This window comes from Ictidomys tridecemlineatus, chromosome 12 (genome assembly GCF_052094955.1).
Source record: "Ictidomys tridecemlineatus isolate mIctTri1 chromosome 12, mIctTri1.hap1, whole genome shotgun sequence".
Taxonomy (NCBI): domain Eukaryota; kingdom Metazoa; phylum Chordata; class Mammalia; order Rodentia; family Sciuridae; genus Ictidomys; species Ictidomys tridecemlineatus.
The window spans coordinates 21,204,487-21,276,575 of record NC_135488.1 but is presented as its reverse complement, the minus strand read 5'-3'; the positions used below and the strand labels follow the sequence as shown (position 1 = coordinate 21,276,575).

The 72,089-nt window shown below is 34.1% G+C and overlaps 2 pseudogenes; both read left to right on the top strand.

The window, feature by feature from the left end:
• Window positions 1-27,384: 27,384 nt before the first annotated feature.
• On the top strand, window positions 27,385-44,396 carry LOC144368924 (tyrosine-protein kinase Yes-like; annotated as a pseudogene).
• Window positions 44,397-54,096: 9,700 nt separating this feature from the next.
• LOC144369554 (large ribosomal subunit protein eL24 pseudogene) lies at window positions 54,097-54,648 on the top strand (annotated as a pseudogene).
• The last annotated feature ends 17,441 nt before the right edge of the window (window positions 54,649-72,089 follow it).

The window sequence follows — 72,089 nt, the reverse complement described above, 5'->3', positions numbered from 1 at the left end:
AAATAATAGACAACAGAGAATACCTTGTACTGTAACGATTAAAATCATTTAACATTTGTATCAAGAGGTTGCTCTTTAAATAAAAAAAGTTAAAACAAAGATAAGAAAATAGTTAATAAGAGAGCATTTAGCTTTAAGTTATTTCAGGTCTCTCGGTTCGAAAGAATTATCTTAAGTTTCTGAAAGACTTTTTTTATATTCCCAGAGCCACACCAGTAGTAGAGAAATCATGGAGATAGGTAGACATTTCAGAAAAAAGTAAAATGATTAAAGGGTAAATTTTAATAAGTGCAGACACTGAAGTTGCCTTTAATTCTTGATAAAATTCTAGAACTGTTTATTAAACAGATGTTTGTGATAGTTTTTAAGCAATTAGGAGATTATAGACGTATTTTTAAGAATTTTTTATTAGTTGTTGTTGAACCTTTATTTATTTATTTATATGTGGTGCTGAGAATTGAACCCAGGGCCTCCCACACACTTGGCAAGTGCTCTTCCATTGAGCCACAATCCCAGCCCCTATAGAATTACATTTTTTAAATAGTTACTTGTCCAGCAATGCTTTATTGACTCACTGAACCTCTATCTCTATAGAGTTGAGTAAATGCTGCCTACAAGATCATCTGTCAGTAGTACTTTCCTGTGCCATTCAGTGGTCAAACCTGAGAGGTTCCCTTCTGACAATAAGATCTAGTGATTCCTTTTTTTATCTTTTGGGGAGGGTGTGCTGGCTCTCTTTTTATTTTTCCCACATCCATAATTATTCTAATGACATGATAAATTGATTTATCTTTTTTGGTGATATTAGAGCCTGGAATATTAAGAGCTTTAAGGCTCATTTTATATCTTTCCAGGTGTTTTGTTTTGCTCTTTTAGGAAGATTGAATTGGAATAATATATAAGCCTGCGTATTTATTAATAATATCTGTAAAATTGTTTTACTTTTGCTAGTATGTGAATAAAGATACCTTAGTTTTCTTTCGAGGTAGGATCAGACAGGTCTCAAACTTATGGGTTTAAGCCATCCTCTCTCTGCCTTAGCCTCTCAAGGAACTAGAACTCCAGTGTGCACCACTGTACCCAGCCCCTTAAAGTTACTTTAATTTGACTTTCCAATTGAAGCCTACTCTACATTTTTCCAAATGGTGAATTGCTTTGTCAGTAACCTTTGCCAATTTTTTTGATTGATTTTTAGAAGCTCTTAATTTATTGTGGATATTGATTCTTTCTATGTCTTTAGGTTGCACTTTCTCCATATCTGTGCTTGTCATTTCTTCATCTAATTCTTATATCTTTTTTTTTATTTTTTGGCACCAGGGATTGAACTCAGGGGCACTCAACAACTAAGCCACATCCCCAGCCCTATTTTGTATTTATTTAGAGACAGGGTCTCACTGAGTTGCTTGGCGCCTCACCATTGCTGAGTCTGGCCTTGAACTCAAGATCCTCCTGTCTTAGCCTTTAGAACTACTGGGATTACAGGCATAGCTACCGTGCCGGGCTTTCCTTATATCTTTTTTTTAAAGTATGTTAAAATAATTTTCCTCTATGATTATGGATTTTCTGTTTCAAGAATACTTTCTCTCAAAATTTTTATCTGTCTTTTTATCTATCAGATAAGATAAAAATATCTTATACATAAGAATCATTAAAAAAATTCTATTATAGGTTTGTATTTTGTTTCACAATGTTAATTATTTAGCTCTTTACTCTGGAATTTATGTATGTTATGAAGTAAGGATCCTGTTTTTTTTCCCTTCAGATGATAAAGCTTTCCAGTGCTAGTTATTAAAAGCTTTTTCACACCCGTGGCATTTACATTTTTGTTTTTTAAATACCCTTGGGTCTGGTTCTAGACTTACCCCCCACACCTCGCCCTTTTCTTTTCCAGGAACTTCAATGTTTATTCCTATGCCAGTACCACATGGCTTGATGCTGAGAACTCTGACCATGATAACAGTAGCAGCAGGGAATAAAATGTATTGAGCGTTGACATGTGTCAGTCCCAGTGATAAATGCTTTGATGTAGTTTAGCTGATTATTTCTTACAAAGCTCTTATGAGTTATGTGCTTTTAATATCTTTATTTCTTCAGGTAAAAAAAGCTTCAAGAGATTTAATTTATTCAAGTTACCAGATTATTCTAAAATCCATGTCGGTTGGTCTGTGTGTGTGTGTGTGTGTGTGTGTGTGTGTGTGTGTGCGTGCGTGTGTGTGTGTCTCTCTCTCTCTCTCTCTCGTCAGTTTTTAACAAAAGCAACTTTAAGAATACACTTTTCACTAGTGTTTGCATTCATAGTTTCCTAAGTACATATTATTATTTTCTTTCTTTTTAGATATACCTGACAGTATAATATTTTTTGACATACATACATGAAGTATAACTTATTCTAATTAGAGTTCCATTTTTGTGGTTGAACATGATGTGGAGTTATACTGATCATGTACTCATATATGAACATATGAAAGTTATGACTGATTCTTTCTACCTTCTTTCCTCTTCCAATTCCTCTCCCTTCCCTTCATTTCCCTTTGTCTAATCCAATGAACTTCTGCCCCTCACCCCCTTGTGTCTTAGTGTGTTAGTATTCATATATCAGAGAGAACATTTAGCCTTTGGATTTTTTGGAGATTGGTTCATTTCACTTAACATTGATTGTTTCCAGTTCTGTCTGTTTACTGGCAAGTACCATACTTTTATTCTTCTTTATGTCTGAGTAATATTCCATTGTGTATATATACCACATTTTGAGCATTTTTTTGTTACACTTATTTATAGATATTTGTATGTGTACTTAAAAAAATGTTAGTTTAGAAATAATTTCAAAGTTGCAAAAGAGTTTCAAAGAACTGGATACCTTCACCCATATCTACCAGATGTTAACTTTTTGTCTATGTATTCTGTGATCCCCTGCTTAGATACAGGTGTATGTATATGTGTATCCCCCTACACCATTTGAGAGTTAGTTGCAATCATACTGTCTTAATACCCTTGAATATTCAAGGTGTATTTCCTAAAAATAAGGACATTTTTCTTATATAACCACAATATACAATTATCAAATTCAGTTAAGTTTTTAGTATCGCTATAATATCATTACCTAATTTCTAGTTGTGGTTATTAAATTCTATTCCTCAAAATGTCCTTATTTATTCACCCACCTGTGAATGTGAATGTGACCTTGTCATATTTGGAAATTGGGTCTTTGTGGATATCATGAAGTTAAGTTGAAATCATCCTGAATTAGGGTGGGCCCTTGATTCACTATGACTGGCATTCTTACAAAAGGAATACACCATGTGAAGACAAAGACATCAAGGGAGAATGCCATATGACAACAGGCAGAGATTAATGTGATGCAGCTATAAACCAGGGAACACCAAGGATTTCCAGCCACAGTCAGAAGGTAGAAGGAAGCACAAAACGATTTTACCCAGAGTTTTAGAGGGAGCATGGCCCTGCTCACACCTTGAGTTTGGAGTTCTTACCTCCAGAAATATGAGAGAACACATTTCTGTTTTAAGCTTTTTTTAAATAGCAGCCTTAGGAAATATTATAACAGACCATAGTCACAAATTTCTAATTGTCATAATTCCTTTTATAACAAAAATCTAGAATCCAATCTAGGAGCACATGTATTTAGTTATATTTCTTTAGTCTTCTTTAACCTGAACAGTTCTTCAAATCTTTCTTTATTTCTCCAAACATTGATGTGTTTTAAATCAGACTACTTGTTTTGTACAGTGTGTATCAAGATTTGTCTGATGTTTTCTCATGAGTAGATTAAGTTTACAAATTTGGGGCAGGAATACAGCATAAGGGGTATTGTATCCTTCCTCATATAACACATTAAGAGGCACACTATGTTAACCTGTCCAATTATTGGCAATATTAACTTGATTGCTTAGTTACAGTGATATTTGTCAGGTTTCTTCAGTGTAAATTTAGCATTTTTCTCTTTAATTAGTCATTTATATGTGGGTAAAGTTTTAGCCTCCTCTGATGATTCTTGCCTTAATTCACCTGAGTTAATTATTGCAATGATGGTTACAGAATAATACTTTTCTAACTCTGTATTCTTTTTCTTTGGGGCGGCAGGTACCTGGGGTTGAACTCAGAGCACTCAATCACTGAGCCACATCTGTAGCCCTGTTTTGTACTTTATACAGAGACAGGGTCTTACTGAGTTCTTAGTGCCTTGAGGCTGGCTTTGAACTCTGGATCGTGAGCCACTGGGATTACAGGCATGTGCTACTGCTGCTGGCCTGTGTTCTTTTACATTTATTAGTTGGGATTCTGTAAGAGAATATTTATTTATTATCAGAAGAATTTATGGAGTTATTTTTAGTTAGCATGTTATAATTTATGTATAGTATGACTATGCATTTTGGTTCTCAAGTTTATTCTAGTTTTGGATAGCAAGAGCCTCTTTAAGCTGTCTCCTGTGTACTTTTGATAGACACCCAATATTTTTTGAGTAGTACTTTATTTATTTTTGGTATATGATGTCCCAGGTGCATCTCATGTTTGCCTTGCTGTAACTTTGAAATCTGCCACTTATTCAAGGAGTATTGGTTCCTTTTAGCAGGTGTGAATGGTTTTCAAATGGTTCATTTTTAAATTAATATATTATATTATGGTACACACCTATAATCCCAGTGATTTGGGAGGCTGATGGAGGAAGATCACAAGTTCAAGGCCAGCTGCAGCAATTTAGAGAGAGCCTTAGTGACTTAGTGAGACTCTATATCTCAAATTTTTTAAAAAAGGACTAGGGATATAGCTTAGTGGTAAAGTACCCCTGGGTTCAATCGCCAGTTCTACCAATCAGTCAGTAAAACTTTAAATAATCATATTATGCAGAAATAATGATTATAATCCTAGTTTATTGCCAGTATTTACCCATCTTATTTAAAAATGTTTTCAAAATAAAAAAAATTGTTACACATTTTAATTAGACTATTTCTAGTATTTACTGTTCCAACTATTATGCCAGAGTTTGAGCTTTAAATATAGATATATAATATACAGAAGATTCTTCTATTTCATGAGTTTTTATTTTATTAAATGTAGCAGTAGATGTTGACTTAAATAATTTTTCTTGGCTTTTATTGAAAGAAATGCCTTTTCTTGTTTTTTAACGTGTTGATGAGCAGACTAATGATTAGTAAACCATTCTTACATTCTGAGAATAATTTTTTTTTCTCCCAGTGGAGAAGGATAGAACAGGGATTATGAGCATTTTCAGTGTAGTATCTACCAGCTAGGAGAAACAGTTGAGCACTTAAAGCGTAGCCAGACCAAACTAAGATGTGCTATAAGTGTAAAATACACGTGAGATTTTAAAGACTTAATATAGTAAAAAATAACGTAAAATAACTTGGTTTTAAAATGTTGATTACATTTTGTGTATATTAGGTTAAATTAGATATTTTGTTAATCTTAACCTGTTTTAACTTTTACCCTAAATGTTTCTACTAGTTTTTTGTTTTGTTTTTTTGAGGGGGTGTGGGGGAGCAGTAGTGAAGATTGAACCTTGGGCCCCTGCACATGATATTTGAGTTCTGTACCCCTGAGTTACATCCCAGCCCAGATACCAGAAAATTTAAAATTACATGTGTAACTTATGTGGCTCTCATTGTATTTCTGTTGGACAATCCTGCTCTAGAGCCATACGGCAGACACAACATCTTTGTTTGTATATGGTGCTGAGGATTGAACCTGGGCCGCACGCTTGCCAGGCGCGCACACTACCACTTGAGCCACATCCCTAGCCTATTGAACTGATTTTTATTTGCAAATTATATAGGAATTTTTATTATAACAATAAAATTAAAAGAAAAGGTAATAAATTAGAAATATAAGTGGGAAATTCCAGTATGTTTACAAATAAAACCCCCTTTTTGTTGTTGTTATTTTTCTCTAAATTCTAAATATTTAATTCATTTGCTTATATTATTTTGTCTTTAGTAAAGTTACATGGCTTTGAATTTTTTCTGACTACAGCTTTTGCTATAGCTCATTGATGTATAAAGTTGTTATTTTATAATTGTAGTTTTTGTTTCTTGTTTGACATAAGAGCATTGGATCATGAAAATTTTTCTTCTCACTTAGGAAAGTTTGAAATAACAGATGTACAAATTTTTTTAGGACTTCTGGTCTATATTCTGTTTTTATTACTCAAAAAAATGCTAATCAACACTATGAGGAAATTGTTTCCAGTCAGAATTGATTTCAGCATGTAGACATGAAATTTTAAACACCCATTCCTAAAACAAACAATATAAAATATGGACAATTGTATGACAAACGTTCCTACAATTCAGTTCAACAAACTTTTATATACTTGCTCTGAGCAATCAAAAACTGCTAGTAGTATTATAACAGTCTGGTAAGGGTATAAAATAATATCAAGATTTCAAATGTTGTTAACATGTTGAATTCTAATATAGTTTTTCATAGAACTTTGTGTATTTCTAAATTGGAAACTTTCACACCTTTATGTGATAATTTGGAAAATCAAAATGTTTTTCATTTTTAATAAGACTTTTAAAATGTTGACATTCATACACATACTTATTATGTACATGTTTTTAAAAATTATTTCAGGCTTGAAATAGTACAGCACAGAAGTAAAGAATATTTCAGAAATATTAAACCAAGATTGTTTCTGGCTTTCTTTGGTCATCTTTAAGAAACTAGATACTGAGTATAAATGATCAATTATATAGCGTATGGTAAAATGCTCCCTATAAAGCATCAGCTTTTATGTGATGAAAAACTTGTTTATCTCCTTTTAATGTGACAATTTCATCAGACTAGAATAAAACCATCCATGCTGTTTCCACATTCATTTCTTGACTCCTGTATTTTGCTTCAAAAAGCAAAACAGACAAATTGATAATTTTTTGGAGATTCGAAATGTAAACGCATTTGAAATTCAAAATATAAATTGATTGAAGTCCTTCAGAGCATATATTATATATCTGTTTTTGCCTTTGTAATATAGCCCTTAGAGCTCAGCTATATATAATTTGATAAATACCAGATCCTATTTTCTCATAATTTTTTACTTTCATTTATTCAGGTGCCTTTAAGATTTCTACCTATTTCTACATTGAAATAGCAGCAATTTCTAAATAATCCATAATGCAAAAAATAGATTTTTATCGATTGTCATTGTCAGAATGAACTGATAAACTTTGTTGTAAATTGATGCTACCATGAATTGGCATCTGTGATTTTTTTATATCCTTTTGAGGTGAGGGATATTGGATTTTAGAACCAATTCCCCATAGATACCAAAGGATTACTGTATGCTGATTCCAAGTATGGGTCCTGTGAGAGACAAAATCATGGCTCCCTACGATGTCCATGGCCTGTGAATATATCAAGTTATATGAGATGCCTTGGTCTGTTTTCTGTTGCTATAACTGAATAACAGACTGTATAATTTTTAAAGAATAAAGGTTTATTCAGCTCAATCTTGAGGCTGGGAAATTCGAGGCTAAGGAGATGTCTTTTATGTGGGCCTTGCTGGTGGGAGAGGGGTCCATACAAGAGACAGTCAGACTGGCTTTGATTACAAACCCATTCTCAAGACAACCCATTAAGCCATGAATAGATTAATTCTTTCATGAGAGAAAACCCTTCATGACCTGCTCCCCTTTTAAAGGTCCACCTGCTCCATCTCACCTCTTTATGCCTCACAATGGCAATTAAACAGCAACATGAATTTGGGGAGCAGACATTCAAACCATAGTACTTGATAAAGGGGAAATTACAGTTGCAAATGGAGTTAAGGTTACTATTAAACTGATTTTTAAAAAGGGAGCACATACTGGAGTATCCGGGTGGGCCCAATCCAGTAACAAAGATTTTTGTTTGTTTGTTTTATGGTGCTGGGGCTTGAACCCAGGGTGTCATTCATGCAAGGAAAGTTGTTCCATCACTAAGCTACATCCCCAGCTTCAGTAACAAAGGTTTTTAAGAATGGAAGAAGGTAGAAGAGTAAAAAAATAAATAAATAAAAGTGTTGCTGCCTTAAAAGATTGAGGAAGAAATCTGTAAGTTAAGGAATGCAAGCATCACCTAGAAGCTGGAAAAGTCAAGAAAACCCATTTTGTCTTGAGAATGCGTTGAGTCTCTTTGAAATACAGCCATGCTGACACCTTTGAGTTTTAGCCCAATGAGACTGCTATCTGACTTCCAAAGTATTAAGTTTGCATTGTTTTAAGCCACCAAATTTGTGGTAATTTATTATAGCAGAAATAGAAATGGCACTGAGTCTTCAATCAACTTTTAATTCTGTCACTACTTTAGTGACATACAGCTTCACTGCTCAGGCCTCAGTTTCTCCATCTGTAAAAGAGATAATAATAGCACATATATTGCAGGATGTGGTGATGCTTGCCTGTAATCTTGGTAACCTGGGAAGATTGCAAGTTTGAGGCCTGCCTCAGCACCTTAGTGAGGCCTGAAGAAATTTTAGTAAGACCCTGTCTCAAAATTTAAAATAAAAAGAGTTGGGGGATGTAGCTCAGTGGTAAGGTGCCCTGGTTTCAGTCCCCTGGTGCTTCCATTGCATACACTTACATATATCTGTTGTTTAAATGGTAATATTGTGAGTGTATTCAGAAATATGAAATTAAAAGAAAAATGCTCAATACAAAAGAAATTAGACACTTAGCAAATATCTTCTGGACATTAATAATTACAAAGAATGTTTCTTAAAATGCGCATTTTTTGCCAATATGAAATTTGGAAAGATTCCATCAATATCATTCCTGTTGTTTAAGGTATGAAAATGGATCTTCTTATACTTAAAAAAGAAAACTAAGTAACTCTTATTAAGTTACTAAGTTTTATTTATACAGTGTTAATTGTATGTTATAAATATTAATGCCAGGTGAAAAAGTACTCAGACTGTGATACAATAGAAGCTTAGAAAAATCTGTTGTGTCGGCATGTGGGAGGCAGATATGTTATGAGTTCACTCACAGAGCACCATTTTATCCTGGTTTTTCCAATTCAACTAAGTCAAGCTTTCAGGTTCAATTTTGGTACAATATTGCAACCATTTTTTGCTAGAATGCCATAAAAGGTTATGTGATGGTTTTTCCCACATGGTTTTTCTACTTTAGGAAGTGTTTTCATGCCAGGCATGGTGTAATCATGCCTGTAATCCCAGTGGCTCAGAAGGCTAAGGCAGGAGGATCGAGAGATCAAAGAGAGCCTCAGCAAAATTGAGGTGCTAACCCGTCCAAAAAAAAAAAAAAAGAAGTGTTTTTATTTCAGTTTAGAACAAGACTATGCTAGTTTAAATTGTTTTTTTAATATCATTTTTTGGGGGGGGTAGATGGACACAACACAATGCCTTTATTTTTATGTGGTGCTGAGAATTGAACCTGGGTCCCGCCCATGCTAGGCGAGTGCTCTACTGCTGAGCCACAATCCCAGCCCTGCTAGGTTAAATTTTAAAATGTACTTTTGAGGTCTTTTCCTAACCTTCCCTTTTCATCTTTAAAATATGCTGTACATTTATTTGTTCGTTTGCTATCTAATTTAATAAAAGTTTTAAAAGAATATCCTTAATCCTTATCCTTTTAAAAAGAAATGTTTACCTTTGTAGTCTATTTTGCAACATTTAGCTATTGAGATAAGAAATTTAGTAAAAGAATTTAAAACAGGAAAAAACTAATCCTTTAACATGTTTTATATTGATATACATTTTCCACTCATAGGTCATAGAAATGTAACTTTAAACTTGTGACTGATAACTACTACATTTTTATTGTAGTTGGTTAACTTAAGTTTTTAGTTCTCCTGAAATGCTGCTGCCTTTTACTTATTACGTGCAATAATATTTTGATTGCCCAGACTTCTTAAGACCCATTTCACCATCTCAAAGTTAAAATGGGACCTGCTGTGTTCCAGCAGCAATCCAACCTTTGTCTAGAAAAGACTCACCCAGAAGGAAGTTCAGAGTGCTTTAGGAATTCAAAGTTGATTCTTAAAATCTCTGTCTTAACTGTAAAATTAAGACTATAATATGTTTTACCTTGTGAAGCAAAGGGCTGAAAAGGCCATTCTGCCACAGGAGAGCAGAATGAAGCAGATATATAGAGGGGCAGAGTGCAAGATGGATAGAGACTGAGACAAACTTGTAAGAGGGGAGCTGAGATGAGGAAAAAATGGGTATGATAGAGGGACCAGGAGAAAGAGAAGGTAACAAACTAAATTTCTAGGACTTAGATTCCTTTTTCTAGTTTTCTTTTATAATTTCAAGTTCCTTGTAACCTTTCAGTAACCTTTATAAAAATTTTCTTTTTGCTTAAGCCAGAAGTCTTAATCAAAGCAAACACTTGCTTTTCTTAGGGTATGTACTGGTTGCTTTACATATGATATCAGTTAATTCTTAGAACCTTGAAAGATAGGTATTTTTCTTCTGAATAAAAATTAGGAAACTCGGGCTTGGGAGAGATTAAGTATTTTAACCAGGGATCACAATAATATGTAATGAAATCATAATTGAAATGTAGGTCTAACTCCAAAGTCACTCTAAAAATATTTATTGGGTATTAGCTATAGAACAAACACTGGAAAGATTTTTTTAAAAAATTATTTAAAAATTGTTGCCCCAAAGCTTACAGTTCAGAGGAACATAGTGAAAAACAGGCAGTAGCAATTCAGTAAAGTGACTTGCCTTATTTAGGAATAAAATATTAGCATATTTATGAATAAAATGTGCTTTGAGAAATCAGGGAAGATTCCTTGAACATATAAGATAAGACTTGAGAAGGCTGAGTAGTCATAAGCCAAGTGTAAAGAAAGAGGTAGGTGGATGTATCAAACATTTATGAAAGCAGTATTTCTAAAATAAATTCAGTATGCCAAGAAGCACTGGATATAGGAAGAGGGATGGGAAGATCCAGGAGAGGTAAATAAAGCAAATTATACAGGGCCTTCTGTTGCATGTTAAGGAGTGCAGACTTTATACTGAGAGAAAGGAAGTGGGAGTCAGGCTAATCAAGGCTCATAATCAGATTTATTTATTTATTCATTAATTCATTTATTTATAGATACATACATAAATACATACCAGGGATTGAACCCAGAGATGTTTAACCACTGAGCCACATTTCCAACCAGCATACTATTTTTATTGATTGATTGATTGATTGATTGGAGATAGGGTCTCACTAAGTTACTCAGAGCCTCACTGAATTGCTAAGCTTGCTTTCAACTTGTGATCCTCCTGCCTTGGTCTCCTGAGCCACTGGGATTACAGGTGTGCACCATCACTGCATATGGTTTTTTGTTTGTTTTGTTTTGTTTTTTGAGAACATGCAAACATACTGTATAATCAGAGTGATAAGAGAACTAACACAGAGACAGGCTAGTCAAGGAAGCTTTTGCAATAATCTAGGTAATAAATAATAGGTAATTAAGGGAAGTAGTAATTAGCTGAAGAAGTGAAAAAATTTTTATAGATTATGGGCTATTATGATCAGGTATTGGTTACTAATCATATGGAACATGGGAGAAGTAGAAGTTAAACATGACTCTCAGGCTTCTAGTGAAGTGTGGATGGGAGCACTGTGCTTACCGTTCACAGAGACATGAGTGACAAGAGGAAGGAGTAATAGATTGTGATGGGAAAGATGACAGGTCCCATTTTGGATAAGGTAAATTTGAGATTCCTGGAAGATATTCTAACAGGTGCCTATAATACACAGTTATATCCACTAAATGAGCTTTCTGTGGAGAGTATTTTGACAAAATGAGACCTAATCTTTTATTTTATTCTATAAGTTTCAGGAAAAGAATGACTTTAGGTATCTAATACATTTTGCTATTTTAGATGATCTGAGAGATGTTTTATATTCATTTAAAAAGTAAGGTCATGTTCTTTCCCCACACCCTCCCCCAAAAAAATTGGTAAGAAAATCATTGCTTGTCTTTACTATTCTTCTGTGTAATTGTCATTATTTCTTAGACATATATTTGGGAAAATTCCTGTTTAAAAAGTAGAACAGAGGCCACTGCAGTGGTGCACTCCTGTAATACCAGTGGCCTGGGAGATTGAGGCAGGAAGATTGAAAGTTCAAAGTTAGCCTCAGCAATTTAGCAAGCCCTAAGCAACTTAGCTAGACCCTGTCTCAAAATAAAATATCTAAAGGGCCAGGGATGTGGCTTAGTGCTTAAGTACCCCTAGGTTCTATCCATGGTACCAAAAAAAAGGCAAAATTGATATTTTATAGATCTTTTTACCTAGAGGGTATCCATGGAATTATATTAGCTTGATTTTGAATGAGAAAAAAGCTAAGAAAACTGAGTAATAAGCACTTATTAAACACCTATTATATGCCCAAACCTTAGTTTTTTGTTTAATATATTAATTACAAGACAGAACTTTCTTAATGGAATTTAAAAATTAAAAATTTTTTAATGTGTTTGGAGATTTAAAAATTTGAAGCAAATGTCAAAATTTTACTGATTTCTAACAAAACCAAAATAAACTGTTTACTTCATGAAGTAATATATCATGGTTGAGAAGGAAAGGTTTATTAATCACCTCTCAAGGACAGTGATTTTATTTATTAATTTTTTGTGGTACTGAGGATTAAAGCCAGGGGTATGCTACCCCTGAGCTACATCTTCAGCCCTTTTTATTTTATTTTGATATAGAGTCTCACAAAATTGCTCATGCTATGATCCTCCAACCTTGGCCTCCCAAGTAGAAAGTCACAGGCACGCACCATCATGCCTAATTTAAGAGAAACCAATTACAAATATGTAAAATTATTTCAGAGTTTTTTGTTTTTAACAATGGAAAAAATGCAATGGTTTTAAATGTAGTTTATATGTACAATTTAAAATGAAATTCTGGTATACCAGTCTCAACTTATTTTTCACAACTTATTTTTTAATTACTTCCATTACCAGATATATTACCTTGAGTTTGATAGGCACTGTTATGGCTTCTGCTAATTTCTAAGAGAAGATTAGTGGTTTAACAAAAATACAACATCTGTAACAAAAGCTCCATGGTCTTAAAACTTATTGATTGTGGTTTCTTGCTTTGCCTCTTCAACTCATCTCCACCCATGCTTGTCATCATGTGATTCATTTTGTTTTCTTAAATCACTTGGCTATTCCTTGCTTTTGTTGCTTCATTGCTGAAAACTCCCTTTCCTTGGGTCTGCTGTATTATTGTCATACTTATAGTTGTGTACATTTGACTTATATATCAAACTTTTGGTTTTAAATCTGTTGATTAAAACATACATTGAAATTCAAGATAGTAATAAGTAAATATCCCAAGAATTTGGGGAAAAGTAAAGAGTTCCAGTCAATAACTAAATCCAATTTCTTTAGTTTAGTCTTACTTAAAGAAAAAAAAAACAGAAGGGAGATACAATGTTGTTACACAAATAATTGTTTAAAGAAGAGTCCATGTAGCATCTGAGGAGCATTTAACTGACCAACAAAGGTTAAAGCAGTATCTGATACAGCAATTTGCTCCTAAAAAATCTTAACAAAAGTCAGACATGGTGGCATACACCTGTAATCCCAGCTACTTGGGACGTTAAAACAGGAGGATCACAAATTGAAGGCCAGCTGCAGCAGATTAGGGAGACCCTGCCTCAAAAAAAAAAAAAAAAAGGGCTTGGAATATCTTGGGGCGGGGTGGTGGTGGTGGTGTTGGTGGAGGATATTGACAAAAGATGTGAAAATCTGAGAGGTTAAAAATTCTTAAGGGATAAAATCAGCTTACTTTTTCAAGAGTTGGCAGAATTTGAGAAGGGAATGATGCCTAATAGTTCTTTATAGGTGCTTTTCTACCAACAAATTGTTTTTAACAATTGTTGAAAGTAGCTAAAAGTAATTCCTTCTTACACTTGGATCTGATCTATGTTGAATTTAATTCACTTTTTAAATCTGTGGTTTAACATTGATTTGTAAGTTATTTTTATTACTATAATCCATAGCAAAAAACAAAAAAGAAAAAGAAACAATGAAGGATTCATTTTTTGACTTCAGACCCTTGTCAGACTTAAACCATGAGGCTCCAGGAATTTGGAATGAGTTGCTTATTTTTTAAGGTCAATTGTTAAAAGTGTAAAAAAAAAAGAAAGAAAAAAGATTGCAGTGGTAGAAAATTGCCACCATTAGAGAATTCTACAAGCCTCAGTTTTTCATTGCTTACATTTTCTATTTCTTTCACTCTTGGAAAATTAAGTTATTTATTTGCTTTTACAAGACAGGAGTTCACGCCCTTTAAGCAATCTGCTTCTTCCTTCTCTTTGCTTATGTTTTCTGTTTTGTTTTTTTTTTATGATCCTGCTGTCCTTTGTGCTTTATATTAAAGGGGAAGATTTAAAAATGAAAGATAAAAGTCACTGACTTATGTTTATGACCTGTAAGGCTTCTTGATTTCACAGTCAAATGAAATTGTTCATTTCATACCTTATGAAATTAAATTTATAATTTATCTAAGATTTCTTAAAACTCTGTGGTAAATTGGAACCATCTGGGCAAAATGCCAAAGTAGGACTCTGGCCCTTCCCCCAAACTGGATATAGCATATAATGAATGCCACAGTTGGTTAGATTGCTAAAGTTAGAACATTTAAGTCTTTCTTAAAGTTCAAAAATGTGTTAAATTAGCCAGGTAGGTGATGTGTGCCTGTAATCCTAGCTACTTTAGGAGGTGGACATAAGAGTATTCTAAATTCAAGGCCAGCATAGTCCACATAGTGAGATCCTGTCTCAAAAAAAATGAAAATGTAAAATGTGTTATATTACTTGAGAATTTTTATTCACTGTTACTACCAGTAATGCAACATGGTTAGAGTGAAGTATGGAAGACTGTTTTCAAAGTTAATAGATTGGTGTTAGTTGTGCAGTGAAGCTGGCTGCCAATAATGTTGTTATGTTTGTAATGTTTTCTAAAGAGTTAGTATTTAGTGACTTATCAATGAACAGAAAATGTCATACACAATTTTCTTAGAGGTTATGTTGAGTAGTGAAAAGAATGCAACTTGGAAGTTAGAAAATATAGTTCCCTGGTTGTGTTTCCTTTTAGCCTCAACTCCTGAACAAGACAGCTTCCCTGGGCTTGAGGTTCTATAATATGTAGAAATTATGCCTACTTCTCCTGGTAGTACATTAGGATTATTATGGGGTCAAATTAAATAATAAATATTTCAGAGACAGAAAACATTGTCAAAGTGGAAAATATTATTTAAAAGATACTTAACACTATACAGTGTAATAATGTTATCTGCTAATGATTAAGCCAATTGCATTAAAAACATTTCAAATTTGTCCCCAATTCACTGAATACAGTGTTATAGATTCTTATATAGTGTAGGTAATTCTGACATATACCCACCTAAGATAAAGCTGAAAAACTTTAATCTGCCTTAGGGAATTGATGTGTTAGAAACTTGCTGGAAAACTTAAGTATTTCTAGACCTTTTGGTATGCTTGGCTCTTTGCAGGGGATATAAATATTAGGTAGTTGTATAGAATTCATCAGCATCAAATTTTAATTCAGTAATTTATTTCAGTGAAAATTAAATGAATGCCAGTGTATAAAATGCAGCTTGTGTCAAGTAGAAAGAACAAAATCTCTCTGAGATAGACTGTTTCCTATTACTATCTCTTCTGTTCTCATCTTTCCCTTTTTATTTGTATGTTGTACTTCAGCATTGAACTACTTAACATTCTTAAAACTCACTTCATTCTTGGGTTTGTAGTAGGCTTTTTTTTTTAGTTTAATAGGGATCTTTATTTTTGTTTGTTTTATTTATTCTAAATTTATTACATATGATAGCAGAATGTAATTTAATTCATATTATACAAATAGAGTACAATTTTTCATGTCTCTGATTTGCACAGCATGCTCACTCTGCTTAAAAGGCTGTCTTTGCCTCCTGGTAGACTGTCTCTGCCTCCTGGTTTTCTTAATTAATATTGATTATCCTTTTTTGTCTTCCCTAACTCTGAGGCTGAGTTTTAGATTAGTAGGTGATAGGGAAAGCAGAATGAAAAAAGGAATTAGGGAAATTAGCCTGAAGTACTGGGGCTAAGGGAGTTCAGATTTTATTTTGTTGGTAGTAGAAAACCTGTGTCAAATGTGGCTGATGGCTAATGGTCAAGTAATATGAGAGGACTGAAAGTTGGTCATTGGATTTAGCAGTGTGGAGTTATTTGGGGACCTGTTGGGAAGTTTTAATATAGTGAAAGCAGCAAACACAGTCAGAACGAAAATTCAGATTATATTTTAAGCAAGTGTGAGGAACAGGAATGTTGGAATGAAGTTTGCTGAAAGAATAGGGTATGTGGAAAGAAAAGCGGAAAAATATAGTGGGCAGGATTAAAAGATCAGAGATTTGAAAAAAAGAATACCTGACCATCTTAAATAACTAATAACAATTTTTGGTGCTGTCACTATCTTATCTTTTATTTCCTACCGAATTTTGAAACAAAAGACAAAGGTGATAGGGCAGATATTTTAGTTCAGTGATTTATTTTCTTTTGAAGGGTGACAAGATGGCTATATAAGAAATGGGAAAGGAACTGTTTTACTTCTCTGCTCCTGAGAATTTGCCCTATCAGCAAAGCCCTTTTAGTTTTACTCTTCCTTTTCTTACTCACTATCAAACATGAAAAAGTAGTTCAGGTGTGATGAGAGAACAAGGTAAATTCTGATCTTCTGTCCAGTAAAAATAAAGTGACTTTGTGGTGGAACTGGATCAGCATTCAAACATTAATCTTCCAGATCTCTGAAGTCATCTCCATTAAAGAAAAATAATGTAATGTGGTGATTTGTTTCAGTCTGAGAAGTTTTTACTTTTTAGTGCATTTTGCTAAAACATGTGTCAACACTTGCTATTAAAGCAAGAACAATCCAGGAGACTTTGTTAAAGAGTTTACACTGAATACTGATCAGTCATCCTGGTTCCTTCCAGGCTCATGAAGAAACCATGGGATGAACCAACAGCCAATTCATAACTGGTTACAAGGTTAAGGCAATTGGGTAGTACTTCATATTCTTTTAATTTTGCTCATTCAAATGCAAAGTCCCAAAATAGGCAAATCATATAATTGTGGAATATTGAGAGACCCTTGAGTCCGTCACAAATGAATAAAGTATGTAGAAATTGTGAGATAGATAGGGAATGGCTGTGTCAATAGAAAGTGAAGTAGTTGGTTTTAAAACATCAGAAGAACAAGGACCAGAGGTGTAGTCTGGTGGCAGAGTACTTGTGTAGCTTATAAGAGGTGCTAGCTTCAATCTCCAGCACTGCAAAAAAAAAAAAGTACAAAAATAGAGATGCTATGTCCACATAATGGAAGGGAAGCAATAAACTCCTGACAATAAAACAGTGATTATAGTAGTAAGACTGCAATCATTATAATCAGATTATTCTATAGCTTCTGATTTTTATATATTCTTTCTTTGATTATGCTTATCTTTATAAGAACCCCTCTTCCCATCTAAAAGAGCCTATCTGAAGCTGAGTATAAAGTTTAAACTAATCAGATACATAAATGAGTACTTAAAAATGTTTCCTTTCTTCAACTTGTACAAAAGAAAAATGCCACAGAGTACTTTTAACAGATTATAGTGAAACACCTAAAATTTATTTGAAGGTGATTTATTATTAAGGGATAAATTCTGTTATACAAACTGAAGTACAGATTTATTAATATTTTTAGTTACACATGGACACAATCTATTTATTTTTATGTGGTGCTGAGGATCAAACCCAGTGCCTCACATGTACAAGGCAAATGCTCTGCCACTGAGCCAATACCCCAGCCCTAAAGTACAGATTTATTTAGAAAGTAATACCCTCTGCACTTTGATGATATTAAAATCAAGGAATGAAATATTTTTCTGGATTTAAACTTTTAAGAACAAATTAAGTGGTCATGATGAATTTAATCCATCCCCAGCCTCCTTCCCCAAAAGCGTGAAACCTGGACAAAATAAATTGAAGCAGTGATTTTTTTTTTAGACAGTGGATAACATCACTACACACAGTGGTCCCTGAAAGACTAGAAATCAGGTGCAGTTTTCAGTTACCTAACCCCCTCAGCAAAGGTAGAGAATGATGGCCTTAACAAGTTGAAGAGACAGACTTCAGAATTTATGGAAACGGAGGTAGCTGGAGTTTGCAGAGGAAAAGAAAAGTTCCAGCCGACACAATGTAGACAAATAATGTTAAAAGTGTGTGTGTGTGCATAGAAGTCTTTTTACTTTTTCTTAATGTAGGCATAGAGTGAGACTATAAAACCGCACAAAGAGTGGCCAAATTAATGTGACCTGACGTACATCGGGGGTCATAGATGAGTGGTAGGTATTTGAGCTTTTACTAACCAGAGGGGAAAAGTTCTTGTTGATCACTCAGGGCATTTAGTGAAAACTCCCAAAGAGCCTTGGGCCTTGCTGGGGGAGGGTGGGGCTAAACTAGAGTAATTATGGAATGTTGTAAATGACTTTATGCTGATATTAATTTAACAACTGGGATGAGTTTAAGAAATCCTTGGAAGTTAATGCAAGAAACAAAATCAAGAATATAAATAGTGCTATATATTAAAGATACTTAATTTATAATTGAAAACTCCAGGCCCTAATAGCTTCTCTGGTGAATTCTTTTCAACATTTAAGGAACAAGTAATACCTGTCTTAAATTCTTTAAAAATACACACACATACAAATACACACACGTATGGGGAATTCTTCCCAACTCATTCCATGAGGCCAACATGATTAGTCTAATACCAGAAGCAACACAAAATTCAAAAGAAAATTAAAAAATAATGTCTCTTGACCACAGACCCAAAAATAGTTTACAAAATATTAACTTTCAGGAATATACTAAAAGGGTGATATACTGTGACCAAATGTTATTCATCCCAAGAATTCAAAGGTTCCAAGTTTGATTTAACATTGAAAAATCAATGTAATTCACCTTATAAGTTGAATAAAAAAGACCTATATGATTGTATAAGTACAAATAGAGAAACTGGAAGAAATTCAACATCCCCATTAATGATTTAAAACTCTCAGGCAAACAAAGAATTTCAAGGGAAATTTCCTCAGCCTGAGGACAGTCAACTACCAAAAAATATTTCAGACAACTTAAAGGTATAGATTGAATGTTTTTCACTTAATATTAGGAGCCATCGCAAAGATGTTTTCTCTCTTCACTTCTATCAACATTGTACTGTAAAGGAGCAAGCCAGTGCAGTAAGCCAGGCAGGCAAAGGCATACATTGGAAAGGAAAATAAAACTGGTTTGTGGTCTTTCTGGATGTAGATAATTCTATGGAACCTATTTAAAAAAAAAAAACTAGTAGAACTGATAACAGAGAGGCTAGCAGGAACATAACAAGTTAATACACACATAAGTATAGAAGTATCTTTTTAAAAATTATTTTATTATCATTATTATTAGATTGGGAATTAGACCCAGAGTTTTTTTTTTTTTTACCACTGAGTGACATACCCAATCTTTTATCTTAAAATTTGAGACAAAGTATTGCTGAGGATCCCAAACTTGAGGTCCTTTTCCCTCCCTCTCCTGAGTAATTGGGATTCCAGGTGTGTGCCCAGGAAGTATCTGTCTCATGAAAAACTGAAAATAGAAATAAAGCAATATCATTTATAATAGTATTTAGAAAACCAAGAAATGCTTAGAGGTTTACTTAACAAAAATTGGACAAGACCTATAACATTAAAAACTACAAAATATTTTTGAGAAAAAACTTGAAGATCCTAAATAAATACAGTACTACACTTAGGTGTCTTTCAGTAGATGAATGGATAAAAATAATGTGGTGTATATATTCAATGGAATATTACTCAGTATTAAAGAAGAATGAAATTATGGCATTTGTGGGTAAATGGATGGAGTTGGAGAATATCACAGTAAATAAAATAAGTCAATCCCAAAAAACCAAAGGGTGAATGTTTTTTCTAATGTGTGGATCCTAATTCACAGGGGTGTGTGTGGGGGGGTTAAACATAGACAAGAGGATAGAGTTACCTCAGATTAGGTAGAGGGAAGGGGAGAGGATGTGGGGATAAGACAAATAGTTGAATGAAACAGATTGCATGACCAATGTGAAATTATATCCCATCTGTGTATGATATATCAAAGTGTATTCTACTGTGATGTGTAACTAATTAAAACAAATTTAAAAAGTCAACCTCCCCCCCACCTCTTGGCACTGGGGATTGAACCCAGAGATGCTTTACCACTGAGCTACATCCTCAGTCCTCATTATTTTATTTATTTATTTTTAAATTTTGAGACAGGGTCTCACTAAGTTTCTGCGGATCTCACTGAATTGCTAAGGCTGGTCTCAAACTTGTGATCCTTCTGCTTTAACCTCCCAAAGCACTGGAATTCTATTGTGCACCACCATGATCGGCAAGATATCAAATTGATCTGTAGAGTTAGTCCCAGCAGCCTTTTTTTTTTTTTAAGAAATTGACACTCTGATAGTAAAATTTGTATAGTAATACATAGACTCTACTTCATGGTTTGGCAGACTACTACTTGCAAGCCAAACTGGCTCACTGTCTGTTTTTTGGAAATTGTGTCATTGCAACACTGCCACACTTAATGTATTTGTGTATTGTGCATAGATGCTTTTACAATAACGTGGCAGAGTCAAGTAGTTGTTACAGAGACCAACATGGTCTACAAAACTTAAAACACTGTCCGGCCTTTTACAGCAAAAATTTGCAGACCCCTGGCCTAGAGTATCCAAAGCAAATTTGAAAAACAAAAAAATGGAGGACTTATTTAATTTCAAGACTTACTCTAAAGCTACAGTAATGAAAAGAGTGAAATAATTGATCATAGGCATAGAACAGGGAAACAGACCATAGAAATAGTCTTAAACAAATGTGGTAAATTGATTTTGACAAAGGTACCAACGTAATTCAGTGGGATATAGTTAATTTTTTTTCACAAATAGTAGTTAGGAACACTGGATGTCAAATTTGGAGAAATTGAAACTCATACTTGACTTTACAGAATAATCAAAAGTTAGCTTAAAATAACCTGATAGTCTTGATGTAAGAGGCTAGAATTCTAGTGAAAACATAAGAGAAAATCTTCTACTAAAGAATTCTCAGGACGTATAAACCACAAACCATAAAATTAAAAATTCTTAATTGGATTTTATCAAAATTTAAAAAACACATACAAGGGCCTGTGGCTATAGCTCAGTCATAGAATGCTTGCCTAGCATGTGTGAGGCACTGGGTTTGATCCTCAGCACCACATAAAAGTAAATAAAATAAAGACATTCTGTCTATCTACAACTACCAAAAAAATTTTAAAAAAAAACACGTACAAGGATACCATTAGAATAATGCAAAGGCAACATATATTCTGAGAGGAAATAGAATAATATATGTATATCTGACAAAGAACATGATTCCAGAATATATAAAGACTATAGAGTGTTATAATAGCAAATATTTTTGTTTCCAGTACACAACCCAATTAAAGGACCAGTTTAAATATATATGTTACCAAAGTAGATATGGTTAGCAAAGTAGAAAATAAGCATGAAAACATGCTCAATATCAGGTGCTTAGTCATTAGGGGAAAGTGAATTAAAACCATAGAGAGATCAAGAGATCTCGATTCACACTTATTAGAATAATTTAAAATTTTGACATAAACAAGTGTTAAGAATGTGGAACAGGGGCTGGGGTTGTGGCTCAAGCGGTAGCATGCTCGCCTGGCATGCATGTGGCCCGGGTTCAATCCTCAGCAACACATACAAACAAAGATGTTGTGTCTGCCGAAAAACTAAAAAATAAATATTAAAATATTCTCTCTCTCTCTCTCTCTCTCTCTCTCTCTCTTTCTCTCTCTCTCTCTCTCTCTCTCTCTCTCTCTCTCTCTCTCTCTCTTTCTCTCTCTCTCTCTCTCTCAAAAAGATGTGGAACAACTGGAATTCTCATTTTGTTGGTGAGAATGCAAAATGTTAAGGCCACTTTGGAAACATTTTGTCATTTCTCCTAAGATTGTACTTCCATACAGGCCAGCAGTTTCACACCTTGGTAATTACTCAGATGAAATGAAAGCTTATTATGTTCACAGAAAACCCTGCAGGTATATGCTGATAGTGGCTCTATGTGTGATTTTCAAAAATTGGAAACAACTCAAATGTCTCTCTATTGGGGAATGAATAAACAGTAGTATGTGCATACAGTAGTATGTGCATACAGTAGTATGTGCATACAGTGGCATAGTACTCATTCGTAAAGGAATGAACTGTTGACATTTGCAGAAACATGCCTGCATCTCAGATACATTAAGCTAGGTGAAGGAAACCAGAATCAAAAAGCTGAATATCATATGATTCTATTTGTATGGTATCTGGAAAAGATACAACTATAAGAACAGGAAATAGATCAGTGGTTCTCTGGGCTTGTATGGAGAGTACATAGGGGAATAGGAGAATCCTGGGAGGTGATGCAATTGCTCTTTATTGACATTGATGTAGCCAATGTACAATTGTATGCATCTGTCAAAACTTGCAGACCTGAGCCAGACATGGTGGCACACATCTATAATCCCAACTACTTGAGAGGTTGAGGCATGAGGATTGCAAGTTCGAGGCCAACCTGAGCAATTTAATGAGACCCTAACTCAATTTTTTTTAAATGGCTGGGGGTTGTAACAGTGGGAAAACACTTGTCAAGCATGTGCGAGGCCCTGGGTTTAGTCTCCAGGACCACCACCAAAAAAAAAAAAAAAAAAAGTGCATACCTGAATAACCTGTATATTAATAAGGGTGACTTTAAATTATGTAAGTTAAATCCTGGTTTTTAAATAGGATTTTTAGAAAGTGAGAAACTGATCCTTGAAGCATTGCAAATGTAAAATATTCCTCATCATATCTTAGTAATTAATGTGCATGCTTACTTAGTTTACCATTGAAACTAACCTAAGTGAAGAAATAGTATATTTTAGAAGATAGGATGTTGTTTAACTGCTTTTTGCTGACTTTGGCAAATAAAGAGAGATTAAAGATGATATGCCATTATTCAGTACCTGACTGTAATTTGTATCAGTGAATTGGTTAGCATTAATATGTAGTTCATATGATTTTTATAATATCAGTTCAGCCAGATGCATTTTATGATGTCATATACCTTTTGATATCAATAGATTTCCATTGCCAGAGCTTGGAAATGTAAAACATAGCTATACAGAATATTTGGATTCTATCCAAATCCATGTAGGTATATGACAAGTTTTTGACAGAAAAAAAGAAGTATTGTTGAGGACGTAAAGCAACTGAAATTCACATTGATTACTGGTGGGATGCAAAATGGTATAGACAATATGGAAAATAGTTTAATAGCTTTTTGTGGTAAAAGTAGGCATAACTTTATATTACATGATCAAACAGTTCTATTCCTAGATATTGCTGGTGGTGGTGGTGAAGAGAATGACTCATGTTCACCCCACCCCTGAAGACTTACTGGAATGTTTATAGTAGCTTCATTTGTAATAGCCTCAGACTGGAACATTTCGAAAAACCTATCAACAAGTGAATGTGGTTATAGGCAAGTGATGGGATTCTACATAGCAATAAAAATTAACAAACTACTGATACATTGCAATGATATGGAAGTATCTCAGACAGGATTTAATGAAAAAGCTAAATACAAAATACATATGATTTTATTTAGGTAAGACCCTAGAAAAGATAAATCTATAGTTAGAAAAAACAGATCATGATTGCCTAGGGCTGAGGTTATGGATTGAAGTTAGGATTTGCGTGGAGAAGGGTACAACTGAACCTTTTGGGATGATCAGAATATTCTGTATTGTGAATATAGTATATAATTTTACACATTTGCCAAAACTCATTGAACCTTATGCTTAAAATGCTTGCCTGTTATTGTATGTAAATTATATCTTCAAAGTTGATTTTTTTTATTTTTTAAAGAATTTTAGATAAAAACTTTATGACAGTGTCAGGACAGATTTCCATGATTTTTAAATAAGTTCATGTTTAAAAAAATCTTCAGAATAGCAGTAATAAATAAGATTGAGAGTTAAAACATTGTTTTCCAGCAAATATTCATACACATATCAGAATAAAATAGTTTGCCTATGATTTTAAGGTTTAAATTTTACAACTTAATATTTTATGGAGGGCTGGAGTTGTAGCGCAGTGGTAGAGCAATTGCCTTGTATGTGTGAGGCACTGGGTTCGATTCCCAGCACCACATATAAATAAGCAAATACAGTAAAAGTCCATCAACAACTAAAAAACTTAAAAAGAAAAGAATATTTTATGATTATATAAACACTTTGAGGGAAGTTTGAAATCTTTGTTGTTATGCTATTGAATCCTGATATCTGGAGCCTGGGAATGTAGCTGAAAGATAGTGTGCTTGCCTAGTACGCACAGGATTGTTCTGGATTTGACCTCAAGCACAAGGAAGGCAAGAGAAGAGCTGATATGTCCTTATGATATGTTGAAAAGAGACTTTAGGTTTATACAATATTTGAGTAACACTATCTAGGACCCAAGTGCCTTATGTCTTCCTGCCCTTCCATTCTCAATATATTGGTATGTTACCTCTGCTAGGTACTTGAGGTCTCTGGATGGCAGCCCCAGATATGGGCATTCATATTTGTGAATGTAACATCTGTGCAAGAAAAAATGGAAAGTAAGGAAAACTTTCTAGAAACCTGTGTTCATGGCTCAACAAGCAAACTGTCAAGGGAACGAGACTTCCTGAGTGGCTTAAGTCAATCATTAGGGCTAGAAAGGTGTCAAGCCTCCTCTGAATGACTTGGCAAATGAAAGTAGGGTAAATAAAGTCAGGGTTCTTCTATCCGAAAACTGGGAGAATGATTGTTCAGTAACCAAATATCTGTTGTATCAGATTACATTAAGACTGTGAAGGAGAGGCTCAGTAAATTATACAAAGAAATTATAGAAGCCATCTTGATAGTAAATGTATGTTCTCAGCTGATGAAGATGTAGTCCAATAATTATCCATATTTTTATGACCTAGTCATTATTGTATTCTTCAGTATACTGTAATCTATCCTATGTCTTCATGACATTAAGAAATGTTCCAGCTGGGTACAGTGCCACAGGCCTGGTAATCTCAGCCAAGGCAAGAGGATGCTAAAGCAAGAGTATCATAAGTTCAAGACCAACCTAGGTAACTTAGTGAGACTGTCTCAAAATAAGAAAGTACTGGAGATATAAGTCAGTGGTCAACTTTCTGGCACCAGGTTCTATCTCCGTTGGTGGGGAGGGATTGGCAGAGATTCCTGAGACTGGGAGTATGGTTCAGTGGTAGAATACTTACCTGGCCAGCTAAACTGGAGGGTCCTGAATTTGATTCTCAGCTCTTTGAAAAGAAACACTAAAGCCCCTATCAGGCTTCTAATTTCTAATCAGCTAACCTTTAAAAATCAGTTTAAATGTCACTTCATTTTGGTCTTTAAACACTGTTAGTCATTTTTATCTGGAGAGTCTGTGTCTTTATTCCCTCTATACTATTCTACTTATTAGCACTTGTTAAAAAATTACAATGTACTTCACCTGAAAATAGTTACATAATTACCTACATTTAATACATTAACATTTTTCACTATTTGTTTATGTTTATTTTAGGATAAAAATGTTATAGTTGAAGCTCTTTCCCACCCAACTCATGTCATTGTCTTAAGCTTATGATTATCTTTTTCAATATGGAAATATTAACAGCTGTAATTGCTGCTTATCTCTTATATGTAGGTATCCTCCAGCATTGTGTTAATTTTTCATTTTCCTTTAAATCTGTACCTTGGGTGAGTTTTATTATGTCCAAAAGAGTTAAAGTGTGAAAATATTTTGTTTATTTTTTTCTCTAGTTCCCCACCTTTTTCTGAGCTTTATATTATCCTTCACTAAGCTTCACAGCAACCTACAATATACATCTGGAATTAAACTCATTGGTCAAAAAAAAAAAAAAACAACTTATCCCTCTCTACTTGTTTCCTTTCAGCTATGGTTTTTCTTTCCACTTGATTGAAACTACAAACTTTGAAGTCATTCATTACACATGTATAAAAACTAAGTGTCAATAAATACTATAAATACTAAGATGAATAAATGACCACTTTTTTCTTTGTGTTTTCTCTCCCCATATTCAGCTTATCATCTACACTTATTTATTCTGCATATCAACTAACTCATTTTTCCTTTCATAATTTACTGCTCCATGTTTCTTATTTTGCTTTTTTCTCATATGGGTCATTAAATGATGATGTTTCCTAATACTTTTATTTTAGTAGCAGTTGCCTTTTTTTGTGGGGGGGGGTACTCGGGGGCACTCAACCGCTGAGCCACATCCCCAGCCCTGTATTTTTATTTTTATTTTTTTATTGGTTGTTCAAAACATTACAAAGATTGCAGAATCACATCGGTTACACATCCACATTTTTACATAATGCCATATTAGTAACTGTTGTATTTAGAATTTAGAGACAGGGTCTCACTGAGTTACTTAGTGCCTATTGCTGAGGCTGGCTTTTAACTCATGATCTTCTTACCTCACCCTTGTAAGCCACTGGGATTACAGATGTGCACCACTTGCCCGGCAGCAATTGCCTTTTTTTTTTTTTAAGTTGTAGGTGGACACAATATCTTTATTTCATTTTTATGTGGTGCTGAGGATTGGAAGAAGTGCCTCACATGTGATAGGCGCACACTCTACTACTGAGCTACAATGCTAGCCCCAGCAATTGCCTTTTATTGTTTAGTTTATAATTCCTTCATAGTTTTCAGTATATATTTAAATTCAGTATATACTTAAATTTCCAGACCCATCTTGTTTTGATGTGTGTATTCAATTGTCACATCTTTAGAATGTGTTCACTTAAAGTAGTGATCTGAAAACCCTTCAACTGTGAGTTTCTGAGACTGCTTATATTTTAATATTTACAGCTATATTTTGAATTAATATTACATAACTGAAGTTATGAATGTTCACTCTTTCAGAATTTACCAGGCAGTCATCATTCACCTGCTTTCTTCTGAATGTTATAGGATGGGAAAAACTACAACTAAGAATTACTGTTTTTTAAAAAGAATTACCTTTAAAGTTACTATTTGTAGTTTATTTGCTGCTCAATTTAAGTTTTTATAGTTGTCATATATAGAATAATGGGACATAATTTAATACTGCTTTTTTTCTGGGTAGCAAGGCTGGGAGGATGCTTTATTTAAAGTCATATTTTCCATTGTATTTTTTTAAAGTATGATGTATATTAACTATTTCTCAAAATACTTGCCTGTTTCCTCTGTAGATTTGATAATGGGCTGCATTAAAAGTAAAGAAAACTATGGAGCAGAGCACACTGCAGTGGCACCATCATCTTCAGCAAAAGGAACTTTGGTTAATTTTAGCAATCTTTCCATAACACCATTTGGAGGATCCTCAGGGGTGACTCCTTTTGGAGGAGCATCTTCCTCATTCTCAGTGGTGCCAAGTTCATATCCTACTGGTTTAACAGGTGAAATTTAAATGGATAATTATGTTGCCTGTTTGAGAACATAACCTTGGGCAGTACATACTTATGGTCTATTTGCTAAGAAAAATATCTTACTGGAGGACTTTTAAAAATTGTATATGTGAAAATTCAATATCTAACATAAAAATTAAAGTCAATATATATATATGGTTCTGGGAAATTTGGTGACAGTTTGATAGGGTAATACTTTTAATTATTTCATCAATTTACCAGTAATTATTAAGCAATTAATATGTGGCAGGCACTGGGAAAATGAAGATTAAAAACATACATTTCTCTTCCAAGAATCTTATAACTTCTCAGGATTAGAAAGTGCTAACTAGTATTAAAGTAATCCAGTAGTTACTTAATAAGTGTTAATTATTTGGCATTACAGTCACGATAATGCAGTATTTCTATCAGATACTATGATTTATAAAAGAAAAATCCTGAGGCTCAGAAAAAATTTTCCCCAAGAGATTATAAGCATAAGAGCTTGGATTCAGTGTCATACTGCAGGACTCCCATTTTTACATTATCATATCTTTTCAGAGAACAGCAAGAAGAGATAGTTGACAATCTTCCATGGATACAGAATGCCCTAAAAAAGTAGATTTTAAAAACTTGAAAAAGAGAAAATGAGCTCTTACATTACATGAGGGCTCCCGCATCAGGATGCTTTTCCCTTGAAATAACAAAGCACAGGTAGCTAAAGCAAAGAAGATGAACTTCAAGATTCATTTGTGTGGCAGTTCCATGATATCAACAGGATTTGGGTTTATTTCATCTGTTTCCTTTTTATCCTTAGGCATAAACAGCTACCAGCATCAAATGGAGTAACATATGTCCTTATTTTTTTAAAAAATATATTTATTTATTTATTTATGTATCTTTTAGTTTTAGGTGGACACATTATTTTGTTTTTATGTGGTGCTGAGGATCAAACCTCTGCTTTATGCATGCTAGGTGAGCACTCTGCCACTGAGCCACAACCCTAGCCCTAACATATGTCCTTATTAACAGCCTGTGGGGGCAAAGGAGAAATCTCTGTCACAAGCATGGATTATAAATTTGTCTCCTCAGTTTGTTCACCTCTGAACCAATAATAGTGAGGACTGCCATACACTGATTCTGTTAGACAACATTTGGAGAATATTGGACATCACCACAATCACAGTCCTAATTCCAGCGTTCTGACTGCAAATATTTCAATAATCTATGGCCATGATGATATTTCTGTCATTAGTAAAAAGTTTAACTTATTTTCAGGATTATATGTTTTTGAAAGTTACTAATTCAAAATGATTAAAATAAATTTTAATACTTAAAAGACATACTTTAGTTACTTTAAATTTTTATTGATGTGCATAGTGGACATGGTGGTGCACACCTGTAATCCAAACAACTGTGTAGGCTGCGGCAGGAAGATCACAAGTTTGAGGCCAACTATGGCAATTTACAGAGACCTTTTTTCAAAATAAAAAGGGCTATGACTGGGGATGTAGCTTAGTGGTAGAACTACAATCTGGGTGCAATCTCCAGTACTGAAGAAAAAGAAAAAGTATTTATTCATATGAAATACCCCATTCAAAGATGTTCACTTATTAACTCTTGTAAAAAACAGAGTGTCTTTGCATATAGGTATAAGAGATGGGCAAGACAAACAAGGCTTCTCTCCTGATAGAGTTTACCTAATAATGTTGATTGAACAATAATTAGTGAACAAACAACTAAATAAGTTGAGATCAGTATTTCTTAATTCTATGAAGGAACTAGCAAGAATAATTGGTAATGATCCTGTAGTTGATCAGGGAAAGCCTCCTTGAGAAGAAATCATTTTAACTGATATTTGATTAATGAGAATGAACTATCTGCAGACCTCAGGAAAGAGCAGAATTTCTAGGAAGAGGGAATAACAAACACAAAGTTCAAGAGAAACAAATGGACTGGAAAGTTTTTAAGAACTGGTGGGAAGAACAATGTAGGCAGAGAGGAGAGTTGTATGATGTGATATTGATGTTAGGATACCACTATTACTTAGTACTACATAGACTCTAGTAAGGAGTTTGGATTTTTTATGAAGCTGGGAAGAAGCTCATCAAGATTATATGTAAAGGATTTTGCATAATGGAATTCCCTTTTAAAAAAAATCATTCTTGCTGCTCTGTGGAGAAGTAGATTAATTAGCCAGTACTCATAGCCCCAGCAGTCCCAGTAAGAAATGACATGGATTGGGATTTAGGGGGCAGCAGTGGAAATGGAAAATAGATAAATGAAATATTATAGATGTAGAACTGGTAGTATTAGTAGTAGAATTGGCTCAAGTTATTACCTGACTTGATTCTAGTGCTATTTGCTTAAATAGAGAGGATTTGGGTAAATACAGGTTAGAGAAGAAAAATCAAGAGCTTCATTTTGTACATGTTTTAAATGGTTATTACACATTTAGTAGTGATGTCAAAAAGCAGTTGGTACATGACTAAAACTTGGGATAGAAGCCAGATGAATGAACTTTGGTTTGCTATTATTTTATATTTAGAGACAGTAGATTTTATACTGCTTTTTACATTTTGTATTTAGAGACAGTACGTTTTATACTGCTTTCTACATTTCATATTTTTACTTAGTCTGTAATTTTACTAACTGCCTTTCTTCCTACCATTAAAAAAAATCTATTGATGGATGCATGTAAACTAACCATTGATATTTGCCAAGTCAGCGGAATTACATTGAGTAAAATATATACATATTGAAATTAAGAATATGTTGGAAGAGAGCTCAGTGATAGAGCATTTGCCTTTCTTGTGCGATGCCCTTGCTTGTGCGATGCCCTTGCTTGTGCGATGCCTTGCTTGATCTCTAGCACTGAAAAAAAAATTAAAAAAAAATAAGTTCAAATCTATAGTACAATCTAGTGACCATAGCTAATAACAACGTATTGTAGTCTTCAAATTTGCTGAGAAATTTTAAGTTTTCTCACCAAAAAAAAAGAAATATGTGAAGCAATGCATATGTGAATTAACTTGATTTAACCATTTCACAGTGTATTCATGTTTCAAAACATTGTGTCATATGTGATAAATATATACAATAAAAACGAATTATATATTATGGGAAGTTTAGCCAGAATACCTGTCTGAAATAATTTTAAGCACTGACAAGTCATGCATATTGTATACATTTGTTCTATTGTTATTTGTTTTGCTTACATATAATAGTTTGGCTGTTCAGTGCGCTCTTCTCTTAAGCATCTGCACATGTTGCTAAATATGAGTTATTTTTGGAATTTATACTTTATAATTCATATCGGCCATGCCATTAAACTTCCACGACAAACCCAACAGTTTTATTTTTAAGGTAAGTATATAGTAAGTTAATCTTACTAAAACCCTAGTGTTTAGTATTAATGATTATGGATGTAAATGTTCACCTGTTGTTTATAAGAAGTTGAGAAGATTAATGTCAGTAGTCTATAGTGCTCCAGTAGTGTTCTTCCTTCCAAAGAATTGGTTCGAAATTTGACTGTCTTTTCAAGCCAGAGGCATTGGTTCAGAATCAAAATTAAATTTTTTTCCGAGTCTATAGAGTTTTAGAATATGTAAACTACAGTGATTTTGTGGAAGGTCTTAAGAGAACATCTCATTATTTAAACTCCAGCTGCTTAGAGCCCCAACTTTTAGAAGCCCCAATTGTCTAAAAATAGATTTTGAAAACTAGAGAGAAAAAATAAGATTTTTGCTGGCAATATTTTTTTATTTCTCTTTTGTTTCATTTTATCTATATAATTTACCTTGGTCTTTTTTTCCTTTGCTAGGTGGTGTTACTATATTTGTGGCCTTATATGATTATGAAGCTAGAACTACAGAAGATCTTTCATTTAAGAAGGGTGAAAGATTTCAAATAATTAACAATACATAAGTGTTGAGTATTCTGAGAGGGAGAAATACAGACAGACTCTTGTTCTTTACATTGAAACTTATAAGCTAGTTTATGATCTGGAGATAAGCATGACAGGGTATGAATCTCTGACCTCTGTGCTGGATAGATTTAGTTCCTTGAGACACGTGACATAATACTGCCTATAGAAGTTACTACTTCTACAAATTGTGCTGCTGTGGTTCAGCCATAAAGAGTAGAGATTTAAGAATGAAGAGTTGTAGCTAATAAAAAAATTTTTTTTAAATGAAGAGTTACTCAGGGGGCATATGCAAATATATTACTTTAAAAATCTTTTATAAAGAAAATTCTTTGTTCCTATTTAAGTATCCAGATGATTTAAAGATCTTTTCTTTTTTCTAAAAAACAAAGCCAAAAAGTTGAATAAGGAACTTTTGTACTCCCAAATGGACTAAATTAAGTTTCTTTTTCCTTATGTAACTCTCAAGACTTTCTGTCATTTAGTGATCCACATAGAAAATTTGATCCTTGTTTTGGAAAACCAGCCCATAATTTCATTAGCAAGCATAACAATCACTTATAACTTCTTGAAATATATACTTATAGTCCCTTTGATTCCAGTCATGTTTCCCTCTATCCTTGTTTCCATCTGTTACCAGTTATTGTTCTAGAATGTAAAATACGATCATGACTGACTTGCTTTAAAGCAAGTCAAAAAAAAAAAAAAAACATGAGTAGCCATCGTTTCCTAAGGATTTATTATGTGTTTCTTCAAATCCTTTTTAACTCTACCAATCAGCCATACTGTAGTAGGTGGAATTTTCTAAGTACACTAGAGTTTCTTGCCCTTTCCATGCCTTCACACATACTACTTTTTTCTGGAGTGACTGTTTCTCCATTCTCCTCCTTCTCTCCCTTTTTCTGTCGCTTCCTTTGTGCTGGGGATTGAACCCAGGGCCTCCTGTATATTAGACAAGTGTTCTAACATTTATGCTCTACAACCCATGTCCTGCTATATTGTTTCTATTAGGTATTAACATAGCACCTTATGCAGACTTCAGTCCCAGCTCCCAGGGAACTTTTAATTTGTCACTTAGCTTGTCATTCTTTTAGGTTAGTAGTTCTCAACCTGGGGCAAAATTACCTGGGAGATATTTGGCAATGGCTGGAAATATTTTTGGTTGTCATCAGGGTGTTGCTACTGTCATCTACGAAGTAGAGGCCAGTGATATTGGTAAACATCCTACTATGCATGCAGCAAAGATTTATCAAATCCAAAATGTCAGTATTATTGAGGCTGCAAAACCCCACTCTAGACTGAGTTATTTAAATTTAAGGACTGTCTTTTTACCTTTTTTCCACACATCCTGAGTGGCATCTATCACTCAGTAGGTATTCGGTTCATATGAATCATGATTGCTTATCAGGATCAAATACAATTCTATTTGTATGTTTCAAAATAATTAACGTACTAGAAAACCAAAAACCAAATGTACGAGTTTGTAAATGTTTGAATTACCAAAGGGCTTTCCATTTCAGTTTTTGAGAGCAAAATCAATGAATATTTTTAAAATTTTGGTATAAAAAATACATTTAATCTTTTTTTTTTAATTTTTTTTTTTTTGGTCAATGGTGCCTCACACATGCTAGGCAAGCACTCTGCCACTGAGCCACAACCCTATCCCTACACTTAATTTTAAGTAGTGAATGTCATGTACATCATCCTTATTAGAGACTAATATTTGTTCTTTTCATATTACTTTTGTAACAGTCAAGGTTTTTATACCACAAACCATATAGTTCTCATATTCTGAATTATGACTTAATTTGTGTATATTGAATTATTTTTAGATAACATTTTTCTAGAAATTGAGCTTTTTATTATTGTTTATTTGTAATTGCTTTTCTATAAGGAGTGCTCAGGCCTCATAATTTTTTTTCTAAAATGACTAAAACAAGAACATTATAATTTTGTGTACTGTTAAAAAGAAAAGCATTCAACAACAACAAAGAACTATTGATATGTGCTAAAACATAGATTAACCTTGAAAAAAATATATGCTGAGTGAAAAGCCAGTCACAAAAGACCACATAAATCATTCCATTTATATGAAATGCCCACAATATTCATATCCATAGAGATGGACAGCAGTTAAGTGGTTGCCAATAGTGGAAGGGGTTGGAGGTGATTACTCATAAGTATTGGGGTTCTTTTGTGGTAGTAAAAAATATTCTAAAATTTATTATGAAATGGCTATACAGCTCTATGAATATATTAAAAACCACTAAGTTTGTACCTTAAATTGGGGAGTATTATGGTAAGCAAATTATCTCAAGCTCTTAAGAAATTCAGACAAAGATGAATAATTTGAAAGTTTATTCAAAACTACTTAGTTCAGTATAGTTTATTGTCTTAGGTTGAAAGAATTGTGAAGAGGAATAAAAGATACTATAATTGAATTTTTAGTGTATGGTGTTTGGGGCTTTTGTTGTTGATTTATTGTAGTAGTATGTAATTATACTTTTGCTTAGTCTTAATTTCTTTAATTCATTTAACTTATTTTTAAAATGTTGTTCTTTTACAATGTTGAGTTTAATTCTTGATCAAGTGAATGCATAAGTAGAAAAATGGAAGTTATATCTTTCATTTACTTGAAATAAGAAAATGCAATATATTATACATTGTAGTAATTGTTGTTTTATGTGTTTCAAGGAAGGAGACTGGTGGGAAGCAAGATCAATTGCTAAGGAAAGAATGGTTTCATCCCTAGCAATTATGTAGCGCCTGCAGATTCCATTCAGGCAGAAGAGTATGGCAGTACTTCATATTTTATTGATTATTTTGATTTTTAAAATGTTTTAATGCACATTCTACTTAGCCACAATTTTACACACACACAATTACATACCAGTCTTAATACAGCTAATGTATCATTAATAGATGTTACTTGAGAATTCATAATTAATGCTGTAGCATCTGCTTAGATTGGTATCCTGAGTAAATCTTAATCATATTTTTATGCCTTGTCTTTTTCCTTTAGTTTTCCACTTAGTTTTTAAAATTATCTAGTCCTTTTCATATTCTGCAGACTTTCTTCAAAATTTACCTCAGAGAGGAGATTGTTTCAGTGTTTAACTACTTGATTTAGGTATTTGCATTGTGGTTATGTAGGACAGTATCCTTGTCTTCTACAAAGCATACACTGAAGTATTTAGGGTAATGATTCAGCATTTTGGCAACATTCAGTCAGTTCAAAGGGGAAAAAAGATGTAAACACATGCACCCAACATATAAAGGAAGGTGGGAAATAAAGAATATAACAAAGTAAAATATTAACAGCTGGGGAACTTGGGAGTTCTGTGTACTATTCTTACAACTTCTAAAATGTTAGAAGTCAGTTTCAATAACATATTACTTTTTTGGTCCAACTAGTTTTTCTGGAATCCATAAATAATAACCTCTTTTTCATATTACAACAGTTAACACAGCATCTTGCATATAGCTAGGGGTTATCAATACTTGTTTGTTTTATTAACATTTGCCTCAATTACTATTTTTACTATAACATTTGTTACTTTTGTTCTTTTGCCTTCTTCACTGTTCTGTGAGTCTTTTCATAGCAAAGATTGTCATTTTTATTCATTAAACTTTATTAAATCAAACTCATATGAAATTAGAGTTCCTCATAATTTGAATATTATATACTTAGATCTTATCAATACAGGTGATCACATGTTATCAGAGAACAACTTCTGTTCTTCCTACCTGTATGTGTCACTGACAGAAAAGATCTGTTATTCTGTCTTTCTCCATTTGCTGTTTCCATGACTGCCAGGTAGAGTTCCAGTGACATGTTGAGTAGTCAGTACATGGAAATACTATCAGATATTTTAACAGTGATATTTGTAAATTCTTATTTAATAAATAAAAATTTATGTTTTACTATATCCTAAGCATGTTCTGTAGCTATTCTTTGTCAGCTCTCCTATCCTATTTCACTCTTATTTATTTATGAATATAATTTTTCTGACCTTCAAACCTTCCCAACTCAAAACATCATTAATATTTTTTTTCTAGATGGTATTTTGGCAAAATGGGGAGAAAAGATGCTGAAAGATTACTTTTGAATCCTGGCAATCAATGAGGTATATTCTTAGTAAGAGAAAGTGAAACCACTAAAGGTATGATTACTATTATATTAATATAAAATTTTGTTTGTCCAGTATTTTAAGAAAGAGATAATAAGCATTTATTTTCTTCCTCCCAGGTGCTTATTTCCTCTCTATTCATGATTGGGATGAAGTAAGGGGTGACAATGTGAAACACTACAAAATTAGAAAACTTGACAATGATGGCTACTATATAACAACCAGAGCACAATTTGACACTCTGCAGAAATTGGTGAAAACTACACAGCTAAAAATTATTTCCTCATGCTCTGTTGTATGAGAACAAAATTCATGTCCTCATCTCTCTTAAGGGTTAGCATACTACTACTTTATACACAGTATGTGCCCAGTGTATGTTAGTATTCTAGTTTTAAAATGAGAACAGGTAGTTCTTAGTATCTGAATTGGGTTATTGGATAGTGTGCTAAAATTAGACTGTTGTTGAAATTTTTATATCTTACAAGCATAATTTTTACAGTGGAGTTCCATTTCATAATGTACAAATACATTTTGAGGCTGGGTGCAGTGGCACATGCCTTAAATCCCAGCAGTTCCAGAGACTGAGACCAGGAGGAGAGTGGGTCCAAAGCCAGCCTCAGCCAAAAGCAAGGCATTAAACAACTCAGTGAGACCCTGTCTCTAAATAAAATACAAAATATGGTGTGTCTCAGTGGTTGAGTGTCCCTGAATTCAATGCCCAGTACCCCCTCCCCCAAAATATATTATGGAAATAAATGAAAAACATAAAAGCAAATATTTTATTTATAAACACAGGTAAGTAGCTAAAGCTAAACACTTTGACACAAAAAGCTGTATCACATATCCTCTTGGATTACCTTCCCCTTCAGCGGCTGATCTCCTAAGATTTCCTAGAATATAAACCCAATAAAATATGGTCTGAAGGTATATTTTTCTTAGAAGATTAACCTGTGGCAACTATAGATATTCTTGTCTTTCAAAGATTTTGGAAATATTCAACTGTGGAGTCTTATGTCTCAGAATTTTTCATTATCAATTCATTATGTAAATGCATCTAAGTCTTTAAATTATTAGTACTGGAGGAGGGAAAGTTTCCATGGTAATATCTTCTTCAATGACAGGTAACTATAAACTGAGTCTACCAAGTCAATCAGCAGTCTTGACATCAATCAAATATGTTACCAAGCAGTGCCAACACATAATTGCCCTTGCTAGAATAGAAAATTTGTGTGGTTGGTAACCATTCTTGATGAGAATGGGAGGAAACATGTCTCATTTACAATAAGAAAGACTGTATGAGAAAGATGCACAGATCAAGCCATTATAAATCTAAAGTTCCTTACATTGTGGCTCTCTTATTCAAAATTCAGTTAACTAAGTGAATTTTTTCCTGCTGGGAACAGTGGTGTGCATAACTGTAATCCCCATGGCTTGGGAGGCTGAGGCAGGAGGATTGCTGGTTTAAAGCCACCCTCAGCAATTTATTATGGCCTTAAGCAATTTAGCAAGATCTTGTTTCAGAATATAAAAGGGCTAGGGATGTGACTCAGTGGTAAAGTGCTGGGTTCAATCTCCAGGAAAAAAACAACAACAAAAAAGAAATAACAATTAATAAAAGCATTCTCTTAGGGATCAAATAAATCCCATTTATTAAATCAGAAATTTGGAGGTAGACAGACCTGGCTTTGAATCCCATCACTTATTAACTGTGGGACCTTGAGAAAGTTTCCTAAATTTTCCAAGCCTCATTTTTATGAGCAATTTATAAAGAGCCAAATTAACATAATAGCTAGAGCATAAGTATTCAGTAAACAATAACATAAAAATATATTTAACAAAATGTTTCACTTCTTATATGTGGGGTTTTTTTTTACTTCTTGTAAACAACTTCCTTTTTGTTTTTAGAGAAAAACTGATGACAGTTTTTCTATAATTTATGAGCCCTTTTTAAGCATTTATATACTCTGTAGCTTAATTTTTATACATAATTCATTTTACATTGTAGTTTTATTCATTTATCTAGAACATGCTGATGGTTTACGCCACTAGTTAACAACCGTGTGTCCAACTGTGAAACCCCAGACTCAAGGTCTAGCAAAGGATGCTTGGGAAATCCCTTGAGAATCTTTGCGACTAGAGGTTAAACTAGGACAAGGATGTTTTGGTGAAGTGTGGATGGGTAAGAAGCCTGAATTTTTGGTTTTTGTCAATTTTTAGCCACAGATTAAAGTGCCGCAATTTTATTACAAAAATATATATATAATATTAAATATGTAATATAATTGCTATTCATTGAAATTTGTTCTAAAATCCCTTAAAATATTGATTAAAATAGTAAGAGGTATTGTTTCTCTAGGAACATGGAATGGAACCACAAAAGTAGCAATCAAAACACTAAAACCAGGTACAATGATGCCAGAAGCTTTTCTTCAAGAAGCTCAGATAATGAAAAAAATTAAGACATGATAGATAAACTTGTTCCACTCTATGCTGTTGTTTCTGAAGAACCAATTTACATTATCACTGAATTTATGTCAAAAGGTAAGTGTATATTAGTATCTTTTGGAATATTCATGTTGGTAACTTCTTTACAAAAGAATCATTCATTTCAGTTTTTATAAAAATGGAGTCTTATTGCATAGTACTTTCTAATTTATGATTATTTTTGGAAGCATTTGAAAAGAGAAATGGGACATTTTGGTTTTGTTTTTGTTGTTTGCTAGTCTGGGGATTGAACTCGGGAATTCTCTACCACTAGAGTTATATTACCAGCACCCCCACACACACACCCTTTTTTTAAAATTTTCTTTCTTTCTCTGTCTGTCTCTCTCTTTTTTTTTTTTTAATTGAGACAGGGTTTCACTAGGTTGTCCAGGCTGGCCTTGAATTTGCCATCCTCCTGTCTTAGCCTCCCAAATTGCTAGGATTACAGGCATGTGCCACCATGCCCCAAAAAATGTGACACTTTGTTAATGAAATAGTGGTTAGTTCCAGTTATTCCGGAGGATTTACAAAGTTTTAAAGGATGCCTAGGCAGTTTGAATTTATTTTGAAAGTAGGTGTTTTATTTTTAAATATGTTTTTTAGTTGTAGATGGACACTCAGCACCACATAAAAATAAATGAAAGTAGATTTGACTGAAGAAAAAAACAAAATATACAACAAAATATACAAACTGAGTTAAAATGAGAAAATCAGAATGATATTCATGTAGTACTGAAGCAAATAAAAAAGGTAAAATTAAAGGAAATTTGTTTTAATGTAAACACAGTCTGTATACTCAGGACTCCTAGAAACTTCTTTTCTCCACTACTGTCAACTGCAGTTTCTCCATCTTTCAAACACAGACCACAAGGTGAGATCTTCTGTAACAGAGCTAGTTATGGCCAAGAAAAAGAGAAAAGAAAGTTGATGTTCTTTCCTCTTCATCCCTAGGCTACTGATGCTTTAGAAGAAGGACGAGTAAATCTGCAAGTATGTTTACTGGCTCAATTTTTACCCATTTGAATTTGATCTTTTTTTTTCTTTTAAGTTGTAGATGGACACAATATTTTTATTTTATTTATGTATGTTCGTGTGGTGCTGAGGATCGAACAAAGTGCCTCACATGTGCTAGCAAGCACTCTACCACTAAGCCATAACCCCAGCCCTTGATCTATTTTTTAAGTTATTTTATTTTTTTACTCTCTTGAATCAAACTAAATAACTGCACAGGTTATGTTACCCTCTCTATAGTCTACCTTGTCCAATGTTATAGTTCCCTCTAGTGGTAACAAGGGCAACAACAAGATACATATTTACTATAGGAATTTTTTTTTTTCTCAAAAGGGACTGAAACAAACTGACATAGCCTGTTAATTGATAGTCAAAACATACCTAAACCCAATAATTCATGGCTCTCTTTGGGAAGAGTTTCTACTGTAAACAGCTTCCTTTTCAAAGAGTACTCTGGTTTAACTAGAATACAAAGGAGAAAAGGATAAGGAAGAAATTTAAATCAAGACATTGCTAACAAAAGAAATATAATGGAAGTAAAGCTAATGGTTCACTTATCTCTGTATTACTTTAAAAATTATTTAATTTTGAGAACATGTTAGAATTCTGTGTTGTCAGATATCTAGTTTAGGATTATTTCTAGGTAAGAGGTTAAGAATACAAGATAACAAAAGTCCTTTCTAGTTTTGAAACTCAGAAATTCCCCATTTTGGTTTTTAACTTAGCAGTTGGCCCCTATAATACATCCAGACTCATTGCCTTATGTGCTCCAGTGTAAACCCACTGTTTTGGACAGATAGATTTTTTTCATTCCTTGCTTCCATTACTTGGAATTTCTTTTCCCTATCTCCTGGCCATTTGTTACATTCAGTTGTAATTTCTCTTTGTCTCCTTGAGCTTGGAGCCATTCTTCTGACTTTCTGTTTCACAGCATTGTTGTTTAAGAAAACAATCCAATTTTATGTTTTATAAAATAAATCTTAGTTTGAATTTGTCTGATGGTTTCTCTTTATTAAATTGAAGCATGTGTATGTTTTTAACTAGTGATAGAGAGAGGCAACAAATAGACATTTCTTCCTGGCTTTTCTCTTTGCTGTATTCATAGTATTTTGCTTTTCCATTATAATTTCTGCTAAAATTAAGAGACATTGGTCAAGCCATCACTTCCACAGCACCTCATTTAGTTATAACCATATCTGAATTCTTGAATCATATTGATTTAAAATTTTATATTTTTTTGAGGGCTGTGGCTGTGGCTCAGTGATAGAGTGTTTGCCTGGTACATGTGAGGCTTTGGGTTCGATCCTCAGAACCACATAAAAATAAATAAAATAAAGTCCATCAACAACCGAAAAAGTATTTTTTAAAAAATATATTTTGGGATATAAAACTTAGAATCTTGATCAAAGCAGGAAAGAATGACACCAATTTGATGACATTTTCTGTAGGGAAATGGAAAATGGTACATTTTTCCTTTTTTTCATGTGTTATAAAGAGAATAAATTTCAGTTTAGGGGTCTTTTCTAGAATCTTTGAGGTAATTATTCAGAAATTTCAAAACTACAAAAGAAACTTTTTTAAAATAAAAAGTTGAGAAATTTTGTTAGAGTTTGGTTATTTGGGGGTAGAGGAATATTTATGTCAATCTTAATGTAAAATCTACTTATTTTCCATGGATATTTCACTGTCTCTTACAGGAAGTTTATTAGATTTCCTTAAGGAAGAAGATGGAAAATATTTGAAGCTTCCACAGCTGGTCAATATGGCTGCTCAGGTATTTGCATATAGATATATCAACTTGAATTGAAAGTTAACATTTAAAATGTAGAATAATCTTACCTAAATAATATGGTTTATGTAGAAAAGTAAAGGTATTTTAAAACAGAAAGGAATGTTGGAGATAATCTAGCATGAGCTCCTAGTATTACAAATAATATAGTATCTAAAGACCAGAGGGATTTAAAATTTACAAAACTTGTTCATAGCAGAACATATTAAAACTAGCTATGGAACTCCCAGTTCAGTGCTATCCTATATATTATGACCCTTTAGAAAGCATTTTCACAGATACAAAATCTATTTATATTTCAACAGATAAATCTGAGAAAATTAAAATGGCTGGGCATGGTAGCTCATGTCTGTAATTTCAGTAACTCCCAAGGCCGAGGTAGGAAGATTACAAGATCCAGGTCAGCCTTAGCAATTAAGTGAACCTCTCAGAAACTTAGTGAGACCCAGTCTCAAAATGAATAAATTAAAAGGATTCAGGGAATGTAGCTCAGTGGTAAATTGCCTTGGGTTAAATCTCCAGTAAAAAAAAAAAAAGGAAGAAAATTAAAATGGATGATTAGTCTTCCAAAGAAAATATTAGAAATCTAAAGTGTATGCTGAATTTTTTATTTACTATGGTCCTAAACAAAAATTAAAATGGCAATATGCTGTTAAGAATGAGTCTTTTGAGCTGGGGTTATGGCTCAACGTTAGAGTGCTTGCCTAGCACGTGCAAGGCCCTGGGTTCAATCCTAAGCACCACATAAAAATAAATAAATAAAGATACTGTGTCCATCTACAACTTAAAAAAAAAAGTAAAAAACATCTAAATATCATGCTCCTTACCAAAAAAATATATATTAAAAAAAAAGAATGAGTCTCTTTAGGCTAGACAGACTAGACAGAGTAGTACACACATAATCCCATTGAATCAGGAGGCCAAGGCAGGAAGATCACAAGTTTAAAGCCAACCTCAAAAGCTTAGGGAAACCCAATCTCAAAATAAAAGGGTCTAGGGATTGTAGCTCAATGGTTAATATGCACTCCTAGATTCAGTCCCTGGACCCCCCCAAAAAAAAATCTTTTTTAATTCTTCTGAATTTTTTGTTTTATTAAAGTGTAATGTTTCTATTCAGATATATTATAGGTGTTCGAAGGGCCTTTATTGAACTCAGTTGACATAACTGGTAATGCAGCTTTTACTTCTCAGTGAGCTTCCACATGGCCACAGAATCTGGCAGTTTAGAGGAACTTTATACAGAGGAACTATACATATAACACTGGCATATTCCAGGCCTTGAGGTCAAAATTCTAGATACTCTGTGTTAGGGTATCTGAACCTTTTTTTTTTTTTTTTAAGTCAGGTACATGTTTTAGGTTTTAGGAGCCATATACAATCTCTGTCAGACCCCATCCTCCTCCTCTTTACAACTCTTTAAAAATAGAAAAACCATTTTTAGTTCTCGGGCAATATAAAAAGAGTTTGCAGGCCACGTTAGGCAGCAAGTTCATTTACTGTTTTTCACCTGTGCTTACAGGACATCTTAGGCTGTGCCTGATGTGAACTTTGATAGACTTTTATCCAAAAGTTCTAAATAACCCTGTGACTTATCTTTTCTCCCAACTACTGACACAGGAAGACATTAGGACATTTAGCTGCTAATGGTTACTAGATACACTAAGTGGTGCCCTCAAAAAAGGTGTTAGATTTTTGGTGGGGTTTTTGGTGGTTGTGCTGGGGATGTGTCCAATTTTTAAAAGCTGGATTTAGCCTGCTTTTTTATTATAGTGTTTTCTATTTTACCTACTAGCTCCTAAGTACTATGCCTGTTACTGTCATCTCCTTTTGAGATATATGATTTTCCAGTGATCTATTAAACATTAACCAAAATTATCTTCTCCCTGGTTCCTTCTGCATCATGTTTTGTATGTATCTGTTTTTTCCTTTCCAAGATTGCTGATGGCATGGCATATATTGAAAGAATGAACTATATTCACCGAGATCTTCGAGCTGCTAATATTCTTGTAGGAGAAAATCTTGTGTGTAAAATAGCAGATTTTGATTTAGCAAGATTAATTGAAGACAATGAATACACGGCAAGACAAGGTAAGAGTACTTTTATTTAAATGCTTGTAATCTATTGTCCTTTGTTTTTTTCTCACTTAAAACTCTTTTCAATATGCAGTTTTATAGAGTAAGAATAATTACAGGTCCATCAGCAACCCACACAGGACTCTTAGATCCCCACCCATGCAGGAAACCTGGTGGTAACTGTCCCACAGGATCCTCAGGCATCACTTCTGTGTAGACTCCCATTATCAATGTGGGCTCCCCCAGTGTCCCTATAGGAACACTACAATCACTGCCATAGCTCCATACATGTGGTAGCCTGCACCTGGGGACACTGTACAGGGTCTGTAGATAGCTGCCAATACATCTAGATCTCTGAACATGCCACCGAATGCCACTACCAGGCCAGACACAACCAACACCCTATCTCTGAAAGCAGTTGCCTCCAACTTGGGACACATTTGATGCCATCTTTAATAAGGGCAACTCCTAGCTTGGGACACAGGCTGGGGCCTAGAAGCAATATCAAGGTACCTAGAATCCCAAAATCTCCCCTCTCCCAAGCAGCTGCTAACCCCGCACAGTGCTTGCAGCCACACAGCAGGTCCATAGCTTACAGAGCCTGGTACTGCTCTGTTCAACATCTCTCTCTCCACAACAGGGAAGCAGTCCCCAGGGCACAGCCCATAAGATCTCTGGAGAGAGGAGATTCTGATTGGGAAGTAGAAAGGGGCAAATGAAAAAGAGTCCAGAGACTCAATTAGAGGCCAGGAATTGTGAGGTCTCCAGGTGGGCCCAAGACGAGATCCTTGGGGTGCAGTCTCCCATGTGGATTGACAAGTGCTACACCATTTCCAGGAACTCCATCCCAAGACCAACCCTCCCACCCTAATAACCTTCACCATCCTGAGGGTGGAGACACCAGTAAATAACCCCAACTTGTAGAAGAGAAAAGAAGCAGAAAAGATACTACTGAAGTCCAACAAAACAATCCTGTATCTTCTTTTTAGATTTTTTTTTCTCTTTTCTCTCTTCTCCCACGTTTACATCCCCAACATTTGTAAAACAAAAAACTTTTCATAGATTAGGCTACTGATATCTGGAAGGTCTGATTACTATATTACAGTTCTATTGTATATTCTTTTATCTCCTATTTCTACATTATTCATTTCTTATTTTTTATGTTTTGTGTTTTGTATTCCCTCTACTGTCTTCCCACTAACTTGTCTCCCCCAAAACACTTTCTCTTTTCTCCTGCTACTATTCAACTTCTTTTCATTACTCTTTAACTATTGCTAAGATCTAATAACTCTATATCCTCACCTCCCACCTTCTTAACATCTCAATCTATACTTCACTCCTGGTTCTTTGTCCATCACAGGAAATTGTAGACCTATTTGCAAACCTATTGTTTATGTTGTAGATAATGATTGAACTTGCCATTTCTGTATATTGTTACAAAGCCAGAAACATCTTAATAGCAGCTATTTGGTTTAAGGCTGCATAATTTTTGTATTGGAATCTGTGAATATTGATCTCCCCCTTAAAGGGGAGGTATTGGAGGAAATTAGGGACACTACGATCCTCCATAGTAAATAATGTGACTCCTTGAAAAAACAGAGCTGGAAGGGAAGATGAACATGAGAAACCAAGGGAAAAGTGTGCCCCAAACAAAAATGCTACATTATGGGAATCCATGACCACAACAGCAGGAGAAATAATAGAGAAGGAGCTGAGGAGGTACATAATTAAAATGTTCTATGAATTAAAATATTAAATAAGAGATCAAATACAGGCAGCAAAAGATATTTTTGACAAAGATCTAAATAACCAAATATAAGAAGCAAAAGATTACTTCAATGGGAGATAGAAGTTCTGGAAAAAAAATAAACAGAAATCATTGAAATGAAGGAAATAATAAACCACATTAAAAACTCAATAGGAAGCATCTCCAACAGAATAGATAACTTAGAACACTGAACTTCAGACAATGAAGACAAAGTATACAATCTTGAAAATAAAGTTGACCACAGTGAAGATGGTAAGAAATCATGAACACAACATTCAAGAATTATGGGATAATATGAAAAGACCAGACAGAGCTGCCCCACGTGCCTGCAGGATAGGCGGACCTGTGACCCACCAGCAGAACAGGTCCAGCGGCCTGCTGAGGGGCAGGCCTGCTCCCTCCCCCAGTGCCTGCAAGGTAGGTGGGACTGTGATCACTGGTATATCAGGCCCAGTGGCCTGCTGAGGGGCAGAACCGCCCCCTCCCCCAGCACCTGCAAGGTAAGCGGACCTGCGACCCACCGGCAGGTCAGGCCCAGCAACCTGCAGAGTGACAGAGCTGCCCCACGTGCCGCAGGATAGGTGGATCTGCGACCAACCGGCAGAGCAGACCTAGTGGCCCGCCAGCGTGGTAGACAGATCACCCCAATTGGAGGAGGATCACAGCTACTACCTGCTCTGCAAGGGAGATTTTTCAACTATACAAGAGCAATATAAATAAATAGAGGGATAATTTCAAAAACAAACAGTTTTACCAAGCAGAAAGAAATGCGAGCAGTATGAAAAGACAAGGAACGAAAGGACCACAAGCAATGCAGGTCAACTCAACTCTAGAAGAAGTAATAGCTACAACAGATGGAATGTCAGATAAAGAATTCAAGATTTACATGCTTCAGATGATCTGGAGTCTCAAGGAAGACATGAGATAGCAAAATCAGACAATGAAAGATCACTTTGACAATGAATTACATAAACAAATCCAAGAAGCAAAATATCAATTACACAGGGAGATAGAGGTAATAAAAAACAAACAAATAGAAATCCTAGAAATGCAGGAAACAATAAACCAACTTAAAAACTCAATTGAGAATACTACCAGCAAAGTAGAACACTTAGAAGATAGAACATCAGACAATGAAGACAAAGTATTTCAACTTGAAAAGAACATAGACAGCCCAGCAAGACTGTTAAGAAACCATGAGCAGAACATCCAAAAAATGTGGGATAACATAAAAAGACCAAACTTAAGAGTCATTGGGATACAGGAAGGCATAGAGGTCCAAACCAAAAAAATAAACAATCTATTCAATGAAATAATACGAGAAAACTTCCCAGACTTGAAGAATGAGACAGAATCCCAAATCCTAGAAGCCTACAGGACGCCGAATGTGCAAAACCATAAGAGATCCACACCTAGATACATTATAATGAAGATGCCCAACATACAGAAAAAGGAGAGAATTTTAAAAGCTACAAGAGAAAGGAAGCAAATTACATTTAGGGATAAACCAATCAGGATAACAGCTGATCTTTCAACACAGACTCTGAAAGCTAGAAGATCCTGGAATAACATATTTCAAACACTGAAAGAAAATGGGTTCCAACCAAGAATTGTGTATCCGGCGAAATTAAGTTTCAGGATGGAAGATGAAATTAAAACCTTCCACGATAAACAAAAGTTAATAGAATTTGCAGCTAGAAACCATCTCTTCAAAAAATCCTTGGCAAAACTTTACAGGAAGAGGAAATGGAAAACAACAATGAAAACCAACAGTGGGGTGTAGGACAGTAAAGGGGGAAAAATAATCAAAGAGGAAAACAAATCAGGTTTAGTAGCATTAATAAACAAATATGGCTGGAAGAACAAACCATATCTCAATAATAACCCTAAATGTTAATGGCTTAAACTCACCAATTAAGAGACACAGGCTAGTTGAATGGATCACAAAACAAGACCCAACAATATGCTGCCTACAGGAGACGCATTTGATAGGAAAAGATATACATAGACTGAAGGTGAAAGGTTGGGAAAAATCATATCACTCATATGGACTGCGGAAACAATCAGGAGTGTCCATACTCATATTAAATAAAATATATTTCAAGCCAAAGTTAATCAAAAGGGATAAAGAGGGACACTACATACTACTCAAGGGAACCATACACCAACAAGACATAACAATCATAAATATATATGCCCCAAACAACGGTGCTGCTATGTTCATCAAGCAAACTCTTCTCAAGTTCAAGAGTCTAAAAGACCACCATACAATAATCATGGGAGACTTCAACACACCTCTCTCACCACTGGACAGATCTTCCAAACAAAAGTTGAATAAGGAAACTATAGAACTCAAAAACACAATTAACAACCTAGACTTAATTGACATATATAGAATATACCACCCAACATCAAGCAGTTACACTTTTTTCTCAGCAGCACATGGATACTTCTCAAAAATAGATCATATATTATGTCACAGGGCAACTCTTAGACAATATAAAGGAGTAGAGATAATACCATGCATTTTATCTGATCATAATAGAATAAAACTGAAAATCAATGATAACAGAAGGAAGGAAAAATCATGCATCACTTGGAGAATGAACAATAGGTTACTGAATGATCAATGGGTTTGAGAAGACATCAAGGAGGAAATTAAAAAATTCTTAGAGTTAAATGAAAACACAGACACAACATATCAGAATTTATGGGACATATTGAAAGCAGTTCTAAGAGGAAAATTCATTGCTTGGAGTTCATTCCTTAAAAAAAGAAAAAAACAACAAATAAATGATCTCATACTTCATCTCAAAATCCTAGAAAAAGAAGAGCAAAACAACAGCAAAAGAAGTAGAAGGCAAAAAATAATTAAAATCAGAGCTGAAATTAATGAAATCGAAACAAAAGAAACAATTGAAAACATGGACAAAACTAAAGGTTGGTTCTTTGAAAAAATAAATAAAATTGACAGACCCTTAGTCATGCTAGCGAAGAGAAGAAGAGAGAGAACTCAAATTACTAGCATACGGGATGAAAAAGGCAATATCACAACAGACACTTCAGAAATACAGAAGATAATCAGAAATTATTTTGAATCCTTATACTCCAATAAAATAGAAGATAGTGAAGGCATCGATAAATTTCTTAAGTCATATAATCTGCCTAGATTGAGTCAGGAGGATATAGACAACCTAAACAGACCAATATCAATTGAGGAAATAGAAAAAACCATCAAAACATTACCATCTAAGAAAAGCCCAGGACCGGATGGGTATACAGCAGAGTTTTACAAAACCTTTAAAGAGGAACTAATACCAATACTTTTCAAGCTATTTCAGGAAATAGAAAAAGAAGGAGAACTTTCAAATTCATTCTACGAGGCCAACATCACCCTGATTCCAAAACCAGACAAAGACACTTTAAAGAAAGAAAACTACAGACCAATATCTCTAATGAACCTAGATGCAAAAATCCTCAATAAAATTCTGGTGAATCAGATACAAAAACATCAAAAAAATTGTGCACCATGATCAAGTAGGATTCATCCCTGGAATGCAAGGCTGGTTCAATATACGAAAATCAATAAATGTTATTCATGACATCAATAGACTTAAAAATAAGAACCATATGATCATCTAGATAGATGAGGAAAAAGCATTCTACAAAGTACAGCATCCCTTTATGTTCAAAACTATCGAAAAACTAGGAATAACAGGAGCATACCTCAACATTGTAAAAGCAATCTATGCTAACCCTCAGGCTAGCATCATTCTGAATGGAGAAAAATTAAAGGCATTCCCTCTAAAATCTGGAACAAGACAGGGATGCCCTCTCTCACCACTTCTGTTCAACATAGTTCTCGAAACACTGGCCAGAGCAATTAGAGAGACGAAAGAAACTAAAGGCATAAAAATAGGAAAAGAAGAACTTAAATTATCACTATTTGCAGAAGACATGATTCTATACCTAGCAGACCCAAAAGGGTCTACAAAGAAACTATTAGAGCTAATAAATGAATTCAGCAAAGTGGCAGGATATAAAATCAACACGCATAAATCAAAGGCATTTCTGTATATCAGCGACAAATCCTCTGAAATGGAAATGAGGACAACCACTCCGTTCACAATATCCTCAAAAATAATAAAATACTTGGGAATCAACCTAACAAAAGATGTGAAAGACTTATACAATGAAAACTACAGAACCCTCAAGAGAGAAATAGAAGATCTTAGAAGATGGAAAAATATACCCTTTCATGGATAGGCAGAACTAACATCATCAAAATGGTGATATTACCAAAAGTTCTCTATAGGTTTAATGCAATGCCAATCAAAATCCCAATGGAATTTTTTGTAGAAATAGAGAAAGCAATCATGAAATTCATATGGAAGAATAAAAGACCCAGAGTAGCAAAAACAATGCTAAGCAGGAAGTGTGAATCAGGTAATATACCAATACCAGATTTCAAACTATACTATAGAGCAATAGTAACAAAAACAGCATGGTACTGGTACCAAAACAGGTGGGTGGACAAATGGAACAGAATAGAGGACACAGAAACCAACCCACAAAATTACAACTTTCTTATATTTGATTAAGGGGCTAAAAGCATGCAATGGAGGAAGGATAGCATCTTCAACAAATGGTGCTGGGAAAACTGGAAATCTATATGCAACAAAATGAAACTGAATCCCTTTTTCTCGCCATGCACAAAAGTTAACTCAAAATGGATCAAGGAGCTTGATATCAAATCAGAGACATGGCATCTGATAGAAGAGAAAGTTGGCTACGACCTACATGCTGTAGGGTCGGGCTCCAAATTCCTCAATAGGACACCCATAGCACAAGAGTTAACATCTAGAATCAACAAATGGGACTTACTCAAACTAAAAAGTTTTTTCTCAGCAAAAGAAACAATAAGAGAGATAAATAGGGAGCCTACATCATGGGAACAAATCTTTACTCCTCACACTTCAGATAGAGCCCTAATATCCAGAGTATATAAAGAACTCAAAAAATTAGACAATAAGATAACAAATAACCCAATCAACAAATGGGCCAAGGACCTGAACAGACACTTCTCAGAGGAGTACATACAATTAATCAACAAGTACATGGAAAAATGCTCACCATCTCTAGCAGTCAGAGAAATGCAAATCAAAACCACCCTAAGATACCATCTCACTCCAGTAAGATTGGCAGCCATTATGAAGTCTAACAACAACAAGTGCTGGCGAGGATGTGGGAAAAAGTGTACACTTGTACATTGTTGGTGGGATTGCAAATTGGTGCAGCCAATTTGGAAAGCAGTATGGAGATTTCTTGGAAAGCTGGGAATGGAACCACCATTTGACCCAGCTATTTCTCTTCTCGGTCTATTCCCTAAAGACCTAAAAAGAGGATGCTACAGGGAAACTGCTACATCAATGTTCATAGCAGCACAGTTCACAATAGCAAGACTGTGGAACCAACCTAGATTCCCTTCAATAGACGAATGGATAAAAAAAATGTGGCATCTATACACAATGGAGTATTACTCTGCATTAAAAAATGACAAAATCATAGAATTTAGAGGGAAATGGATGGCATTAGAGCAGATTATGCTAAGTGAAGCTAGCCAAGCCCTAAAAAACAAATGCCAAATGTCTTCTTTGATATAAGGAGAGTAACTAAGAACACACTAGGGAAAAAGAGCACGAGAAGAAGACCAACATTAAACAAAGATGAGAGGTGGGAGGGAAAGGGAGTGAGAAGGGAAATCACATAAAAATGGAAGGTGATCCTCAGGGTTATACAAAATTACATATAAAAAGAAAGGAGGGGTAAGACAAGATAATACAAGTGGAAGAAATGATTTACAGTAGAGAGGGTAGAGAGAGAAGATGGGAGGGGAGGGGAGGGGGGATAGTAGAAGATAGGAAAGGTAGCAGAATACAACAATTACTAATAGGGCATTATGTAAAATTGTGGATGTGTAACTGACGTGATTCTGCAATCTGCATTTGGGGTAAAATTGGGATTTCCTAACCCACTTCAATCTAATGTATGAAATATGATATGTCAAAAGCCTTGTAATGTTTTGAACAACCAATAAAAAAAATAAAAAAAAGAATAAAATCCTGCTTTACATAGAGGTTAGTAGATTGACTTAAAGCACGTTAATAAAAATCCTGCTGCAATCAAATACTCCTATTTTTCTTCCAAGAATCCAGATAAATATGAACAAATACTTCATTTGTATTTCCATAAGAAATACCTTCTATCCTCAAGATGAAATTGGAATCTCAGCAGACACATTTCTGCTTTGCCTTTACATTGTCACTGTCTTTGTGGTACCCAAACCCAGGATTACTGACCTCCCAATCACCCACATGACTCTAACACACATCCTCATGCTCCTTACACATGAGACTTTTGGTATCTACAGATTTTGGAGAAGTGTAGGATAGTTCATGTCAGTTCCAATGTCTTCCTGGCCTAGGTCATGAGGGGACTCTCCATCTGTACCACCCACATGCTGGGTGTGCTTTAGGCCATCACCATCTGTGGCTCCTAGTTGCCCTGCTTCAAATTGAAAACCACAAATGCCCTCCAGTGGCTAATTGTTTTCTTATTAATCCTCACCATCTCCACCTATACCAATCCAGTTTTTTTAATACTGTGGCCATACCAAATAAAATGCAGCCTTGTCTTCTATTTCTCACTGACCACTGTTCCTTTCAGCTCATGAACTACAAACACGGGTTGCTCTTTTTTTTTTTTTTTTTTTTTGCACTGATGGCATTCAGTGATCTCTAGTTTTGAGGCTGTATGGTTCTTTCAAGAAGATACATAACAATAATCTTTCATAGATGTAAACAACAATCATGTTTTTTCAAAGCTTCAGATTTACTCCATAAATTTCCCCCCAAAAAAAAGCAATTCATGCCCTTCTGCTGCCCATTATGTGTTTTGACATCCAGTATTGTTTGAACTCCATCATCTTACTGTTAATAAGCACAGTGTGAGCAACTTATCTCATCTTGAGATGTCCTCAAAGGCTTGGTATCAATGGTGATGGCATGCTTAGTCCTTTTGTGCTGATTTATGCTGACACTCAAATAATAAATCTATGCAAATTAAATGGAGAAAAAAGTCTGCTTCTGACAAAACTGATCAAAAGCAACTTTGTCATTCTTATAAAATATTATATATTTCAGAAAATTTTACCTCTTATAAAAATCAATAAAATAGAATTAAAATTTTCTATTACAACAATGTTATCTAAATAGATAACAAATAGTATGTGAAAATTTTTTTTCTGTATATGGATTAGTTTTTTCAACATTTGCATTAATTTTCACTGTATCTTACACCATTTGTGTATCATAAAGTTTTATGAAATTTTTATGTAAATTTTTATGTACTTTGTATCTTAGACACTCATATTTGGTCTATGTTATTTGTCTTCCTGCTTTAAATTTTCTGATATTTCTTTCAGTGAAATTCTATTAGAGGAATATTGATGCTTTTCTCTTTTTGTCTATTAATATGCAAATGCTCATATCAAAGCTACTCAGGAGTCTGCAGTAGTATTGCAAGTTTGTGGAAACCTTGGGTAACTTAGTGAGACTCTGTGAACACAACAGGTAGAAGATGGATCTCGTTTGTGGACCACCTTAGAGGTTCACTTCCCTATACAAAACTACTACAACAACAAACTGAACAACAGAAATACAATAAATACCATAAAACAGTACTTCATGAACAAGAGAATGCCGGCACTATTTTAAAAATAGAAGTGTTGGTCACCATGTGAACCAATTAGAAGCCACACACTTCTGTTCAGAATATAAAAAATAGTATAGTAGGTATAAAAAAGAATTTGATGATTACTAAAATTTTAAACAGAATTATCACATGACCTACCAATTTTATTTCTAGCTATATTTTCAAATGAACTGAAAACAGATATTCAAACACTTGAACACGAATACAAATGACATCACCATTTTCATTAGAAGATATATGAAAATCTAAATTTTCATTAAGAATGGAAAACAAATGTGTCTATGTATTTATATGTATTCTTGTCTGAATAAGCACATGTACATATATATGTTCATATTCATATATCTATATCTCTTTATAGCTTCCATATATGTTTGAATATTATTCTGCAATAAAAATGAAATTCTGTTACAAGTCACCATGTTGACAAATCTCAAAAATATTAAGAAAAGTAGACAAAATCAGACATGAAATTTCACCTGTGCTATAACTACATTTATATTAAATATTCAATATTTGTAAATCATAGAGTTTGAAAGGAGAGAGTTTGTTGCCAGGGGCTTGGAAGGCATTTAAGGGAGTGTTGATTAACTGATTATATAATTTATTTTCAGTAATTGAAATGTTTAAATCAAAATAATTGTTGTAATTATAACCACAAAAGTATAAATGTCACTACTTATTTTTTTAGCTCTTTTATGAAAATTGAACCTCAATAACACCAATAAGGAAAAAAAAATCTTTAAAACACTGAAGTCTATACAGTCATAGCTAGAGGTGATAGAAATGAACTATGAAACTGGTCATAACTTTCTTATTCTTGTATTGGAGCACATGACCACAGTAACTACATTATGTAGAACCACAAAAATAGAATCCTAGATACAATGAGTTATATTCTATGTATGTATAATATGCCAAAATATATTCTATCATCATGCATATCTAAAAAGAACAAATAAAAAAAAACTATAGATTTATAGTCACCCACATGTACTCTGCATCACCAAACTAAAGCATGGATGGTAACACTGGATACTAGAAATCAAGAGCCTTCTCTGTGTCAGGCAGTATTCTTGATTCATTATTCACTTTGTCCTTATATTTCAAGTATCATGAGTCCTGATTGGAAGACTTCTGATCTTACAGATGAGTAAACTAAGTTTGAGGGATGACTGATTTTTCCAAGATCACTGTCTATGCAGACTAAGGTTCTGACAATTGTGTGGTGTCCAATTTACTGTATCATGTATCACAATACAAAGTCAGGATTTTATGTTTGTTTTGTTTTGTTCTGTTTTTTGTTTTTGTTTTATTTTGTACCCCCCCCCCTTGGAGGAGGAAACAAGAGGTAGAAATACAACAGGGCACCAAGAACCATCTGCATAAACTATCAATGTTAAAAACTTGATTGTGGTCATTGTTACACTGGTAAATAGGTATCTGCAAACATGACAATGTATGAATTATATGTGTATAGTTTATTGTATTTCAGTATTACCCTAATACAATTGTTTTAAATTTGAATGAAAGAAATAAATATATTCCTCAGAAAAAAAAATATATATTTGGAAAGCATAGGGAAAGATGCTGAATATTATATGTCATTAAGAAATTACAGAGCAGCCACCACCATGAAGGTCAAGCTGTGCAGTTTTAGTGGGTACAAGATATACCCCATATACAGGAGTCACTATGCAAGGACTGACGGAAAGGTTTTCCAATTTCTTAATGCAAAATATGAGTTGGCTTTCTTATCCAAGAGGAATCCTCAGCAGCTAAACTGTACTGTCCTCTACAGAAGAAAGCACAAAAAAAGCCAGTCAGAAGAAATAAAAAAGAAGAGAACCCAACCTGAAGCCAAATTTCAGAGGGCCATCACTGGTGCATTCCTTATGAATATCATGGCCAAGAGGAATCAGAAACCAGAAGTTTAAAAGGCTCAATGAAAGCAAGCTCTTAGGCTGCCAGGCAAGCAAAACAAACAAACAAACAAAAAGGCTAAGCAGGCATTTAAAAAGATGGCAATGGCTGCTGCTAAGACTCCCACAAAGGCAACACCTCAGAAAAAGACTGTGAAACCTGAGACGTTTTCTGCTCCCCAAGTTGGTGGAAAATGGTAAATTGGCAGATGAGATTTTAAAATAATGATGTAACCCTTTTAATTGAAAAAATGTTAAAATAAGGCAATAAAGATGTATTATTTAATGCTAGCTTTGCTTTGATGTGTTTAGGACACACTACAGCAACTGAAAGTAGTGGAATCTTGCATAGATTTAATCCAAGTTTACTATTCAAATGCTCTTTTCCTGTCATTTATCTATCCATGACGGGCACATTTGTTTTTTTATTGGGTTTGACTTATACATTGGGACCCCCCTTCTCCCACCATTTGCTATTATCTGATTTGATGGTGCCAAAAATTGATAGCTGTATTAATCTCTTGCTCTCAGAAAATAGCATCCCCCTTTGTATTTTGGCTATATATTCTGTCTCTGAAACCAGGGACACTGAATAAGAGTATATTTTACCTATTCCCAGTCCTAGTTTGTTGAGCTAGAACTTTTGAAAGAGCTGTGCCAAATAAAATAAAACTGCTCAGTAGCCTTATGATCAATAAATGTGTAATGAGATAAAAAAATTATAATTTGTGAACAGGTTTGTACTCTATAGATGTCTTTATTATCTGCCCAACTGTGCTGAGTTTCAAGGATACAACAATGCATAAGCCATGTCTTAAACAAGCTTTCTCAAGGTAAAATTACGGTGCATGTCAACATTTTCTTCATCCCCAATTATCCAAGTTAATGGATTACTAATTTTCTTTTTTGTGCATGTAAAATTCAGGCATTATTCTAATTGTTGGGTATAATAAATAGGCTTGGGGAGAAAAAAAAGAAATTACAAATTAAACAGAATTATAAAAATTTATAAAATTTTATACCTGACAATATCAAAAGCTGTCAAAGATAGGGAACAAGAAGAACTCTCATACATTGCTGTTGAGATAGCAAAATTGGACAGCAACTCTGGAAGACAGTTTGGTAGCTTCTTAAAAATCACAATATACACTTAATATGGCCCGCTAATTGTATTTCTCAGTGTTAATTCGATGGAATTGAAAGCTATGTCCACATACAAGTGTCCACAAAACCAAGATACAAAGGTCCACAACTTCTTCACTCATGATTGCCAAGAAAAGAAAGCAGCTAAGAGAGATTTCAGTAGCCATTTACCTCTTATTAATGTAAACACTTTGATACATCCAAACACTGGAGGGTCACTCAAAAAATTTCATAAAATGAATTTACTATCAAACATGAATACACATGGAGGCATCATTAATACATATTGCCAGAAAGAATATATTGTCTAAAATGCCATATTCGTGTCATTCCAAATTTATGACATTCTGGAAAACTCAAACATTAAAAATGGTAAACATTGCCAAGAAATCAGCCAGAGTAGATGTTAAAGAGGTGAAGAACAGGAACTTTTGGCATGGTGAAGCAACTCTGAAAGATGCCATTATGATGAAAATTAACATTATTCTTTCTCAATGCTTTAAAAATTGTAAAATTTATTAATATATAACTAAATTATTGCCATTAATAATTATTTTGTACCATCACTATTGGCAAAATATTTTGATTTTGTAATTACATCAAATGTTTGTCAGTAATATACAAAAAAATATTAGTAGAAACTCTGAATAGGGAAGGCATATGGGAACATGGTCCTATATGATTCATTTTTCTGTAAATCTACAACTCTCCTTAAAATAAAGTCTGTTCATTAAAACAATCAAAGAAGGCTTGGTGATATTTCTAGCCTCAAAAATATCTGGCCCTAGAACTGGCCCTCAACAATAATATTTGTACTGATAATTAATAATTTCCAACAACCCTTTCTTTCTTTCTTTTTTTGACATTTTTCTGCAAAGTTTTGCTGATATTTTCCAACAAGAAATTCAAGAAAATCTATTTTTTTCTGTTTTAATTATCTTCTTAGAGAACAGTGAACATAAGCCCTTAGTGAATAAACTAGTACCTTACATTAAAAAGATGCTTATACATCAATAAAAATAATTATTTATCACTCTGCTCCACAGATAGTAAATCATAAAATACTAATAAAAAGATGTTCTAAACTTATTTTACTAAACTCATATTCATGAGAAAATTATCTGATATATTTTTTAAGTCCACCTCACTTCCAATACGCTACCTATAAAATGAGATTACTTTCTTTTTCTTACCCAATATACTTCTGGTTGAAATAAATGAAGATAGTCCAAGTAAAGGGGTTTGATGATACACATTAAGGGGCAGATAAATTGTGGGTGATATTACTGAGAAACACAGTCCTATTGATCAGATAAATAATAGGCATTTGGTGATACTGGGAGCTCCATAATCTTTTTTCATTTTTTAAAATAATACTTAACACTTCCCATGTTGATCTTCCAATTCTGAGCTATGGTAGTTACTAACACTAACCTACCAGAAACAGATAACATGGTCTGTGAGTCATATCTTTCCAGATCAAGTTCCATTATGCTCACAACAATATTTAGTAGAGTTGGACATGATCAGGGCCAGTCAGGACCTTCCCTTACATTTCTCAGACAAGGTTAACAGAGAAGAGGTTCTCATTTTGGTTTCTAGAATGGGAAATAGAAAATCCTGCATGACTGGAATCAGTATTTTTTTCCACAGTTTTTAAACTACATGCTCATGGACAAGCTGGACTGTACAGTAGCTGAAGAAATTATCTTCAAGCACAGATTGGTTCATAATGACAATGTATATCTGCTAAATATTCAATATGATAAGGGTGAGAGAATGAGAAGATAGACTACAATGGAAAGGGGAAATTGAAAGAAAAACTGGCTGCATCAGGAAGAAGGTGCTTTAACCTATCTCCATTCCCAAATGAGAAAAACCATTAGTTAAATTTCTTCCTTCCTTTCTCTCTTGTCTACTTTCTTCCTTCCTCATTTCATTGGTTATTTTCTTATTTTTTCTCATTTTCCATCCCTTCCTTCATTTCTTTCTAAGAGAAGATGTCTCAGTTCATTCTTCATATTTACTTCTCAGAAACAAGTCATTTGGAAAATAAAGCTCTATGAGAAGCATATCCATTTATATAGGGTATCATTACTCTAAACTGTTTTCAATTGAAAGACCTGAAAATATATTGTAAGAGTATACACACTCACATGAAACATTAGTTTGGGATTTATAAAAATTTATATTCTTATACACCAAGCCATATATATCTGGGGTATAGTGAGAGGCCTTACATTGTTTTGCTAGGAACACACAAAAAAAAAAAAAGAAAGAAAGAAAAAGAAAAAAAAGAAAAAGAAACATGACAACAGAAATAAAAACCAAATTATTTTCTATCACATTACTGACTTTTCTGTAATAAAAGCAGTTTATGATAATTTAAAATTATTTTGTCTTTTCTTGAAAAATATTTAAACTTTCAAATGAATTTTTACTTATTTTTTACCCAAATAACAAAGAATGATTTTGTTCACTGAAAACTTTAAAGAAATATGTTTTTCAAAGACAATTTAAATTCATTTCATGAATGACAGCAGACTTTGGGTGTTCAAGTAAAGTAAGCATTTTCTTTTCTTTTTTTTGATGGATATTTATTTATTCATTTATTTATATGTGGTGCTGAGAATAAAACCCAGTATCTCACACATGCTAGGCAAGTGCTCTACCACTGAGTCCCAACTTCATCCTCTACATATATACTTTTTGCTTGTATTATTGTACATAATAGTTGGGTTTGTTTTTACATAATCATAAATGCATGGGATATAATTTACTCCATTTCAGGCTCCAGTTCCTCCTCTTCTCTCCCTTCTCCTTCTCCCTAGTCTCCTTCCTCTACTCTTAAAGTAAGCATTTTGTATAGAAGGGTTTTTTTTGGTAATTTTAAAGAGAAAGGTAATTGGATCATCAGAGTACAACTTTGCCCCAAATATCTCAATCCATACATTGATATCAGGATGGCCAAAGCTTGGGAAAAAAAGAAAAATTTTCTTGAAGAAAACTCAAAGTCCTGGGTACCTACTTTGTACCCATGAGTCTTTCAGGCACTAAGTGACTATTCTAGATGAGGCACCAGAGTTAAGGAATACTGCAGCATTATTCAAAGTGTAGCCATTTATCTGAGAAGACTTTCTGTTATTACTGAATTTATTCATGGGAAATTGTCATTTTCCTTTCTCAGTCATAGATGTCTGAAGAACAGTTTAACAAGTTTAACTTGAAAGTTTCTTCTACCACAGCCTGGTTTATTAGTTTCCCTTGAAATGAAGAATTTTTATTGAATTTATTAAAAATATGTGTGTAAACTATTGCCTTCTATTCTGTCCTCAGCAGCAAGAGAACTGATGGTCTATTTGCTTAACTTCATTGCTTTCTACAAAACATCTCTAGGCTTCACATTTGAATTTCCAGCTAAATTCAGCATGATGTTTATGATAGTGCTTCCCTTATTTTCCTATTTCTTAACACTGTGATTTTCTTATATTCTCCTACTTTACAAACACGTAAATATTTTACTATAGTAATTATCCAAATGTGTGTGCGTGCACGAAAATTTTTGATTCCAATTCTCATGGAACTTAGCTTTTAATTCAGAAGCATTTCATGATATACATCCTGCTCCCATGGGACTCTGTCACTTTCCTTGAGTGATCCTCATGTGTTTTATTTATTTCAAAGCTTTTTACCTTTATTTCAGGAGCATTATGTCAAGAGTATGAATAACATTAAATTCCATTGGAAATAAATTTAATAATATTGGAGAGTTAGATTATTAAAATATTTTACCCCATCATTTTATACTTCCTTGTAGATACTCTGATAGAAATTATAGCTACTTTAAGTGTTCTTTGGATCAAAAATTTAAGATCTGGTCTAAAAACCTTGAGTAAAATACCCAAATTGGAGTCATGGCTGTGTTATTTAATGCAGTTTTACTAAGTGACCACAAAACTCTGGAGACACACACACACACACATTTTAAAGAAAAGAGTCTTGGAGGTGTCAGTCCTCTCCTGGTGAAAACAAAAAATGTTTAAAAATATATTGTTTTTTGACAACTAACATTTGTCAAAGCAAGCTAATGTTAGGGTAGTCATTTCTCCTCTAAAGCCTGAAGTCTTGAGTGTACTACATTGATTCTCCCAAGCCAGGTTTATCACAAGCCTAACAACTAAGATAAACCCAGTATCAGAGGAATTATCAGCCCAGTTCTACAAGAAGTTGAAAGAAGAATGAACACCAATTGTTCTAAAATTATTTTATGAAAAATAAAATAGCAAAACCTTCTAACCTCCTTCTATGAAACTATTATTAACCTGATGCAAAAACCAGATAAAGACAAATCAAGGAAAGAATATTTCAGACCAGTATTCCTGATGAACAAAGATGTAATAATTCTCATTAAAATTATGGCAAGCAACATACAAAATTATATTAAAAAGATATTACAACACGATTAGTAGGGTTTGTCCCGGTGATGCAGGGTTGGTTCAACACATGAAAATAAATAAACATTTTTCAAGTAAATAGATGTAAAGGCAAGAATCAGAAAATTATCTCACTAATTGCAGGAAAAGCATTTGACTAAATACATGGTCAAAACACTAGAAAACTATGTATAATAGAGATATATCTATAAAAGCTGTCTATCCTAAACACAAGGGAAACTTATTCTGAAAACAGAAAACTGGGAGAACAAAGGATTACAAACAGGAATGTGGACCCACAGCAAAACAAAAACAAAAACAAAAGAACAAAAGGGCAGGGGGCAGGGGTGTCAGAAGGACAGAAGGGGGTAGCCAGAGCAAGGAAAAGGCATAGTATTTTTTCTTCTTCTTCACATTTCTTTCAAAAACAAACACAACACACATGCACACACAACTGTTTCTTCCCTATTAGAAACATAAATAAATAAAATAAAAGTCAGGCTGGAGGCTGCTCCCCAAGAGCCCGCTTACACAGGAGCAGCCAGGGCGCTCAGGTTTGTGCAACACAGGGAAGCATGGGCAACAGAGGTAGCTGGAGAAGGAACAGAGGCAGCATTAAGGGGGCGTCATTTGCTCAACCCGTAAGGAGCAGGGGGTCCAGCTTGTCAAAGTCCAGAGTGCCCTCTTCAAGTTCTGGGAACCCCAGGGGATATCCCTGGGGACCATGCTCTCTCCGTGTCCTGTGTCTTGGGCATCCTCAGGGAGGGGGTCGGCAGGGCCACATCCTCTTCAAGTACTGGGAGCCCAAGCCTCCCGCCACTAACCCACCCCTCAAGGAGGGGGTCACATACACATCAAATAGAGCAGTAATCTCCAAGATATATGAAGAGCTAAACAATCTTGATGCCAAAAAAGAGACATAACCCATCAATAAATGGACTAAGGAACTGAACAGACACTTCATACAAGAAGAAATACAATTGATCAAAAAACATATAAAAAAGACCATCATTTTTAGCAATTAGAGAAATCCAAATCAAATCTATTTCAATACTTCATTTCACTAGAATGTAGTCATAATGACAATTATCAAGAATACAAGCAATAATAGTGTTCATGAGGATATAGGAGAAAAAGTACACACATACATTGCTGGTGGTCACACCAATGTAGAGTAGGTCATTTCACAATGTCTAAACTAGTGAACCAACCTAGCTCCGTTTAACAGAAGAATACATAAATAAAATGTGATATACATATATATATATATATATATACACACACATACACATATACATACACACACACACACAAATACACACACATATGTGTGTGGGGGGGTTGTGTGTGTATGGAATATTACTCAACCCTAAAAAGAATGAAATTATGCCACTTGCCAGCAAATGAATGGAAATTGAGGATACCATGCTAAGCTAAAAAACCAACAAAAAATTCCAAGTGCTGAATATTTTATCTGGTGTGCAGATGCTAATTCACAATCAAAGGGACTAGGGAAGATTAAATGCACTTTGGATTAGAAAGAGAAAAGAGTAGGGAGAAAAAGAGGTATGAGGTTTTGAAGGATAATGAAATGGATCAGATATTATTACCCTGCATACTTATATAATTACAAGACTGGTGTAATTCTACATCATGTACAACAAGAAAAACGAGAAGTTATACTCCATTTATGCATGCTGTGCCAATGCATTATACTATTATGTATAGATAATTGTAACAAATGCCAAAAAGATAGAATCAAACAAATTGCAAACTATAAAAATTAAAACACTGTTGTACTGAAATAGAAGGCAACGTACAGACCAATGCACAGAAAAAAAAAAAAACAAGGATAAACCCAGAAATTCACTTCACAATCATCTTTAAGGAGGGGGTCAATAATACAGAATGGATAAAGGATAGTCTCTTTAACAAATGGTGCTGAGGACACTCTATGTCCACATGGGGAAGAAAGAAAACCAAGACTTTTCTTACACCATATCAAAACATCAAGTCAGAAAAAAAATATATATATATATATAACAGTGAGATGTGAGTCTGTAAAATTCCTGGAAGAAAATGCTTGGGTTTCATTTACTAATCTCTTCCCATCCTACTAAGGTGACAAATATGAACTTTACTCTGATTTGATCACTACACAGTGTTGCATGAATCAAAATATCATGCTATACCACATAAGCAAATGAAGTTGCTATTTTTCAATCTAAATTAAAAAAAAGACAGAAAGAAGAGCATAAGTTTGTGAGCAAAATATTAAAGAAAACACAGAAGAAACACTTTACAACATTGCTTTAGGAAATGGTGCTTTGGCTATGACAGTAAAATGACAGGGGACAGAACCATAAACAGACTAGTATAATTTTATTAAACCAAAAGCTTCTGCACAGCACACTAATTCATGGACATGGAAATATTTTAACTGTTAGAATGATAGAAATTACTTACACAACACCTGAGAAGAGTATAAAGTCTAAAACACACACACAAAAATCCCTATAAAAACCAGTACAGGAGCTGGGCACATTGGGACATACCTTGAATACCAGTGGTTTGAGAAGCTGAGGTGGCAAGATCACAAGTTAAGAATCAGCCTCATCAAGTTAGCCAGGCACTAAGCACGCAACTTAGTGAGACTGTGTCTCTAAATTAAAAATAAATAAATAAATAAAAACTCTGGGGATGTGGCTCAGTGGTTAAGTGCTGTGGATTCAATCCCTAGTGGCAAAAACAAAAGGAAACAGAGTAGTATGTTGTTTCCAAAGGAAGGTGGTTCAGGTAAAATGGGTGCTAATCTTCAATGGATATAAAAGTTTAATTGTATAAGATAAACAACTTCTAGATATTTGCAGAATACTTCTGTACTTACACTTTACAATACTATAATGTTCACTTATATATGTTTTCAGAGTACATATATCCTACTTAGTGTTCTTACTATTGTGCAAGAGAGGAATGAAGGAAGCAAGTGATGGAGGGAGGGAAGAATGTTGGAGAGAGAGGAGGAGGCAGAAGACAGAGAAAGGAGGCCTAGGCCCATGATGCTCTTCTACACATTAAGGATTCCTTCTCAAAGTGTACCTGTCCTTTATTTAATATTGTGCTATTGCTATCATAATTTTTATTGATTATATCTTACTACTTACTTTTCATAAGTAAATTCCAAGAAGACAATGGACCACAGGTATGAACACAGCACACAAATGTAACCTGCAGGTATATCGCATTTGGCCACCTCATGCATACTGAGATTTTATTCCCATCAACATAGAAGTCCAGTGGGCCAATGAAATATGGGAGCTAAGAGAAACTTGGGTACAATGTGACCATGTCCTATCCACACGTAAGTAAAAAAAGGGAAAATGATAAAACCCAGGGAGACCACACATTAATGTCCAACCAGAATTAGACTTAAATATAGAAAGAAGACAGCTTTGTTACTCAAGCTGTATCACTGTATCAGCCCATCTCTCCAGCTGAGGATAAGGGAAAATAGGGTGATCCACAGTCACTTTTCTTCCAGTTATTTCAAACTCATTAACAAAACAGGTGGACAAACTTTCACAGTTATCAAGGTGTAGTAAAAACAATTGCACTGGTTCTGTGTAACATATTCACTTCTTTGGTATTAATGAATCCAACATGTATGTGCAAGCTCTACAATGTGACTTGTTAGTAAGTTTGCATTTAGAATTGATGTGGTATACTTAAAGATGAATGTTAGAAGTCTTACTAATAATTAAAAATGTTATAATAAAAAGGACAATTAAAAGACAGACAAACTGTACCATGATATATGAGTAGATCACAGAAGAAAGAAATAGATTTCTGTGGCATGATGTCAATGGCACAGGTCACCTGCTTTTAGACAGGGAGTCTAAGTTTTCATTTTGCATTGGACCTGAAAAATTACACGTTTCCCTAAAAATACCAGTAAAAAGGTATATTTCCCTGGAGAAAGTGCTGATTCTAGCATCTCATAAGATAAATTAAAAATGAGCCTTAACATATGAAGGAGGAAGAGAAGAAAGAGTAGGAGGAGAGTCTCCCAAGGTCTCCCATATGTGGATTTCTGAAAAGTGACATAAGAACTAAGGTAAAAGATCCTGAAATAGTGAAAGTTGGAAAAATATGAGCAATAAAACAAAAACCTTTTACAATAAATTATAAGTGAAAGCAACAAATGAGTATATATTTACTGATAAAACATAATAGACTTCATTGATAAAAAGTGATGGAAACAGACAACTCTTTTATATAGAAGAGTTCAAAACAATGCAGAATAATAGCATCCCCTCCTACATGTGGAGCTTAGAATCTTTCTCATTTTATAGATGGTCAGTTTCAGTGACTTGATTGCAACAAATAATGAAGGAATAAGGAAAAAGTATTACATTCCCAAAGAACGAACCAGGCACAAATGACTTTTGACAATGGATGGACTGTAGCACTTTAAATATTTCAGTGACCATCAGGTAACCTCATCATTCTGTGACAACAAGGCATTACAAATCCATACTATTCCTTCCAAAATTATTATTACTTTTTAGCAAATAACATAATTTTATTTTCTCAAAGTTCTGGAGACTGTGATGCACAAGATGAAGATGCTAGCAGGTCCAGCTGTCTTGTGAAAACTTGAATACACATTCTTCTCATCAGTGCATGGAACAGTCTCCAAGACAAATCATAGGATAGGCCCCAAAATAAGTCTCAACACATGTTAAAATATCAAATTAATATCATGTAATTTTTCAGTAAAATGTAATAAAATTAGAAATTGATAACAAAAAATTATTTGGTTTATTTTTTATATATTTGTAGTTTCTAGTTTTTCACCTGCATTTGACTTCATTTTTTGCTTCCTGCAATTCTGTTGACAGTAAGTTGACATTATTAATATAAGACTTTGATTATTTGTGCCACAGTTGCCTTGAAAACATTGAAAATGGTTTAAAGATGAGCTATTTTTCTCCCACTGGCGAGAATTAACTCACCCAGTTCAAGGAAATAAAGATTTGACTTGGAATACAAACTGATATGTATAGCTTTACTTAAGATTAAATTTTATTTTATTTTTTTATTAGTTGCTCAAGACAATACAATGATCTTGACATATCACACATTTGATTCAAAAAGGGTATTAATTCTCATTTTTCCATGTGTACAGATTGCAGGATCACATTGGTTATACATCCATGTGTATACATACAGAAATCCTAGTGTCAGTTGTATTCTTCTGCCCTCCCTATGCCCCTCCCTTTCCCTCCCCTCCCATCACATCTCTCTACCCATTCTACTAGGACACTTATCTCTCTCTCTTTTTTTTTCTTTCCTTCCCCCTCAAACCGTCATATATGTCCATATATGTATTTTGTGAAACCATTCGGATCTCCCTCCTTCTTCCATGCAATTGCCCTTCTCCCTCCCATTCCCTCCCACCTCTTTTCCTTCTTTTGTGGTAATCTTCTTTTCATGCTCTTCCTCCCTACTCTGTTTTGAGTCACCTCCCTTATATCAGAGAAGACATTCAGCATTTGTTTTTTAGGGATTGGCTAACTTCGCTTAGCACAATCTGCTCCAATGCCATGCATTTCCCTGAAAATGCAATGATTTTGTTAATTTTTAGTGCTGAGTAATATTCCATTGTGTATAAATGCCACTTTTTTTATCCATTCATCTGTTGAAGGGCATCTAGGTTGGTTCCACAATCTAGCTATTGTGAATTGTGCTGCTATGAACATTGATGTAGCTGTGTCTCTGTAGTATGTTCTTTTTAGGTCTGTTGGGTATAGTCAGAGAAGGGGAATAGCTGGGTCAAATGGTGGTTCCATTCCCAGCTTTCCAAGGAATCTCCACTTATTTAATTAGTTTTCTTTACAGGTGATTGACAGTGACCATTTTCACAAGCAGGAAACAAACCATAAGAATACACTCTCCCTCAGTGTTGAGTGCCTACCTTTCAGTGATCAAATAGAATAATTAGTTTTAATTTGTTTTTAATTAACAAATATTTATTGCATATGTTAATGGAATTGAGCATAATAACTCCAAATGCATGGTACACAGTGATCATATCTAATTATCTATCTTCTACTTTCATCTCTTGCCCCATCATCCTTCCTACTATCCAGAAATTACTATGTGGCTTCCATATTTCTTTTAAAAAATCAACTTCAGGGTGTAGGTAGCAGACATGGTAATAGAAAAAAGATTTCTGCAGCCACAAATAAGCAATTGCATGAATTATCTCTTTCCACATCTCAGAGATCATAAATGTTAACATCTGACTAAGTCTCCCTTTATCTCATTGTGCGTAATTAGAAAAACAATCTCCAGCTATTGCCTTCACTAAGCTGACCTTAATTTTTCCATAAATCATCCAATTGCCCTCAGTTCCCACAACCTAAAAATAGGGATTTCACTGAGATCATCATAAACCACTATGGTGCCAAATCTCAAGGTCTCTCCTTTGCCACCCTCTAGTTCACTTTCAGTGGTTTCCAGAACACAAGGTTCTGCCTTTCTTTTTAAATTCACCTCTTCAAAAAATCCATGTAATTACATTTCCCTGGTTTTCTATCTCCTTAACTGGATGCTCTCGCTTTCTGCCTTTTTCATAGACTTTTCTTCTCCATTGATAAATATAGGTTTCTCTGAGCCCTAACTCAGAAAAATGGTCCCTGTACTTCTATATATTCACCCACACCCAGGGTCATGCTCAGTCTCATGGCAGTATTTTCCAAATTCCTCTGCCTCCCAAATATTCATTTTCTTCCCAGTCCTCTCCTGTCACCTTCAGACATGTTCAATTGGATATCTAGAAGAAATCACAACATCAACACAAAAGCCTTCTTCAAGACTAGCACACTTTTCCTTGCCTCATGTGGTCTTTCTTCCCCATACAGGATTGGGTATCAGCAACTACCCTAGAGTGCTCAAGTCAAAAATTCAGCAATTGTCTTTGGTCTTTTCACCATTACACTCACCCCAAACCATCCCCAAACCTTGCTTATCTTAAAGACAATATTATAAACATATATGTATATGAGACAGAGAGATTCATATATTCAAAATTATAAATATATAAGTATATAATTATATGTATATTAAATATGTATAAAATATATAATTATAAATAAATAAATCAGGTTAAACTACTTTTATTCCTATTACCAAGTCATGCCATCATATTATATCATACATATTCTATTGGTAGTCATACCCATGGGGACAAGTTCTGCTAAATGGTCACAAATTCTCATATTAAGGAACTTAAAATCTGCTTTTGCCAAAAAAAAATTTAAAAAAAAACACTGATTATTCACTTAGGCCTACAGATAGCCAATAAGTGAGATAAAACTTGACATCTCTGAGATATATTTATTCTATTTATTGGCTTATAATAATCACAGCATAGAAAAGAGAAAGAAATACCTGCAATATTAGTAAGGACTTCTGAAACATCCCAGGCACAATAGGTGTAGGAAGAGGCCATGACTGAATTGAAACCCTTACCTCACTTCTGAATAAAATTTTTAAAAAAATACACATGCCCAAATACACAGACACACACACACACACATACACAGCACAAAAACATACATATATACACTGAGTAGTAAGTGTAATACTCCCTTTCTTAGCTGGATGATTAATTTCATACATGCAATTAATGAAGATTTGTACGAAAAAAATGAAAAAGCTGCTTGTAAAACAAGTAGTGAAGGGCTTTCTAAATGTTTCATAACCAAGCCAACCAATAAGTAGGCAGACACTCTGGTGGACACTAGAAACCTAAATGGCTTTGCAGATGTGTAAATATTCATAATCAGTCTCATTTCATCTCTTTGTACAACAACAACAACAAAAACAAAACTACCACTACAATGTTCTACCATTTGTTCGATGGTACATGAAGCTAAAGCCTTAACAGTATTTTTACTTCATTAGATCATTCAAAATTAAACACTCTTTGGAGTTAATCTGCAAATTAAAAAAAAATAACCTCATAAAACTAATTTTTTTTCATTTTATATTCTTTCACACTTTTTGAATAAATATTATATTAAAAATAAAGCTAGATCACAAGTTAATAAGTGTATAGATATTTATTTGCTATCAAGTTAGAATGATTATTTCTCCATGAATTATGCTGTAATTGATAAAAATTAAGAAGAAGCTTAATTTCATCTACCTCCCCATCCCTAGTACAAATTTCTCTCTAGCACTTCTGACACCTTTACCTATCATACTGTGTTCAATACTGCAAACTGTGGAACATTTATGTAAAATGCTCCAAAAGTTTGGAACATTTTCTTAGTGGTATCTTCCAGAATGGTTCTATGAAACTCTGCACTACCATTTGCTCAGCCTAACAATTTTTTAAGATGATGAAATGTTGATTCTTCATTTTTTTGTTTTACCCAAACTTGAAAAGCATCTGTTATGATTAAAATCAATATAAAGTGAATATATAAATTACTTTTCATAAATTACTAATGAAAAGTGATAGCAGCTGTCACATTTTCTAAGGTCACTAGTAATTTTAGAATTTTAAAACATGACTTTTACATATATTTCAGGTTTGTATTCCTGTTTCAATAACAAAAGTAGAAATACATGCTAAATAAGCTTAAAAACAGTCTGCATTAAAACACTGTTTTTGTAGACCTAGTTGGACAAATAAAAAACTGGGCTTAAAGAGGAGATTCCATGGGTTTTAAATTAGGGGAGAAAAAAGTGTATGCCACAATTACTTACATAATTTCAATTAAAATCTATTTAGCAAATTGTCTTAGAAATATCTTTTGTGAACATCAAAACAAAAAAGCTTCTTCTTATACTTACAAAAAAATTCTTCATAAATCTTTACATAAGTGCAGCCACTTGGCAGCAAAAATATATTTTACTCCAAGATTACATCATTTCATGATTTTTTTTGAAATTATCATCCTTGACACCTTTGCATTCAGAATATTGTCTTTAGATTAAACATAACTAGTTTTTAAAAATACCAAATATTCTTGATAGCCACTTAAATATCCAAACAAAGAAAACCTGTCTACCATTATACAAATATATTGAATGTAAGATAGGCAAGAACACCTAATCACAAAGTGACGATTTTGTAATAGATTGCTACTATTAAACAAAAGTAAATAAAACTGTCATGATAAGATAAAAGAATAAATTAAAATAAGCTGTGATTACTGTTTTGTCATTAGAGAAAGGAATATCCATCATAGCTCAATAAAAATTGGAGGGAAAGCCCACAGCTTCACAAGTAAAGAACAGGCCTGATCAAATCACTACCTAAACATCTATCAAAGAATAGAACAATGGGCTGCAAAGAGAAGGCAAGTGCTTTTTTTAAAGTTCAGGGTATGCAACATACTGAAGAATAATATTACATGGGCACTGGGAAAAAATAATTAAGCTATTCTCAAAACAGCTCTTTATTAAAGACTGAATTAGGACTATTAAGTGAGGATATTATTTTCAAATCATTGGTAGTCTTAATTTGATCACTTAATATGCAAATGGTCCCAGCAAGTATAATCAAGTGTGTCTCAAACTTTAATGTTTAGAGCAAATTGAATTTTAAGGACACAGAGAAACCCAGGAAAATGTCATGCAAACATTGAGACAGAAGATGGCAATCTACATGTCAAAGAGTGCACACCTCAAAGAAAATCATTCCAGCAATTACCTTGATATACAAATTCTAAAATTAGAACAAATAAATTTCTATGTAACCCCATCAGTGCATTGTCTTACATCAGCCCTGTGAAACTAATGCAGCCCATTTGGACACACATTCACTGTCCCTCCCCCTGGCTGAATGAATGTACAACTGGATCACATCACCTTTAAACAGCATTGAAAGGCTGACCTACTGCAAGAAAAGACATTTCTTACTAGAATATTCTTCATGTATGAAAAAACACAGCTCCTTGCCTGATGGAGATATAGAGATTTGTGGTATGGCATACTAATACAAAATATATACTATTTTACTTCCTTAATTAATGTAACTCTTACTTCTCTTTGTGTCAAAACATTCCTGGTGAGTATGTTTGTATGTAATTTTCATAAAAGAACTAGGAGGCCAATGGAATTTACTGGTACATGGGCTACCTAAGGCAGATGGCTAAAACAAAAACAGTAACATTACAAAAGAAATATTCAGAGCCCAAAAAATACTGACATTGATGTGAATGTTATTTTTCTGTTATTTCTACTTGTATGTAATCTGAATATCACACCTATTCTGTTGTCAGGAGAAATAATACAGTCCAGATTATTTTGGAAAGGGCATGTAGGTCATTCAAGTGGTAAAGTTCTAAAAGTTTAGAGGATTCCCAATCATGGGTATTTGTTCTGGCATATTCTGACCAACTCCAGGTTTTTCCTGTGGAGACAATTCTCCAGAAGGCTCAGCTAACCTCAGACCACAGATATCATTGTGGGTTTTGTGGTGCACTTGCTCTTTCCACAGGAGACAGAATTAAAATGTAGCTTCTTGATGGTCTACAAGAAGCTCTGCAAAGAATTTGTCTTACATGTAGGACAGCAGTTAACCCTAACCATCATGGCTGTTTCCACAGGTGAAACTCCCACTGAAAATTTTTATACACAGATTAGAAATAGATGAATATATGCATAGGCCTCCATACATTGAATTACAGAATAAGGTCTTTGGATAATTATTTCAGTATAAAAACTAGAATCCAATATTTAAATATCCACCCTACCACACATGTCCCAATATAACCTAATTCTGCCATTGCAGGTGCCTGCAATTACTGCCCACCACTACACACACAGAGAGAAGGGGAAGGTCAAAAGACATTCCAGCTGTGATCCTAGATGAGGACGTACCTGGATTGCTCTTCTCTGGACTGCTCTCTTATACCTGTAAATACCTCCTGATACCCTGGTGTGAAGGCTGACACAACATGTAAATATGCTCAGGATATTTTTGTGCCTAGAACCATGGAAGGTTTGCATACATCATAAAAACATATTTTTCTCTTGTGCATCTCCATTTAAATGAGAGGAATGATGCACCCTCTCTGGAATGTGTGTGGTTGGTTACAGAGTTCTAAGTTCTATTTTGTTCTAATGCTGAATAATTGAGTTTGATTCTTCAAAGTTTCATCACCTAGGCCACTTCCTATACTAAGACCACGACAAAAGAGTGCTGAATTTTTGTTTTTTTTTTTTTTTATCTGTGTAAAAATACATAAATGGATATGGTCTTTTAGTCTCTTGGGAAGTTGTCAATACATCTTGTAAAAGAACTATAAGCCCAGTGGAGTTGACTGGTACATGGGCTACCTGGGGGTGGGAGCTAAAACAAAAACAGTAGCAACAGAAAAGAAATATTAAGTCCCAAATAAACTCTGACAATGATGAGTGCACCCATTGGTGAAGGCTTCCAGCAGGCTCGGCAGGTGCCCTAGAGGAGACTTGGACCTGGATGGCAACATTAGAGCTTAATTTTTTTCTGAGTTTCATCTGGAGGCAGAATGAAAGGATCAGAACAAAAGAGACATCAGAGAGCACAGACATGTGTACAACCCAGCTGTCTCTGGGCTCCCTTGCTCTCTTGTGAGGCATTTTTTAAGAGAAATACCTGTGGTTGTCACATGATGGCAGCATTGCACAGACCAAGGCAAACCTGTGCACTTTGTCTAGCTTCCCCCCCACCACCCTCACCTGGAACTTGGGCCCTGGGCGCTCACATGACTTTCCTCAAAAGTAAAAAAGAATCTGCCCAGGGGTGCATCCATAATTAGTGCTGGACACTCTGCACTTTACAAAGAAAAAAAATAGCATTATTAACTGCTCACCTCTGCCTGCTTGTTTTGATGCAAACAGAGCAGATCTGATTCAAAGCAGAGTTCTGTATCTTACTCCCAAAATATCAGGGTTGCAAAAAATTCACATATTACAGACAAGACTAATTGCAAAGAGAGGGTCAAGGGTCTCTCTCTTCAAAGAGAGAAAAAAATATATTTGTCTTTCATTGTGAATTCAGGAA